General features: G+C 35.7%; 1 protein-coding gene across 1 annotated transcript; it reads right to left on the bottom strand.

The window, feature by feature from the left end:
- Positions 1-22,560: 22,560 nt before the first annotated feature.
- Mpp6 (M-phase phosphoprotein 6) lies at positions 22,561-39,514 on the bottom strand. The gene is made up of 3 exons (XM_081740857.1): positions 38,967-39,514; positions 27,624-27,724; positions 22,561-23,199 (listed from the first exon to the last, which is right to left on the bottom strand). Exons 1-3 carry the CDS (start codon positions 39,018-39,020, stop codon positions 22,872-22,874), a joined length of 483 nt encoding a protein of 160 aa, XP_081596983.1. The 5' UTR covers positions 39,021-39,514; the 3' UTR covers positions 22,561-22,871.
- Between the last annotated feature and the right edge of the window lie 22,222 nt (positions 39,515-61,736).

Raw genomic sequence — 61,736 nt, 5'->3', positions numbered from 1 at the left:
ACAAAATATATTATTATGAACATAATCATAATTATATCATATTTAAAATTAATTAAGAACGTAATCAGCGTGGCTTAGTAGAGAAAAATTCCAAACATAATTTACAAAATCACGAATAAAATGCTTTTAGAAAATAAATTAAACAGATGTGACTTCATTTTACAAGTTTTCAAATATTAACACTATTGTGCAGTTACTAACAAAACTGCAAGCCTTTTCACATTTGTTCTTTTGTCAATAACGTCAACATGGGTGTATCAATGAGGGTATAAATATTATTTTCATACATTTGCAAATGCACTTTAGCTACAGTAATCTCAGAACAATGATTGAATAACACGGAAAAATCTGGACATTGAATTGGCGGGAACGCAAACCTCGCTTGCGGAAGATTAGAATTCTATTTCTTGCCAGTCCAGTAACCAGATTTTTGTGTTGTACCATTAGTTTGAGTACAATTTTCTTTGACGTAAAATAATTCTTTGTAAGCTCCTGCAGTCAGTACTAAAATTAATTTACTCGTTCCGACAATGTATATAAAAGAATATGTGTGGAACGGAAATGTTTTTCTGTTGTTTCCATCTTTATGTCTTCAGATAGAAATTAAAACATTCGAAAGTGTTTTATTAAAGTCAGAATTTCATAAGCAATGAAAATCAATAATCACATACGACAAAAAGTCACTGTGATATTTGTTTCTCTACTAGTTTTTAATTAGTGTAATAGTTGTCAAAACTTGTGGCGCCGTTGAACAACATATATATAGTTTAGTAGTAGTTACTTATCTAAAAGTTATTTTATACTAATTTTTGAGACTGTGTGTTAATCATATTTATGTAAACGCTTGGATTCGTGTTGTATATACGTTGGTTTGCAGAACTAACACTGTTCTTTGTTATATAAAAGAATATTTTGATAACTATATTACTGTTAACGTACCTGTTTACTAATGTTATATTTTAACGTCTATGTGTAAAGATTTATATATTTCAATTGAAGGTTACTTCAAGACTTGTTATATTCAGGGAATAATAAAATATTGTTCATGTTAACAAAATGTTTCTTTTCTCTTATTTATGAGTCTTCAATTTTTAATTCGATGGCGTGCGGTTTGTTTCCAGTCGGAGAATAGGTCATAAATAAAAGCCAAGCCTCCGCCAGCAGGCCAAACTCTAACGTAATATTATCATCCATTAGTAACACGGAAAACATTATGTGCGTGTGGGTTTTCTTAGGATTCTTCCAATTCCTCCTAGTTTCATCCTATCAGCTCTTTCGCAATCATTTATTTTTATTAGTTATCCGTTAGCCTAAATGGCATAATGGAGAGGACGTTAAAGATTTTTTTTCTTTTCATTTTTATGCGCGCTTGGCGAAAGCTGCAGCTGACCGATTTCCATGAACATGTGTAAGTTATAGGAATCTTTCTTCCACTTTGCCATCGTTGTCATGCAGTGTGACAGTTTTTAGAGTTGCTACTTATATGCTACCCTGTTATTTTGTCAAGTAATATTGCAACAAAGGAAAAACTGAAAACCCAATTTCATCAAACATGCGTCTGCTGATAGAATTGCTTAGGTCGTTTTGAATTATGTTGAAAGTCCTAGTAAAAGTACAGACATGTTCAAATTATTAGACTCAACATTCAGTTTCGGAATATTTTACTGTTCTTACGATATTGCGTGAGAAAATACGTTCGAACTTAGTCCAAATTACTACTTTATAATTCTGTCCTAATTCCTAGTGGGTGTGGCATATGCTTTTCAATATCAATAAAACAAATGCGTACGTAACATTCAAATATAATTACTATAAAGTGTGTATATCCAAATTGAAAAAAAAAAAAAAAAAAAAAATGAAATGGAATACAAGAAAATTTTCTCTCACACAAAGATTAATATTTCTTATGAAATCCCTTATTCTTTATTAAGTCTTTTATCCTTTGTGGCATCCTATGTACGAGTTTAGCACATTTTGCCTTCAATTCAGCATCGTGATACCACAAATTGTTGATCTCCTTGATCAATTGAAGTTTGGTTCTAATGTGCTTCTTCTCTAGCTTTTCTGTCATGAAACTCAAAAAGTTTTCAATTGGGTTCATATCAGGACTAGTGCCTGGCCACGGAAGAACACTAATTTCGTTGTTCTCGGAGAATTTTGTCACAGCTTTGGCCCGGTGGCATGGGGCTCCATCATGCATAAAGATGAATTGTACGTCATCAAACCAGAGTGCAGTCTGGGAAAGCAGTACTTCTTGAAGAACTTGTACGTATTGGTCGTGCTTCATTGTCCTCTCTGCTATATACAGTCTTCCAGGCCCGAAGACAGAGATTACAGCCCAGACCATGACTGAAGTGGGATGCTTCACGGTTTATTAAAGACACTCCCAGGTCAACGTTGCACATATTGTGAACATCCATCAGGCATTAAGATACATGATTCATCACTGAAACACACTATTCTCCAATCGTCAGCAGTCCAATATTCTAGGCCTTGTGCCCATTCGAGGTGCTTCTTTGCCATGATTGGAGTAGACTCTATTTTTTTTTTTTTTTTCTTTCTTTCTTGAGCGTGTGCTTTTATTCCCTCGGCACAAAGAATCCTTAGAACACTTTCAGGCCAAATGTCTGCGCCATACTCAGCCATTTTTATGCTTAAGTCTGTTAGAAGTTGCACTTCTGTTTCCCAGAGCCAATATTTTTAGTTTTCTGATACTTCTTAGTGATAGCTTTGGTTTTCGCCCACACTTCCCAATACTATTTTGGCTCTTGTTCATTTCAACAGAGATTCAGCTGACAGATTTTTGTTCTATCCCAACTCTACTAGCAATGTATTGCCTTGTATATCTTATTTCCACTAGAAGTATTTTGTTAACTTCCATTTTACGCGGAGAGAGGTCTTTTGCTTTTCCCATTATACTGCAATTACAGGACTACACAGAATAAAAGATTGATACACACAACACGTCACGATAATTTTAAACTGGCCCATTCAAACCGTTGAACGCTTTGAATGTCGTTAACTTTTTACGACGGCAACCACAACACTTCAGACTGTAGCTTGTTGATAGGAACCACAATAGCTATCTACAACTGAAACACCACTTTCAGAATTCCCCCCCCCCCTCACTAATACCATCTGCTGTTCAAAGGTGATATCACTACTTCAACTGTACAGTAAACAAATGAAGGATCCTATATTGGTGGTTTAACCATTAAATTAAATGTTCTAGAACTCTGAAACTAGGACTCCTACATCAATTTTGCATTTTTCGAGCGTGAATCTAATAATTTAAACACGTCTGTACATGCGTTTGGGAAATGATTGACAAATTTCGAACGATATTCTGTAATAAAATTCAGCAGTTCAATGTAGCTGCTTTTGTTCGCTGACTCTCTACCCTTTTCTTGTGTTTTAAATGCTAATTTCTGCTTTGATAAAGAAAATATGTGATACTAATCTACTTTTTTTTCATTCATTTATTATACGAGTATGTGTTTTTCGTGGCTCATCTTTACATAATCGAACGTCTTTAACTCGATCATTGGACAGAGATGCCTTTCGAACTACTCATGAGGCCTACTACCTAAATGAAAATTATTTTATCACAGAATTCTGAGAAATTTCAAGCTCATTTTTCTATAACAAAATAAACAGCAAATATTGCCATTTATCACGTAATGAACATCTGCTTAGCTATTTCATACAATTATAATAACTACTTTGAAAATGCCTAGTGTAAGACTTTCTTGTAGTTCTAAATTCTGTAAGATGAAGTTTTAAATGATTCTGCCAATTAAAATAGGCTTACTTTATTATAAAATTCAGTGAAACAAGCACCTCAATCACACGTTGGCTGGTTCAATTCTATCATTGTGAATTTATGCAAACGAAATTTCCGAGTCTGTGAACTTGGAACAGCCTGTTCCATTGTCGTCTTATTTGCACATATATAACTAAGAGCATGGAAAGCTAAGAGTTTCTAATTTTTTTTTTTTTTTTTTCAAAAAGTGATACAATATCGCACATAATATTATAACAAAGAATGAAGAAATTGCTTTATTACCTAGCGAAGTAAAATTACATAAACAAATTGAACTGGATGAAACGCTGGATTTCCACTGTGTTCAATATACTAAAGGTAAGCGCTCAATGACACAGATTCCACAAGTTCCTCGCTACATTCGTGAAGTTCGTATCTGCGCGATGTTATTCGTAAGAAAATATCTTCATCGCTTGGGATTGGAATGCAGACGACAAAAGTGAAAACGGTGCGGCGCTTGCTTCTAGTAAGGTAACGAATGGACTTCTCACCATTAGGAGATGCTTTTTTAAAAAAGGTTTTAGAATAGCGTAAATCTTATTTAGAGGTACAAAAGGGAGGAAGCACACTGTTCCGTCTGTTAAATGGATGAATCGCCACTGGTATGAGTGGAAAGTCTTAATTAGAATGACTGTCCGCCCGCCCATCTGTCTGTCGACAGATATCGGAGCAAAAATGATACTAGAAAGCGTGAATTCATTTTTGATATGGATTGAACGTTCCAAGGATAGGTTCTATCTCCGCTCTTATCCTTCTGAAACCGAAAACGGTAAAAATTTACCAATCCCCGTTGTAGTATTCGATCTCCATAGTGTAGAAGTTTTATCATAGTTTCGCAATATCAAACCAAACCTTTTAAATGAATTTATTTTCTTCAAATAATTCTAGAAATAAAGTAAAATTTTACAGTATAATTTTTCATTTTCTTTTAGATAAACTTACCCTGTTGAATAGCTCATCATATAAAGTTGAAACGTTATAATTGATACAATCTTCATTAATAATGCACTTTAAGAAACAAGAAAAAAAAGAAAAAAAAACATATATTTTATTCATTTGAGCGGCAATACAGTTGGCATTCAAATATGTATTTAATATCTTTGAACAACATAAACATGTTATCTATGTACTAGAGACAACTCGCACTCTATTTTCCCGCTTGCTGATCAGCTGCTGACCAATTGAACTACCTGTACCAGGCCTTAGGTGAATGAATCTGCATGATTACTTAGTGACTTTTGTATTAGAAAAGAAATACTTTTGTGAGTCACCCCATCATTGATCGCTACAGGGCTAGAAAGGGAGGCGTTCTATAAATGTCTGTTTTAACTGTGAAGTAAAGACATTTTTAAGCGAAATTCTGACATGAATCAAGACAATGACATGCTGGCTGGTCTGTGACACAGAGAGAGAAAATATAAGTTATTTGCCATCTCTGTGACATTATTATAAATTCTTTCAGTGTTTTGAGAACAGAAAATATGTCTACTATTTAATATAAGATTTAAAAACTAGCGCTATTACATAGTTTAAGGTTAGTGTAAAGGGGCAAGTTTTGCTGATAGATGTCACTAAAGTCTTCGTATCTCTCCCATGTATTTTTTACCTTTCACGAAAATTTACAATTTCTCTTACAAATTTCAACCTAGAGACTTCAAATTTTTAGAGAAGGAACTTCATAACCTATTTAAGGGAACAATCCGTGGCGATTTTTTAAAAATTTTCTTCATTGTTGAAGCAGTTCCATTGTTAAAGGTTTGGATATCCATTTCAACAATCAAGCCATTTAAACAATGAAGAAAATTCTAAATAAAAACATCGACGCGGATTATTGCCCTCGATATATTATGAAGTTCTTTTTCTAAAAATTTAAAGTTTGTAGGTTGAAATTTGTAAAAGAAGTCGTGAATTTTCGTGAAAGGTAAAAAATACATGGGAGAGAGAGTGCCATCTATCGGCAAAATTTGTCCCTTTAAATCAACCTTAAAGACTTAGAACTTTATATATCCTATTTGGAAAATGCACATGAAATTGAAAAGAAATGTAATTTTTAGCATAACAATTAACAATTATTTCTAGGTTCCTAAATACAGGCTCAAAAAATCCTTAAATATATGTACTCTAAAAATCGTTAAATAGAATCAACAATTTCTTTTAAAATATTGAATGCAAATCGTTAAAAGTCAAATTTCAAAAAAGATATAAAAATAGACACATATTAGGACTAATCTGGATTTTGAAACCACATTCTCACTGTCGATATTTCTCAACAAATCAGTAAAATTTGTGCTGTTTTTCCGGATATGCATGAGTTATTTCAATATATGAAAAATGAGTTATATTTAATGTGCTGAACACTTCATAACAACAAAATTTTCCTTGTTATCAAGATTGGAACTTTAAATTTTGTTGGTATGATTTATCTTAAGCTGAATGTAATATGTCACATTAGTAGAGATTCGGTTCGGTTTCATTTCTGAGAGTTTCTTCCCTCTTCTGTTAATATTTTGTTAATAGCTTGCAAAACACTGACGCCAGATTTTTCTCATGCATTGTCTTAAACTCTTTCTCACACATTTTACTTCAGTTTTCTCAGATATAGTTGAATTCTTTCCTTTACACCTTTTCAGTATTGAAAATTGTTCACGTAATACTTTACCATTGCTTTCTAACTTCTTCTAAGTGCTAACAAAACAGAAACAAACTGAATGCTCAGATTATCGTTTTTAGACTGCTCATTTTGCAATAATTCCTGTGCTACTGATACACTCATTGCGTGGTGAGCTTTGAATGACAAAGGTAGGCAGGGCTGGGACGCAGGCCACTCTGGCTTCTAGAGGTTCCCAGGTTGGGATGGTCTCTGCTGGAATATGGTTCTTTGGGACGATGAATTAGTGTGTGTTGTGTATATATATACTGAAGTTCAACATAAAAAGGTCCACCAGTAACCAGAACTGGTAGGGAGAAGATCTTTGTCTTTCGTGGGCCAGGCATATCCTGTCATCCACTTCATTAGCTCGCTAATAGGTGGCGGTTCTGATACAAGCTTAAAATGCCCATCGAAATCAATGTCTGGTGGATAATAAACGTAGAAGATGGACAATGTCTGGTACATCCCTTCAGCTGCGACGATTTCATTACGGGTTATTTTAATATGAACCATCATTTCGATTATCACAAAAATGCCCATAATGTTTGTCACATTATTTTCGACATTTGCAGTATAAATGTACTAATTGCATAGTTCTTTTTCATCTATTTGTGTATTAAAACAATAATACAATAACATATTGAACTATGTTCTCTGTTTTGTTTAGAACTAGAGAATAGTATTTTATTTAAAGAAAAAAAAACTTATTTTTAATTAAAATAATTTCCAGATCGAAATGATTTTATCGAAGCTAATGTGCTAACAACACATCAAATAAGTAAAATCCACTGGTCAATCATATGGACTGTAATGGAAAAAAAAAGGACTGTAATAGAAGAACTTAATTCAGTTGTCAGCTGTAAATCTATTCCTACATTTTATTTATAGGAAAATCTAGAACTTACTTACTTACTTTTTTTTAAAAAAAAAAAATACTACTTCATACTCTACATTTTGCGTTTTCACTAACGAGTAAAATTTCTTTTTCAAAATTATCCATTTATTTGTAATCTTTTATGTGATATATTTGCAGTGACGACATTCTAACGAACAAGGAGAATAACTACTTGGCAATGTTGTTTAGGAAAGAGATTCATATCCATACTATAAACAAAATAAATAAAAGAAAACATAAAAACGAAAACTGGAGAACTACAAAAAATTATAACGGAAACGCACAAAAATAACAAAATAATGAAACTAATAAACGCCAAATTGTGAGGAAATGTCCACTTTGTTGTCACTAGAACAAAGATGATTCTCAGGTATAATTTTTTTCACTGATATATTTGTCAGTCACCTGAAATAATATTTTATCTATGGAATTCTTCCTAGTGCAACAAGAAAGTTATTATAAAGTACATCACGACTATGAAATGTAGTACTTTTGAGCATACATATTTCCTAAACAAAATTGCAACTCTTTCCAATGTATACCCTTGATCAGAAAGCAATATAGAAAGACTATCTGAAATAACTGTTCTTCGCACGAAAAGAATAGATTTATGCAAAATATTTGAAAAGTATAATAGAACATCTTCTCTCCTTCCTCAGAATGCGCATTTGAATTGAAATTATAAAAACTTCACTTGGCCCAAAGTAAACAATCGCCAATCTCTAATAAAATTTGAATGTAAGCAGAATTAATCAAATAGGTGCACTTAGGGTCACTGTGTACAAATCCCCAATTGGTTATTAGAAAACTGGTATTCACTTGAACTGTTCACAAGGCTTGCTGCATCACCAAGTTTCACTAAATTCAATATATTGACTCAAAGTTCCTTGGATCACTAGATAGTAAAAACATATCGAAGATTTACCAGTCTGATGGAATCCATTGAAAAGCTTTTGCTTGTTGACTTCTACTAGACGTCTAATTGTCCTTTGTTCTCATCAGTTCTTGACTGTCACATTGAACAATTGACTGCCTGATCCCGAGATGAATTCTGCGGTTTTTTTTATAAATTTCAATGGAGTGGTGATGCTCACTTGGTTCCCACGTGATGATGACCTGTGATTTTCGTCCCTTGCGGTTATGATGTGGGAGAATGCACAATGATAATTTCCTCTGAAGTCATGACCATCGATGAAGAAAAATACCTTAGTCATAATGAATGTAAGATGCTAAAGTCTTGGAATTAATTGGACAGAGGTGATATGTTCTCCATCCTTTAAAGGGGAGCGTGATTTAAACAGATTGTTAAAACTGTTTTTCCCTGACAAAAGCATAATATTCTACCTTTTTGTAACCCCATTTGATAGTTAGACACTTCAACTAAAGATAGGACGCTAACTTTCTATAAAATGGGTCGCCCTAGGAAACATGCACGAACAAATATATGTATATATTAATCGGTCTACGCGAAACGGAATTATACGTGAACAAATATAGGGCTACGTTATTAAGACGATCAGCTGTTCAGCAGTTTCACATTCCAACTCTCAAAGACTGTCATTAGATCCTCATAAAATTTGTATGGAACATCTGAGAAAGTGTACTCTTTGAAACCGAAAAAGAATAATCAAAGTCGGTACAATGTGTTGAAGTTATGCGTGAGCATGTACACAATAAAGTCGGTTAATTACGATATTAACAGCATCAACCGTTGAGGAGGATGGTCTAGCTCTAATGACTACCATCAGATCCTAATGAAATTTATGAAACTACTGCGAGAACATAGTTTTTTCAAACAAAAAGTAAATCAACAAAATAGGTGCACCTATGTCGAAATTATTCGAAATTATACACAGAATCATGATCTAGCTCTGAAAATTAATGTCAGATCCATACGAAATTTATGTGGAATTACCAGAAAAGAATATTCTTTCAAAAAAAAAAAAAAAAAAAAAAGAAAAGAAAAAGAAAAAGAAAAGAAAAGAAAAAACGTTAACATTTGTGCACCTGTGTCGAAAAGTTATATTTGAACATAAGCACAACACACACACAAACACTCTCTCTCTCTCTCTCTGTATATTTATATATATATATAGGATGTTTCAAAACAACACCGACAACGTTTGGGAGGTGATTCCTGACACCAAGATAAGTCAAAAAGTATAGACCAATCTTCGTGCACAAATGCTTCCTTTCGGAGTTATAGGCTGCTGAAAACGATGAAAAAATGACTTCAAAGGTCCATAGCTTCAATACTATGGGACCTACCGTAGTCGGGTCAAGATTTCACGTAGGAACTATGTTTGCCCTATCCAAATATCCACGTTTCAAAATCCTGCGGTACTTCCGCAACAATTTTTATAGAGGTAGTTGGTGAATACTTCAAATTATACACCCGTAGCCTAACTCCCTCCATAAAAATTGCTGCGTGAGTACCTTAGGATTCTGAAACATTATTTTTGGATAGGGCGCATATTCGTTCTTACGTAAAGTCTTAACCCGACTATGATAGGTCTCATAGTTTTGGAACTATGGACCTTTAAAGTCCATTTCTTCATGTTTTCGGCAGCTTATAACTCCGAAAGGAAGCATTTGTGCACCCAGGTTGATCTATAGTTTTTGACTTATCTTTTTGTCAGGAATCATCTCCCGAACGTTGCCAGTGTTGTTTTGAACACCCTGTATATCTATATCTATCTATCTATATTTTTAGGGTGGTCCATATTTATATGGGGATAAATAAATTTAGGAATTTCCTTAGACTTACCCCCTAAAATGGTTCCATATGGGACCAAATTAAGCCAGGAGAAAAATTAGATCCATTAAATAATTTTAAATGGTGCCCCAAACAACCTAAAGTTTTGAATGCGTACAATAAATAGTATATAGGAAAAAGCTGGATTAAACTCTTGTAATTTAGAAACGGCTTAAGGGAATGGAAAGATATCTTGGACAATGGAACTAGAGGAAGAGACCAACCTAATCTTGTATAGCATTATCATGCCGGCCATCTTGAATTCAGGTTAAATTTTTTAAATAGGAAGAGGGTCATGTGATATTATCTTTTTGAGGTAGCATTTCACCAGAAGCGCAAATCTGGTATTATTTTCAAGTTACTTATATTCATGTAAGAGTTATTACGTGTGAAAAACAAAAATGCTTTGATGTAATGTTATTTTATTGTCGTTATGGAACACAGATTTATAAGAATTTTGAAAGTCTTTTACATAAACTGAAACAAACTCCTTGTTTCGTTTTGAACTACAAACAAGTTTTTCCATCAAGATGATTCATAGACCATTATGAGAAGAAAGAAAAATTATAGCTTGGAAGAAATTGAAATATCCCTTATTTATGTAGTAGCTTTTTGGTAAGTTATGAATCTTATTTGCTACATAGTTCACTTTCGTCGCATCTAGGAAAAGATTGTCTGTGGGCCTTCACTATCTGCGAAAGAAACTGTGTCTGCTTCTCATTTTTCGTAAGAACGTTGTTGTAATCTTCTATTAGTTACACTCTTCTTTCTGTTGCACCGGTTGTTACGTGGATGAATTTAACTCTTGTCTTTCTTTGAAGATAGTCATTGTTATTTGACCATGAAATCGGATTACACTCAAGAAGCCCTTTGGGTATTTTAAATTTATCGAAGAAAATGTGTGTTTGTTGTAGCAAAATCATTAATTTTTCTTTTCACAAGAATTTTTATGGTATCACTTCTTGCGTCAAGCCTCTTTGCTGCTTCACGGTTTCCCCTTAGTTTTAATTCTTTCAACCATTTTTTGTTTTTCCATTATGGTAACTCCATCATCAGAAAACCCCAATGCTACGTGTTCCTCCGTCAAGTACCAGGGTTGGCGTGAAAATTTAGAAAGAGCCACTTCAGATAATTCAGCATCTATTTGTCTATAACTGTACAAACCTTTCAAAAATTGCAGGTCTTGTAATGATGAATGGGATGCTTGATCACATTTAAGCCAAGCTTGAACATATAGCCGTATCAGAAAATGCATACTCTCCGAAGGCCCCGTTTCTATTTGCTTCGTTAAACGAAATTGTTGGCAAAAGAGAAATATTTTTAAATAGTAGATTGCTTTACCCATCCACCTTACATGGTGAATTGCTCCAGGCAAACGAAAGAAAACTCCTCAAGGAGGTATGCCACTCAAGAATATGATGGTCAGTTCTAAAAATTTCCTGTAATCGTCTCTTTGGTGTCCTGCTTCTGCAAGTTTTATAGCAAAATTCAACACTTCATTTCTTACATCGGAAATATAGTTCCTTACATCATCATCATCAATTCCTGGAATAAAGTTAGTGCAATCTATTTTAGACCACTCGTTATGAAAACACTTCAATAGGAGAACGTCCGGTCCAGATGCAAACGAAACACAACACATATCAAATACACATTTTAAAACTAATTCATAAATGTGGTGTCTACAAGGAAGGTATAGAAGGTTATTTTTGAGCTACTGCTCTAGCAGAATGCAAGCACCGTTGGCATGATCCATATTGCAGGGAGAAGTGTCACAATAAACTGCCTGCACGAACTTTACCAAGTTCCATTCTTCAAGCGAATGTACTATAGTAGAAGCAACATGTTCTTCTCTTGATGATGACAAAACGGGAACACCAATAAGCCTCTCATGACCATTTCCTGTAATAATTATTGATAACCTGTCGGCAGTCTCCCTGCCAGTCAAATTCGGCAGTAGTTTCCCGTTCCAATGCACAACTAACGCACTTGATGCACTCTGAAATTGTTTTCTGTGGTTCTGTGCAACTTCGCTACGAATTTTCTCTCAGCATCGGTGAATGAAAGACCCATTTATTACTAGTTCCTCTACATTATGGCCTAATGCTTCTGCCGTCGCTGTCAGAATATGTATTGCTGCTCTATCAGTGACATTTTATCGATTAAGAGCAACAAAGTAATAAAATTAATCTTTGAATAATAAAATTAGTGTTTCCCCTTTTACATCTCTTGGAGGTTCCGTGCATACACGCATCCATATTTACATTTTCTCTAACATTCTCAACTGGGTCTTCCTCTTCATTACTTGAACTGCTCCATGTCGTTTGGTGTATAAAGTTCAAACAAACCATTGTCAGAAGTGCATTTTCTTTCGCGTTCCTCTTCCCTTTAAAGCCATGCATATCCCTTTCGTTCTTTTCGCGCCAAACTCATGTCTTTACTTTTAGTCGTGTGTTATTACCTGTGAAAAGGAGAAATCTTTTTATAGGTAATAATTCTTACACGACTAAAGCTATCTTTAAAATAGTGCCAGGTTTGTGCTTCTGGTAAAACGCTACTTCAAAACGATATGTCACATGACCCTCTTCCTATTTGAAAATTTTTACCTGAATCCAAGATGGCGGATTTCAAGATGGCCGCTATGACAATACTATACAAAATTACGTATCTTTTTTCTTCTATTTCTATTATCCAGGGTATCTTTGCATTCCCTTTACCCGTTTCTAAATTACATGAGTTTATTCCAGATTTTTTTCCGTATACTATGTACTGTAATCGGATTCAAAATTTTAGATCCCTTGGGGCACCATTTAATATTATTCAATGAAGCTAATTTTTCTCCTGGCTTAGTTTAGTCCCATATGGAACCATTTTAGGGGGTGAGTCCAAAGAAATTCGGAAATCAAAATTTATGGACCACCCTAATATATATATATATATATATATATATATATATATATATATATATATATATATATATATATATATATATATTAGGGATGGTAAAAAAAAAATCGATTTTCCGAAACCGAATTTTATACTTTGAAGATTTCGAATAAAATCTGGATTTTGGATCGGAAGTTTTAGTTACATTTTTTAATACATTGATGTGGGTAGGCACAAATTATATTAAGCATGTTAGTGGAATGCGATCCCGAAAAGATCAGTTCTTTTTAAAATAAATAATATACAAATTAATATGCGTTTGAATTTACATACTGAATATACATACTAAATCGTTGCATGTTATTAGAATAAGTACTAGTTTCACCAGAGAAACATCATAGTAGGACTATATTTATCACCAGAGAAACATCATAATAGTTCTATCACACGATTATGAATCTAGAGACCAGCTTATCAATGTTATCAGAGAACTGTTACACCTCATTATATCGGGAAATGTACCTACAACATTGAGACTGATATTCTTCGGTGCGTCGTTACTTGCCCTTAAGAAAAAAAGCAGTGGAATTCGGCCAATAGCCGTGGGCAATATTTGGAGACGATTGTCGGCCAAAATAATCTGCTACAAGATGCGCGAATCACTTATCGACATACTATATCCACACCAACTAGGAGTCTGTGTCCCATTTGGGGCGGAAGCAGCAGTACATGCAGCTCGCACATATTATTCTACTACGCACACCCAAGTGAAAGCATTTTTAAAAATCGATTTCAGAAATGCCTACAATGAATTAAATCGAGATTCCATGTTGCTATCTGTTAAAAAGAATTTTCCAGCATATTTTTCGTACATCTCTCAATGCTATTCTCAACCAAGCAACCTATATATAGGAGATAACACTATTCTATCACAGCGAGGTATTCAACAAAGTGATCCGTTAGGTCCAGCACTGTTTGCTATGACTCTCCAACCAATTGTTAATAACATAAACGCAGAGCTGAATGTCTGGTATTTGGATGATGGAACAATAGCTGGAAATACAGACGTAATACTACAAACATTAGACAACATTCGTACACACGCATCATCAATTGGCTTATCGCTAAATTGCTCCAAATGCGAAGTAGGATTCCTCGGTGCTACAGAAGAACAAATTAAGAACCTATATTATATCTTTAATAAATCAGCACCTGTTATTCAGCTCCTTACACCAAGTAATGCAGAGCTTTTAGGTTCAGCTATCTCAACAGAGGCACGGAGCAAAATGTTACTAGACAAAACCTCCAAACTAGAATTTTTTATGTCACGACTTTCCAAGCTTTCAGCCCATTCTGCTTTTTATCTGTTAAGGGCTTCATTTGGAATGCCGAGATTATTTTATTTCCTCCGATGCTCTCCATCTTGGAAGGAAGATGCCCTATTGGAAAAGTATGACGATACTCTTAAAACTGGTCTGGAATCCATCCTCAATTGTTCTCTTAATAACAACTCGTGGATACAAGCTTCTTTACCAGTCAAAAATGGAGGCCTTGGAATCCGTCGCGCCACAGATATGGATATTCCGTCTTTTTTAGCGTCTTTCTACGGTGCAAGTCAAATAGTTAGTTCACTTCTTCAATGGGATAACGACGAAATCACCAATCCAGATGTGATGGACTGCATAGCTAAATGGACAAATTTAGTTGGGTTAGACCCTCCGGCTCCCGAAAAACGTAACAATCAGTCGACTTGGGACGAGCCCATCGTTAATTGTCATGCAGCTTCTTTATTGCAGACTACAAATAACATCGAAGATAAAGCCAGACTTTTAGCGGTCATGTCCCCAGAAAACGGAGCATGGCTTCAAGCTCTGCCATCACCATCTCTGGGCCTACACCTATCCAATGAGAGCTTCCGAGTATCAGTTGCACTACGGTTGGGAGCAGATATATGTGAACCACACCACTGCCCCATTTGTAACACCTTTGTAGATAAAAAAGGATTACACGGTTTGTCGTGCAAAAGCAGCGCAGGCAGACACCCACGTCATTCAAGTGTAAATGATATAATATTAAGAGCATTAATATCAGCAGGGATCCCAGCAGTGAGGGAACCGATTGGATGCAGCCGATCTGACGGAAAAAGACCCGATGGTATGACATTAGTACCTTGGAAGAAAGGAAAGGCATTGATTTGGGACTTCACATGTTCAGACACCTATGCCCCCTCCAACCTACAATATGCCTCAGTACAAGCTGGACTCGTAGCTGCTCGAAGAGCGAAAGAAAAAAGGAATAAATATAGCAATCTACTCGATAACTATTGCTTTGTCGCAATAGCAATTGAGTCTAGCGGTTCTTGGGAAGAAGGAGGCCTCAAATTTATAAAAGAAATCGGCCACCGTCTATCAATTAAATCAGGAGATAATCGAGCAAAAAGTTTCCTGATTCAACGCATAAGCATAGCCATTCAACGTGGGAACGTGTCGGCTATAATGGGAACGTTACCCCCTAGTAAAGAGCTAGAAGAAGTCTTTCTTCTGTAATTGCGGAGAAGGGAGGTTAGGAGAAAAAACAAACATCATTGGTGCATCAATTTATGTAGCAACCGAGCAAGGAGTATGAAGAGACAGCTCACAGTCCATAAGTTTATATATATATATAAAAAAACAGCATGAATGCTGTACCGTACGTCAAGACAGTGACATAACATGACAGGTTGGAGCCTTTGAAAGCAGAAGATTTAGTAGTACCTGCCGAACATCATGGGAACAAAGTACCGAAGAATAGATATTTACTGTTTCATTTGAAATTTTCATTATAACAGTTTTTTTAATAATCATTGTTATTTTACAATTCTTATGTAATTACTTATGGTTGTATCATAGAAATAATGTAATTAATATATATATATATATATATATATATATATATATATATATATATATATATATATATTACAAATAAGATTTGTGTATGAATTTGCGAAACTCGTTCAAATTTTCATCGTAATTTACAATTTAAGTACTTATTTTGTCATTTTACAGACTGCCTAACATAGTAGCTGACTTGAATGCATCCTCTATGGCTTTAAAGCTTTCTATAAGTCTCAAATCCATAATACCGTCGAAAACCAGAAAACTGGCATTCTATAGCCCACAAACAACTGTTAGTACTATGACAAAGAGATAGCTTATCTTCATACATGTGTGAATTTCGTACCACAAATTGTAGCCTAGCCAAATGCTCCCGCAATCCAATTCGTCTTTATTTATTTACTTTTGTAAACCGTATATTACTTTTCTTTCAGCATTTGAATAAAAGATATAGGCAGGGATTCCGCCAGACCCCCCCCCTAAACTTCCAGTAACACCCCCCCAAACTACTGCCGTGATCCGAGCCTGAATAGGGAATTTTTCATAATTATTTCACGTTTTGTGCGAAGAAGTTCTATTTGAATATAGAACCCCCAAACGATTGAAAGAATAACTTTCTTCAAGGGATTTATAATTGAAACTTTCCTGTGAAGAATATAAATGCATTATATTTTTTAATTTGTCAGCTTTGGCAACAAAACGTGTGCTTCTTCCAATCGGTACCGCTTCAGTGGAGAGATCATCTTGAACAATGAATAAAATTTTTACTGCAGAACGGTGCAGGCTTACTCCAGAACACGTTAATAATTTGATGAAGGTGTCCTTGGAAGGGCCTTGTTTACCTGATGTTTGAAGCGAAAATAAAAGTGTTGAGGCTGATTTTGAAAATTTTATAAGTTGTGCATACGAAGAATGGTTGAGAAGTCCTACACGAGTGGCATCGGTTCAGCCATGAATGAATCAACATAAATGAATTTGCATTTCAAAGAACATTAAAGAACTTGGAACAGCGATTTTCCATCTTTGTAAGACTGCGCTGTTGTTCATCACAAGTATGCTTGTAAATATATTTCCAATACTTTTTTTTTTTTTTTTTTTTCATTAGGAACACAAGAAGCATTTAACTTGATTATAAAACGAACCCGCATAAGGCATGTATAGTTTATAAAGTGATGTTACAATGTGTGAAAATGTGAAGAAGCCTAATGGGTTCAGAGAAGAGTTTGTCAAAATATGCACACGGTAGTCATCACGACTATTAATACATTCGTGAATATATGAGTCACTTTGGTAAAAAAATTACACAATTACAAAGTACAAAATTACATTAGCTATAAATTTCTATACGAATTAAGTTACCTACAATATTGCGATAAAGGTACAATATCTGCAATTAGCAATAAATGTTCTAGTATATCATATTGTTGCTTTTTCACTTCAGATATCAGATTGAGCTCACCTAACCTAACCTAAACCACTGACTGATCTCATTTTAGGCAGAGCAAATAAAATCTAAGAACGACAAGAGAAATGATAAATTTAGAGCATCCGACGTTTCTTTCTCCATTCATACATTAATCAAGAAAACTATGATGGATTTTAGTTCAACATCAGTCAAGTGAATTAGTTCCTTAATACTATAACTTACCTTGATTGTAATGGGTATTCACGCAAAATAAATAAATAAATAAACAAATAAATAAATAAAGAGCGAAAAGAAGGTCAATTCAACATCTTTTACTTTGTTGAAGTTAGGATTGCACTGAAAAAGTGTCATCTTCTGTGATATTGTAGAATTTTAGGATAATACGGGAAAGATAAAAATATTAATAAAAGTTTTCTAAAAGTCAAGCACCCACACCCCCCTTAAATTTTTGAACGCCCCCCCCCCCTCTGATTTTGAAATTTTGGCTGAAACCCTGGATATAGGATGTCCGAAAACTATTATTTCTGAATCAACCCTATGAAGTAACTATGCAGATGTATTACATACGGATTTCTTACTAGAGCTTCAACCAAAAGAAAGCAGAAAATGGCCCCTTCTGCAGGATCCTGTTTTCGCTAGTTATCTAATTTATCTAGTGCTAAACATCCGGTACAGCCCATCAAACGCAACATCCGCCTACATGGCACACGTTCAAGGAAGTGGTGTGTTGTCAACGCATCCGTTTCCAGAAGTCTTGATTTCTGGCTTTCTAGACAGGAGTTCGCTTCCTCTTAATTCAGGTAGTTTCCCAATTGCCTCATGATACTGGCGTTAACTCCGAATCCGGATTTCTGCGATTTTGCTATTCTTTGATATATATATATTTCAAGCAATATAATTCACCAATACAATACAATTCAGTAATGTAATTAATAATAAAGACAAGTATTGGAATATATTTGACTTTTTTTTTTTTTTTTTTAACAGAAAGATAAACAGTAAATTCTGAACAGTTAGTTATAAAAGGAAAACTTCTTCTAATAATTGTCCACGAGGTAATGTACCTAAAATGGAAGCCACATTTCCTCGCTGAACTGCTATGATGATACGTTGTATCAGAAAAGTAGTAACCCGCTTGTCACCAGTAAGGTGTGCAATACGTTTGCCTAAATCTTTGATGAAACTGAACCCTTCGAGGCCCCAAATGCCGCTCGATTCAATGGCTACGGCACGAACATGTATCTATCGAGCAGATCTTTATATTTCTTTCTTTTCTCGCATTCTCTGCGGGCTGCAATAGCTCCTTCTCGAGATGAAGAAAGAGTGAGATTAGATGACGCGAAAGTGTCAGAGCAGGTTGGTACCAGCGTCATGCCATCTGGTCTTTTGCCATGAGATCTGTTACACCCCACAGGTTCACGAACAGATGATATATATATATATATATATATATATATATATATATATATAGAGAGAGAGAGAGAGAGAGAGAGAGAGAGAGAGAGAGAGAAATGAGTCGAATTGAAAACACTGTCCTGTTTATTAAGACAGTTAAAAAGACGTATATATGTCAGAATTGTCGGTTTTTGTAGCATATAAATACGTGATGGGAGCTATTACAATTAATCATATATGCAATTTTATCTTTTGATGATGTGAAGACAAAAGTAGTAAAATAGTTATTATTCATTTTCTTTGATATTGTATGCATTCCTGGAATACAAGTTCCTATATCAATATATTTATTTATTCCGCACGTTGTTCTTTGAAATTAAAATATATATATTTTAAAAAATAGTATTTAAATAAAATTGCTTTTCTCGTTGCCGTGTTTTTGGATGGCATAAGGGGTTCAGTGCTGCAAGGAGTCTATATAAATTGACAATTCCTAGGTCTGTCAGAACAACTGAAATGATTGAGAGTGTTTGAGATATTTCGAATGACCGAATCAGACCTCCTGACCGTGAAAGAGAGCCAAATTTCCTTCCAAACATCACTACAAATACGAAATCTTTTAGTTTAACGTCCTACGATTATGTCCTTTAGGTTAAAGGAGATGGATGACTGAGGCAAGTGAATGATGTTAGAAGAATCGGTGGAATGAGAATGTGGGAGTATCCCAAAGAAAACCCACGGACACGATGTTGTCCACAACGAACTTACTTGACCGAGGATCGATCCAAGGACCCCACGCACCAGAGGAACGCAGTCTACCACTAAGCCACCGTGTCCCCTAAAACATCATTGCGAAAGACAAAACATTTTCTTTTCCGCCTTAAAAAAAAAAGCAAATCAAAATAAAGATATTCCTTTTTTTTAATGCGAAGAGTTCACCAGGAATTTGTATCCAGCGGTCAAACTGTCACCGGGGCTCTTTACGTCAAAGTTCTGAAACGACTGTTGCGAAGAATCACACGTGTGAGACCAGAGAATCGGAGTGGCTTCCGCTCTAATGTTTCATTATAGTGACCCAGCATGCAACGTAGTCACTGTTCGTGATCTTTTGGCCCAATAAAATGCGTGTATTTTACCACATCCCACACACTCACCAAACCTTTTTTCTTCTTCCTGTGATTACTTTTTTCCACGAAATTAAAAGCGCTACGCAAGGACTTTTGTTTTAGACGATGTTTCTACCACCAAGAAAAGAATGATGAAGACCTCAGACTACATTACAGATCAGAAATCATTTCGTACTACAAAGCTGCGTGTAAAAGGTTCTACTCTGAGTAAACCAGGTGATCTGATTCCACTTTTTACTCTTTTGTTTTACAAATCAATCTCTTTTCCTAATTACAGTTATTCGTTTTCGTAACATTTTTCCTTCTACAGAGTTCGCCTTGCGAAATATTTTGAAATTAAATACTTCAATTTAACGTCCCACGTTTATGCACTTGAGGCTAAGGGAGACGATGATTAAAGCAAGTGAATGATAATGGAATAATTGGTGGAATGACCCATTACATTCATCATGTATATATGCCTATCGGTTTCCTCTTTGTTATAAATATGATGCTTACTTCTGCTGTATGTAGAAATTTGTTCCTTAATATCTCTCCCGATATTCAGTGCTCAATTTTACATGTAAAATTTCCAGATTCTAGAGACTTTAAACCTAACCCGCACTGTCAAGCCTATGTGAAACACTGTCCAGTGTGGATACATAATGCATTCGGTAATATGCATCCAAGGCATTTTCCAAATAGTTCACGGCGAATAGTATGATGGTACAATAACACTTTCTGTCGTTTAAATCATCAAAAATCTTACCAAATAGAGCACTTGCAGAACAAGAAAATATCATACTTTTTCGTTCAAAACTCAGTAAATGACATACTATTTGACACCAAAGACCTTGAGATTTTGACGCTAGGACAAATCTTAAAGAGTTATTCCATCATATAGAGCAGGGTTGGCATAAACCATGGTTTTTATTTAAAAAAACAAAAACAAAAGGTTTTTTGGTTTAAACCAGGTTTTTTTGGTTTAAATAATTTACTCTATGTATTTATATTAGATATGAACAGAAATGAGTTTGTTTCGCCTTGGTGTTATTATGCAACAACAAGGTTATGCAGGAAGGGGTCACATAAGCTTAAAGCGGAATCCAAACGGCTTCTCGACATACATCCAAGAGAAATTGTCCATTTGGACACGGAACCGGGACTAATTGGTCACAAATGCGATTGCCGACTCACTCACGAAGGACTCCTGATAAAAATGCGTTGTACTGATCTTTACATAGGCTTACTTGTTAATATAATTGTCGAGTCATTTCAGAAGGACAAAAAGATAAACAGTTACACAAGTAAAAACATTATACCAGAATTATATATAAATCGGGAAACTCCCGCCTTAGCCATTGGGAAAACCCTGTTATTACTTTAAATGTATTTGTATGTAAAATTTTAAGGTCAACGTATCATAATCACTACGCCAGAACTGAGGTATTAAATTACAAATTTGGCATGTAGATATCATTCAATAAAATTAAAGTCAAATCCAAGTTGATGTTGGAAGCTACGTAGGCAATTCATAAATTTTGACAATTTCTATAAATATATTTAAACAACCTTAGTTCTTTATGAAACAACAGGCATTGATTTAATAGAAATATATTATTTGGTTTCATTTCGTATGTTTAGGCTTAACATCCTTATGAAATACCAAGGTTACCACGAAGAAGACTTTCGCTTAAAGGGACACCTCGAATCGCTACTTGGTTTACACATGAAAGATGGATTGTGGTTCGAACGAGAATTGAACACGGGAGCCCTTGATTAAAAGGTGAAAAGTAGATAAACGTAATGCGGATGGTTTGATATGTGGAAACGTCACCATGCAGTTCACACGATTTAAAGCATTTTTCGTTTTTTCGGTTTTTTTTTTTTTTGTTTGTTTGTTTGTTTGTTTAAATTACCTTGGTTTAAACCAGCCAACCCTGATATAGAGTAAGTCTTACTAAAACTGGTAATAAGTATTTTTTTAATGCGATCGCTGAATTTTCGGTTATTAGGGGGTGCCTTCTTCCAAACCCTCTTAGCTAATACTTACTTTCGTGCACTTTAGGAAAGTAATGAGGACAAGTTCCAAATTCTGTGGTAAATTAATAATCCTCCTCACTTTGCTGTCACTCCCTCCGCTTCATCATCTCATGCCAGGTCTTAGTTTGCAATATTAAATCAAAAAATATTCACTAACTGAACAATTAATATCGTTTGCCTCTGCTGTTTCATCCTTTTCCTATACGCAATATTCCAGCTGGACCTATCAAGCATCTTACAAAAATGAAATGAAATCTTTAAGTTTTACGTCCCGCAGTTATGCCGGTTAGGCTAAAGGAGACAATGATGATGAGAAATGAATGAAATGGTGGAATGAAGAAAGTGAGAGGAAACGGGAGAAGCCTGAAAAAACCCACGAGCAATGTTTGTCCACCACAAAGTCCCCACTATGAACTATCTTACATTGTATATGGCTTTCCATATAAGTTTATTTATGTTACAAGTTTGAAACTCCCATGCGTGGCCGAGTGGCTAACGCGTACGCTCCAGTGCATGAGGTCCCAGGTTCGATTCCCAATGTATTTGCTTTGGATACAAACGCGAGTTGTGATACGGACTTCTATTTAAACACCAGGTCCCGTCTTATATAGCCTCGTCAATGGAAAGGAACGTTACACATTAATCAACTTCATTAAAGATAATGTGTGCCGTATGTTAAAAGGTTTTAAAAACAAAATTCAAAAATAACAATGCCAAACAAAGAACTATATTTTCCCTGTTGTTCATAGGAACAAAACAACACGAGAAAAAATTAATAAACTGAACAAATATAAAATATAACCAATTTAATTTGAACATGTAATTATAGTAAAAGTAGTTTTAAAATTAAAAAAAAAAAAAGAAAAAACAATAATACAAGTATCACAGAAACTTGTAGGTCACCATATAAAGAACTCCAAATTGTGTCATTATAAACACAATGAAAATTTCTTTTTATCTAAATTGTAAATGAAAAGATAAATATAAGTCATATTCACGTCCACTAACTGTCTGAATTAATCTGCAGGCTTTAGAAACCGTAACTTTTTTTGTTTAGGTCCACCGTTGTTATTTTCACTTTGCCTAATACTATGTTGATTTTGCATTGCTCTTTCCCGCTTTGTCGCAAATTTTTGTGCAACTGTTCCCACTAGAGTACTATATCTGTTGGCCATTTCTTCATCAGATACGCTCTTCTCGTTTCGATCCTTCTCATTTCTTCCTTTCCCTTCTTTTTCTTCCTCCATTAATTTTTCAATTTCAGGATTCATCCCTCTGAAGGACATCCGACCCATGATGAGGTTTTCGCAGGAAACAAAACTAGGTTCTATCACAAACTTGCTCCTAAAAAGAAATAATTAGGTAAAAATATTACACTATTTAATATAGATAAGTTAGTACAGTCAGTACAGTGGATCTGGTTTAAAGAGATGCATTTGTCTGTTTGAAGTTTTGACGTTCTTCATGAGTAGCATGACTATATAAAGATGTGGAACATCGGCTTAAGTTGCAATCCAAACTACATGTTCTTTCATCGAATATCAAATTCACGAATGCATTACTCGTAGTACATATGATAATATGGGTATGCTATAATGTAAAATAATCCCGATAATAATTCATTTAGTAATTTAAACTGGCACAATATTATACAAAGATGTGCAACTAAATTATCAAATCCAACAAAATTTAATTTCGTTTACCCAAACGCATTAATGTAGAAAGAAAAAAAAAATCACGAACATTTCGATCAAAGTTTATACACAATAATTTTTTGCAATACCTTCAGACATAAATCACATTTACACACTGATAATATTGTGTATTGAGTTTTATCTTGTAAAAGCTTCAGTGTTCACACATGCCATTTTAAGCATGACACATGCTACCAATATATGCCCGGTTTAAAGGTTGTCTTTGATATCTAATTACATGCAATTTATTGACAAGACAGCCGGTAATATTTCGTTATATAAACATAAATAAGTTGGTGCCAATATTTTCCACTTCAAATATATCAATATAACAGATTTCAGTTACTCACCACCAATATGCACCGGAAAATCAATTATTTAACTGTATTCAGCACTTCGGCCGAATTTTAAAAGGTACAGAGGATTGACTTTAGAGGAAGCTTCTTTTTAAACAATTGTTTTGAACTGCCCAAAACTGATACTACTACTTCAATATAGTTTATGATGTGTTCACCTGTTTTTGACTTAGGTTTTTTAATGTTGTTTGTAAAGCATACAAAATGTGTACAGGAACAATGAGCAATTCTAAAAGAAAAAAAAAAAAAAAAAAAAACTAAATATTTCAGTGGAAGGAGATAGACGATTAATGAAAGTAAAAGATTATGAAAGGAATTGACGGAACGAAAATGTTGGAGGAAACGGAAGGATCCTGAGAAAACCTGGACAAGATGTTATTCATCGCAAACTCACACGGCTTTAAATCGAACTAGGGATTCTTCATACTATATATATATATATATATATATATAGTAGTTTCATCTTTGAACTGCTCAAGGTAAGTATTTAATTACTCCTCACATGTATAGAGCATAGAAATAATATTTCTTCTTTCATTTATAAATCAGACCGAAAAAGGAACTCGTAAGTACCAAATGTAACCAACAAAATGATTTTTCCTCTATAGATAATGGAAATCTGTTACTTAGAAAATGATCTCTGCACACCAGTTGCATTACGCCAGAGAAGCAATGAAATAAATGAAGTGATATACAAAGAGAGGAAAATGAACTGAACCGAAATTTGAACTCGGGTCTCCGGCTTAACGTGCTGTTGAGTAATCATTGCGCTACCCAGTCCTGTCCCTGAATAATCATACATTCTATCATTCCTGATGTCGGTGCTCAGCTACTCAGACCACATGGACTTTATCATAAGTCCTGTTGTGCTTGAACAACCCAATGTCTCCGTTAGAGATCCGTAGAATGTATAGCTATTCAGAGAGCGGACTCGGGTAACATAGTAGTTACACATCAAAACAGTACGCAATATGTGTGGATTCAAATTTCGGTCTAGTTGTGCATTATTTCACTCTTTGTGTAACATCGAATTCGCACGTATAACATCAGAGAAAATCGGTTATTTCCTCCCAATCATCATAGGTATTCTGAAACGTAGACACCGGGTTGCTATAGCCTATTGGATTGCTCAACTATGATCATTTCCAATGGGAATCCACAAATGGAATCTAATATTAGACTTGAATCAAAACAAACCATATTATTTACTGTCTTAAGCCAGGATTCTAGTCTACTTACTTAGTGCGCAGTTCCTGTCCCCTTCAAAATATATATATGAAAATTAGAAATTAAGGAACTGATATTTAAGGAGTAGATACTTAAAGACTAGTATATCAAGTGAGAAATTATTCATATGCGTACGTTAATTAATATTCGTTCTAAAGAATACACTCTTGGCTTCTTACAGTGCCAAAAAGCAAGTTAAATATAAACCATTGTTGCCACCACGTAGATGATGGGGTGTCGCAACTACTACTGGCACATCATGGGTACGAAATATCTACTACAAGTGATAGTTTTCGTTAAGCTGCCGGGCGCACAAGTTTATATGTAATTTTAAACAAAAACAGAAATTGTTAAATTACCAGCAATAGGTATTACCTAGATCTGGCAACGTAATCCAGCAGATGCTTCGCTTCAACCTTCAAATATAAGCCATAAAAATAGACTTTTTATTTCTACTTACAACTTGCTGTTTTAATCAATAGTTCAAAACACAACGCTGATGAAATAATAATATTATTGATGTAAACTTAAATGAAGTGTATGTTAAGTGATCTAAAAATTTTGGCAGTAACTTACTGTTCATCACTTGGGAATTCGGTTAACTACTGGTGCTTTCCACTGTTGCCCTGTTGTTAGCCTATTGTCACGAAAAACTTCTCTCAATAATAATACAGTTCATGTGCGTTGTACTTTTGACTACCCCTACAGCTTTGCGTTGCGTGATGGCCAGATTTAACGACCAGAATCTGTATGAACGTCTCTCTATTACATTTTTGTGTTGTTTCATCACATGGTAATTGAGTACACCAATGCTCGACCTTCGGTTATCATCACACATCAAATACCACACAAGTACCCAGGAATAACAGCAAGTTTAGAGCGTTGTTACAACATTACCCCAATTTTAACTGTTTTATACGAACGGTTTGAAAAGTCCGTTGGCTGTACCTTCGTCAGAGAGGATAACAGTTCGGAATTCAGTCTGCACCTCCTGCAGTATTCACTGAAATATACAGCAATTGAGCCTACTTTCGATCATGTGGGTCAGTTTTGGCTGCGTCCTGTGCTTAACTGCACTGACTCCCAAAGCTATAATAACTCAAGGTACTCACCTAGTAAGGTTCCCCGCCAATCTTTCTTCCACTCGAAATTTGAGTGGAACACTCGAGACTATTGAATGTGTTTAGTAAATACGCCCTACTGCAAGACATTGTTCTGGGATGATATCAAATATGGCAACAGGGCTGTGTCGTTTTTCCTGCTGAGTGCCGGGACATGTCGGCATTCGCGAAAACAAGCGTGCCGGCACATCCGCCAAACACGCAATAGAACTGGAGCCCTCCTTTCTGTGCTTGGATCTTAGTAGCTATTCGCTGTCACTGGCAAGAAGCTAATAAAATTTAGTTGAGTAAAACCCATTTTAGGCAGCTGCCAGACGTCGTCGCGCACTAATCGCAGAGATTAAATAAACTTGTTAACGCTTACATATCATCTCACTCATTCCTATTTAATGCATAGTGCTAACCGTCCATATTGTGAAGACTATTTTGCCGCTGATTAGAGCTCCTTCGTAGCTAAGTGGTTAGCGTACGCGCCTTTGGTGCGGGAGACCTGGGTTCAAATTCCCGGGGAAGCTCATGTGGTTCGGATTCCACGTTAATCAGTAGGTCCCACCTCACATAGTCTCGCTGTTGAAAGGGACGTTAACTCAAAATCAACTCAACTCAAGTGCCGCTCATTATTCGGCACACTCTAATAAAATGTCCAAAATACTCAGATCTCGGAACAATTTCAGTCAAATTTTACGGAATGATGCGGTGTTTACTATCCGTATTCTCAATTTTATTCGTGAGATTGATACAATTAACGAGCTCTTAAGGTTTCTCTTCTTAGATTTTTCCCGTCATGTGTTACTATTATTGTTATTTTCTGACATTTCTTTGATATATTTACATTTTGTATTTTGTTTTTCGCCCTTTTGTAATTTTTAATTCTTATAGTTTTGAGGTCTTAATGTTTTATTTTGGTGTGCTTTTATTTGAGCTTCACTTTTTTAGAAGTTTTATTTTGGATTTTTAATATGTATTGGCCTTATTATGATTCACAGACAAATAGCCTCGCTTCTAACGCCTCTATTAAACCACATTCATTGATTCATTTATTTATTTGGAAGTAACTTGTTACACGTCTATTATTTCCGATGCTTTATGAACATCCTTCTTCTACCAACATTTTTGGACCACCTAACATGTAATTTAATTGAATTTGAATATGTGTTCTCTGCGCTTTTATCTCTAATAATAATAATTCTTATAAAGCACAAAGCAGCTAGTTATTGTCTCGTTCTAAACGAAACCTGTTTCAGAGGCGAGTTTTTGTCTTAAAGGAAACCCATGACTGGCTGCCTCTGTACATCTTTGTCCAACTACTCCAAGCTGCCAATCATACTTTGTAGACGAACTTTACATAGAGAGACCATCAAGTTTCTTACCCTCCGTGGATCATTTCTTCTGTAATGTCATGTGCAAACATAGCTTGTCGTTCTTCATCTTCTGCTTCTCGTTCTGTTTTTTCTTTGGTCCTTTTCATAAACTGAAACACAAATAGCGATATTAGAAAAAACATGACATATAATTACATTTAAATGTTATATCATATCCTATTTACATTTACTACTTTAAACAAATCCCTGGCTAATTTTCTACGTCAAACTGGCATAAAATACAGATCTACAGTAAACGAATCATACGAATGAAAACGGTAATCATTATTACTAGCGAATATAAAACGTATGGTCATTGGCTTACACACGAATAGAGTTTCAATATATCTTCTGCCTGACACTGCATAAAATACTAAGCTGAATTAAGTGGTCAAAGAAAGCTTGAACAAGACTCGTGTTTAAAACCATTCAAGACTATTTGATGAAAATTAAGTCATTTTTGCCTTGAATTCAACAGTTTCGTTCAAGAGATTTCGTTTCGGTTCTGTTCTAAACAATCCAATTCAAGAGCGTTGAATAGGCCAATCGGCGTCCTAGTTCAGTGCAGAAAAAAGACAAAACAATTATGTTGGCACTGTGGTACAGAGCGACAGTTGTAAAAATGATATATTTTTATGAATATTTTCCGTGTTTATATAATGTTAAAAGTGTTTATTATCATAATAAACAAAAATGAATATCCGATCTGAAAGATATTCCAAGCAATCCTGCTGATACCATATACGATTTATTTAGTTGAGATGTTTGTATGTCCATAAATGATTGTAAAAATATGAAGGAAATGATAGGGGTAAATATTAACTTGAGAATTAACTATACATGAACATCGGTTAGGTTTGTAAAGAAACTCTGATGCAAATATTTATTAGTATCTCCAATAGATAGAAAAAAATAATATTGTCATTGCTATTATGTTCTTCACTTGGTTTCCTGTGTTTTCACAGTTTCTTCTTTACAACGAAGTCTCTTCGATGCCATAGGATAAGTAACATCAAAAGGCACTCAATGCCTCGTGGTACTGATTAACTTTTTTTCTTTTTTTTTTTTTTGAAATGGTTCGCGAATTTTTTCTTGGGTGTCATTCTGTTAGACGTACGCCATATGAAGAATAAAATAAACATCGGAGCACAAGGGGACTTCTACGTAGCACTGTACTCTTTTTAACGCAAGCTAACCTAACTTGTACCTATAAAATGAACTGACAAGTTTTCTAAAATATTTAATGTAATCTATTAAATTCCAAACGCCTGCGGAAAGTTGAGAAAGAAACGCTTATATTATAGTTACTCGCGTGCAATCTGAACTAAACCAATATGTAGTATCACTCTCACCTGTTCGCATATTTTCGATCACTTGTTTTGGACTATCACCTACAATAAATATATAAAACTCGATTCAATACAAGCTCCCTCGTGGCTAAGCGGTTAGGGCACGCGCCTTTCGCGTGGGAGATCCGGGTTCGATTCCTAGTGGGAGCTCATGTGGTTCAGATCCCACGTTAATCAGTAGGTCCACATCTTATCAAATCAAATAAACGATTCAATACCTCTTGACCGTATACAAAGAGTTTCAATTTTATTCGAGACTTTTGTTCAAGTGTTTTGAACAATGTTCCTTTGAACGTGTAAATATGAAACCTTGACTAGTCTTGTTCAAGCTTTCTTTGACCGTGTATAAGTTGCGTTAGTCAAGAGATTTCATTATTTTCAATCTACAGTCGCAGTTCTTTCTTCATTTGGCCTATGAGAAAAAAGAATTTTAGAAACCTTCCTACCTATGCAAACGTAATGATTAAATAAAAGAATACCTTATCTGACAATTGAATTTAAGAACACAATTAAAAACATACATGAAATATGCATGAGTTCCGCAATACTTAAGTATATAACTGTTCATTAATACATCCTGTACAATATTATCTGTTATTATGCCAGTTACGAGAAAAAGTAAATTACAAGTAGTAAAATTTGATCAATGGATATAATCTTTAAAATTACTTTCAATCAATTGTGATGACCAGCGAATCAGTGAAGTAGCAGAAAAATAATTTGAGTGTTATCTTATATATATGCTTTACAACGTAAACATAGTAAAGGGGCAGGACAGATTATATTTAGTAATCACAGTCATAAGCGATACAGACTAAACAGCAAATATAGTTACAAGGAAATGTCTCGACACTGGACTGATTATCGTCCTGATCAACTGAGCTACCGACGAAATGGCCAGTTTGTGTGCGTTCAGGCGCTTTATACTCTTTCGCTGAATTGTGAGTAATTTAGGAAATCGGCAGGTTCAACCAGAATAATAAATGGAATAATTATCTAACATGTGCAAAGCAAACTATTCCAAAATTTATAACGTTGACTACCTAAAAAAAAAAAAAAAAAAAAAAAAAAAAAAAAAAAAAAAAAAACCCTCCAAGATAGGAGTGTGTTCACAGAAAATTCATAACAATTTCCCTGACTGGATTTCCAACTTTTCCCTAGCCTCTACCATCCCCATAACCGCCAACTCTCATCTTTAGTTTTTTACATTATACACACAATGTTAAAAAAAATATTAAGTTACAAATTACAAAATGTATTAATATTATAATGTGTTGACTTATGAAACATTAAAACACTGAAAATAGTATGGTTTGAAAAAAGTTATTTCTTCTGTATAATATGAAGAATGTATTGACATGAATAATTATGATAAGATACACAGTTAGGGGAGAGGGGGGACATTGGTACACGGGGCACATAGGTACGAGGTAGATATTTTTCCACTATGAAGACGTAAATGGACAACAATTTGGTGTTGGCAACATTGGTGACAAACGAACATCGTGAGGCCCAGTTGATAGATGGACGCAGCGTTCTTTTCTCTGTGCAGAAAAAAGCTTGATTTCTTAGAGCGTCTTTGTAAGAAGCACTGAATTTTTGAAAACTTATGTATTGTTGCATGAAAGTATAATTCTTTACAAATAATTTCACTTATGTTCAATTGCAATGCATGGAGTAATTTTTCAGTTATAGGAATTAATGATCCTGAAGTTCGGTTGGGGCACATTAGAACACATGAATGTCGGGTGGATTGGTACGGACCAATGTGCCCCCACTGCTCTGTACCAATCTACTCCTTCCATTTGTAATTATAAGGGTAGACTACACTATGTGCATTTCCCATGTATCACAGTTTTCGTTGTGATTAACATCAAGTAGAAAAAGTTACTAAGAATATAGGCTATCTCATGTGTGATCGCTTGATTTCCGTAACCAAAGCATAAAAATAAATTAACCAAAACAATATGGAAAACTTTCCTATTATTATATTTCCGACTGTCCGGAACTATAGGCATAGCCGATAGGTACATGAACTTTCGAATGGAAAATTGTTTAACCATTTAGAAGCCTCGATAGCAAAAACGTGAAGATTCTTTCCCCCAGGTCATAATATGCGAGTGATTTTAATGGGCACATGTCTAACAAAATCAACCTCAAATAAATATTTGTACATGGACACTAAAAGCCAGCGTGTAGTAAGCGTCATATTTATTCGACTATCAGGAACCTATTTGAAAGTTATTCGGCGAAGTTCTTGAAACTTTAATATTATAACGGTAATCAAGAAAGTTCTGTCGCTGTTTGTGGAGGGCTGTGTTCGATTAGACCTCACCTGTGAGTTGAATGCGAATGGAGATAACGCGAAGGTCAGTTGTTGGTGTGGATATACCCAGCATACTACCTGATTGTAGCAGTTCAGTTACACAGTTAACTTGCTTAAGGACAGAGTAAACATGGGACCTCCACAGAGAGCTCTAAGGGCGGGTATAGTGTACGAGTTCAAACTGGGGTCAAACGCCGCTGTAGCAAGGGAGAAGATATGCCAGGCCTTTTGTGAGAGTGTCGTGACTACGCGGACAGTGCAACGGCGGTTTAACAAATTTAAAAACGGTGACGACACCTGGAAGACACACCATGTGCCAGAAGACCAACTCATGTATAAAATAAACATCTTCCGGTAGCAATTAAGGCGAACAGTGGCCAGACATGTGAGGAACTGAGACTACAATTCAGTGTGAGTGAAGAAACTGTTCGACAGCACCTCCATCAACTTTGGAAGCACTACAAGTCGGGTCGATGGGTTCCACATGATTGGATCCGAGCTAGAATGCTTTCAGAACCTGTGTTTCTTTGCTGTCTTGTCTGAGGAAGGGGAGACATTTCTGGAAGGGTGTTGACATATGATGAGAAGTAGGTTCTTTACGAAGCTTCACGGCGCCGTCATCATTGGTTAGCATCCCACGAACCGGTTCAAAAATACCCAAAACTAGCACTGCACAAAAAGAAGGTCCTCCTGTGTGTTTGGTGGAATGCTCGTGGGATCGTGCATCGGGAACTGTTACCAGCTTGTGAAAGCATCAATGCAATTGTGTACTGTGAGCAGTTGGCTTGTATACAAGAACTCAAAACTCTAGAGCCAGCACATCTGAATCGCAAAGGGGTCCTCCTGTTACAGGACAACGATAAGCCCCACGTGGCTAGAATGACCCGGGACACCATTCTGTGCCTTTTATGGGAAACACATGGCCTTCCAGAGCGTTGGCAGAAGGTTGTCGATGCTGATGGGAGTCTTTTTGATCTTCCAGGTACGTCTTAGGTGACATACCGATGTTCGAAGGTTGTGGATGAAAAAGTGACAAAACTTTCTTGGTTACCTTTATAATAACAAAGCTCCGCCTCCTTTGGAGACAAGGGGGCGCTCGAATCAAAATTATAACATCTTTTCCAGTTAGTAGTTGAGGTATGAAAGATTTCAAAATTTTGTAAACTGTAGGTAGTCCTTGGATTATTTACTTCTACTTTTCCCTGTAGAGACAGAACCTCATTTATACTACGCTTTTAGCTTTGAAAATAGCTTGCGAAACTTTTAAATTTTGAAGAGAACACAAGCAAGCATTGAACTTTTTATTTTATTTTTTAATTTTTTGTAACAGGTTGAACTCGATGTATTGAATTACTAAAGATTCTGACAAATCTTCACATTCTTCTTATGAAACATGTTTTTATTTTGCATTTTTGCTGCTGTAGGTCCCTAAATCTATTGTTAAAATATTTGAGTTTGTGGAAGTTTAAAAGAATATTATATTTCAAAATATTTCATGGAAAAATAAAACAAAAAATTACGTTATCTCTATTATCAAAAAGTCTGTGATATTTCACTTTGCTCGTACCAATCTGCCCCCACATGGGGAAGATTGGTACAGATTGCAGACCTTTCGTAAAATGTAATTTACTCCAGGTAGGACATTAATAGAAATAATATTGTACATTGTAAATGTAGCTAAAGAATCACAGTTTAAGTAGGAACAAAATCATGTTTCTCAAGCTGACGATATGATCTAAAATCTCGGGTAAGTAAAAATCGTACCAATGTCCCGCCCTCTCCAGGGTTTGAAAAAAACCATTAAAAAAAAAAAGCTCAACCCATCTGGGTCCATATGGGTTTTTTCGAAATATTTCGATGTCTTTGGGGTAAAAGTGTTAAAATATGATTTATATTTCAAGAATATCATTGTCACAACTGACAACAATTATCTATTCACTGCTGTTTTGAAAAAAATGGGTGCTTCTACTCTCAAAATTTCAACTTGAAAAACCGAAAATTGCGCTTTGTAGCGTGGATAATAGCTATTTTGAAAAAAAAAAAAAAATGGACGCAATTTTGAAATTTTACGTTGGTATGCCGCCACAATCTATACAGGATATTTAGAGTGGCTCATGCTTGTACCCTGAAAATTTAAACTTGAAAGACCGAAAGTGGTATCCTGAAATATGTGTTGTACACCAGGGGCGGATACAGGACGGCGCGGATAGACTCCAAGTGAGAGGGGGGTTAGAGCTGATGGAGGTGAAGTATTCGTCTAATGATCTAAAGGACGAATGAACAAATGTAGATCGAATCATCCCAGAAGCCTCAGTGACATTCGCCAAATGTTTTTCTGGAAGTTCACTTCCCAATTACTTTGTGCGTTAAATTCAGGAACTTCACTAGCACTTGTTGCAAGACAGTTCTTGCCAAAAAATTAATTTAAAACAATTAAAGATATACGTCATATTTTATAAAGTTAGTGTTTCAAAATGTCTTAAATGAAATTAAATATTTTCCAGCTTAGAATAAATGATTTCGTTGTTGAAGTATTCACTTTCGTTGCTTTGTACGTTCAATTGCGGGAATCTCCCGAGTACTTCTTTTACGACAGTTTTTTTCCTCGAAAATGCAGCTTTCTTTACTGTACAGCGTGGTCCGGAAGTGAGCGTAACCCTAATTGGTGTTTTCTGACGGTTTTAGGATGTTAATGGACATTCTTACCTGGAGATGCTTAATGAGTAGTTGGTGCCTCAAGTGGAAGAAAATGGTATAAAAGAAACTGTTGTGATACAGGAGGATGGAGCCCCAGCGCACTTCGCGATTCACATACTCAATTACCTGAATCAGACATTTCCTAACCGGTGGATTGGAAGAGGTTATGTATCTTCAACTCCCTTTGCCTCGCCTCTAAGAAGTCCCGATCTGACGAAACCAGACAGTACTCTTTGGGTTTCATGAAGCAACAAGAAACACTCGATATCACACAACGCAGGAATTACGAGCAGCTGTGGAACACGCCTTCACCCTCGTGACTCCGGAGTATCTATGCAAAACATCTGCAAGTACTTGGCGCAGAATTCAGCTGTGTTAAGACATGGGTGGTGATCATACCGATGTTTATGACTCTTAAGACTTCAAGGTAATTGTGTAGACTATAACTAACACTATACTGTTGAAACTAAAGGGGGGTACGCCCACTTTCGGACTACCCTATATATCGAAACTTCAACTAGCATGGGCGTCTCTGACAAGGGGACGAGGAGAATGCGTCCCCCCTAATATTTTGAAGTACAAAATATTTTATTCTAATTTAATTTATTTACTAACGATAGAATAACATATAAATAATTATGTTTATTTGGAATATAATATTCAGGCTCTGAAACGATTACAACAGAGTTCTTGATATACCTCAGGGGGTCCGTGGAGGTAAGTAGGAATGTAACAAATGGAATCGAAGATAATTAACAGGTTGGGCTAGGTAGTATCATTTAAATTACTTTCTTTGATGTCCCCCACAAATTTTACATGACAGAGACGCTAGTGTCAACTAGTATGGAATTTTGCTTTGAGCACTTGAAATAGTAAGCGTTACGTAGTCTTCGGAACTCCAAACATTAAGCTTTCAAACTTGACAAGAATTTTTACGCTATTGCTGGTGTCGGTACAGAATGCTTATTTAAAGAGTAGCAACAAATAACTGAACTAAACTGTTGTTGTTGGAGAACCAAATTTGACTGAAGAATATTTGTGTTACCATCAAAGGTAATAAAAAAATAATAGTTTTACTAATGCACTACATATTTATTGACAGTATCGGCACCTATGGCCTTAAACCCGTCAAACATATGAGAGATAACGTCCCTCGGCGTCGCCAAGTCGGCGAGCACACTATTCACGGAAATTACTTTCTAAAATATAAAGTTGCATATTCTACTTCACACAGGCTATAAGCATAATCCATACATTAATTTGCTCTATAATTATCTCAAGCTAAAATAAGGTTTCTTATTCAGAATTTTATAAAAGTCTTATGTTGAAAGATGTTGTATACCTAAAGCGAAAGCATCTCATTCGCCCAAGGAAAGACCAAAATCTGACAAAAATAACTTTCAATGTGATCAACTTAGTTGTACCAACAATATACTAACAAAAAGCTCAAAAAACCAGGTGGGTTTTTCAGTTTTTTTTTTTTTCGGGCTGGGCTCACTTGACAAACTCTCCCCCTCTCTCCTATAAGTTCAAAAAAAAAAAAAAAAGAGAGAGAGAGAGAGAGAGAATCATTTAACAGCACTTCAGACACGCATGTCCTCACGACATGGAACTGCAAAATAAACAAACCCCATATATGAAAATAGTATATTTTTGAAAAAGTCATTCCTTCTCTACAATAATAAGCAGTAGTTAACAACATACACTTTAAAATAAAAGTGTTCCAAATAATAGACTGATTTTATTTTTTATTTTTTTCTAACCCTTCAATTCTTACTTGAACAGCATAGCCTTGAAATTTAAATGAATTACAAGGGTTCGGATTCCACCTTAAATTTGAGGTCCACGTTTCACACAACCTCACTGCTAAAAAAGGCACGCTAAATTCCAACCAACCAAAAATACTGCACCAAAGACATGAGACGATAAAAGTTCATATCATATATTATGACAGTCAGAGAAAATTGCTTCTACTTTATACTATACAGTAGAAATCTTAGGACTAGATGCACTGTAATAAAACCCCTATTTTTACGTGAATATTCGTCATGACGCGCCTTAAATTCACTGCAGGGAATCCTGTCTCTACTGAGTCTTTGTGCAGAATGTCTAGATGCTATTTTGTTGGCTCTAACAAGGATAGAATTCTGTTTTTTGGTGGAAGGGGGAGTGTTAAGTGCTTTGAAAGCTGATTTGCTTTAAAAGTAGTGTGAGTACAGAACAAGACGAGCTTCACTCGAACTGGCGGTACTTATAGTTCGGTTATGTTACTGAGTATTAACACATTTAAATCGAACAACCTTGCACCAAGGCATGAAATGTTTAACTGGTTGCTTTGGAGTTCAACATCAAAGCTTAAAGCGGAAGCAGCTAATAAAATAACGTTCCCCCGGTCCAAGGTGAATATGTTTATCACACACTCAAGAGGAAGTTTGTTGTAAGTTGGTTTCACAAAACCCACACGTAGATTCGTGTTATATGTATTCTTATTGGCTATTTACAATATCTTATAAAATGTTTGAATTGCTGTTGCAGTTTATATTCAGTGACACTTCAGAGAAAATGGACTTCTTCATACGTCGCACTTGATGGGAGGTTTGTTCGTTTTGCTCTCTATTTGGATGCATACTACGTAACAGTAATGAAGTTTGTAATTGACTTCTCTCACGAATTTAGGTGTATGTTAAATTTATTGTTACTTTGACATGCATATGTGTACATGATTTATTCGGATATTGAGACAGTGAGTGCTACTATTTCGTACGTCGATGCTTACTCCGGGAATTTGATTTTTTTCCTGTTTTCCTACTGAAATATACGGTAATTAAGTACATTACTATTCCACTATTTCAACAAGGCTACTTTTAATTCTAATTAGTTAATGGGCACATTTCAATACGGAAGTTCACCCCCAAAAGAACTGAATTGCCCAATTCCATAGTACAGCATGCAGGACAATCTGATTTGTCGACAACATCTTATGGCCAGAACGTGCTGAAAAAATTGTATCTTTTAGTTTTATGTCCTGAAGACTAGAAGAGATTAATATAAATAACTGGTTATGATAAAATTACTGGAATCGGAGTGCGGAAGTAAATGAAAGAAATTCTGAGAAAAGCCATAGACACGAAGTTGCCCACGACAAACTCTCATAGCTTAAGATCGAACCAGGAATCTCTCGCACCGGAACTACCGCTTTGCCACTAAGCCATTGTCTTTTCCTGAAAAAAAAAAACTGTTATCCGCCTGCATGTCATATTAGAGATTAATAAATAAAACGGAAAGACTACGGCGCTGTTCTATTTTAGGCAACCACAGCTTTGTAAAATTTACAGAATATCGAATGTTATTTCAAGGGAAATATATAGCAATCTTACCTCTGACATGCCTAGTACTAAAAACAATTCAAACTGTATGCTCTTAACTACGTAATAGTGCGTAAGGAAGCCACGTTGAACTGAATTCATATGTCAAAGCAATGTGTTAAGCCATGATCCATAACGGAAAAAGTGCCCAACACGTGAGGCAATTACTAATATGAGGAATGCACTGCTTCCACTATCTTCGCCTACACGCATACTGTCACTGACGTGTTTGCTCCTTACAAATCCACTCCCCAAGCCAACTAGCTTTGCCCTACTCATATTCGGTAAAATTCAATTCATGCTTTCTAGCAGCCACCCAGCACAAGATGGTTCGTTGCTTTTGCACTCATTTCTATGACATGTCTGCACGATTCATTTATACCTATAACGGTCAAAGCGTTGTGTGTTGCAGAAGGGGGTCAGAAATAGGGAAAATCAACAGAAGAAACGTAATAATCTAAGAGGGTCTCATTTCGCTCCCAAGCTTAACTTCCGCAGTTGGCGGCCCCGAAAAACAAAATTTACTTGAAAATGAACAGAGTCAGATGAAATGTAAGCATGAGAATAAGCAAAAAGTGAAGGATGGCATTTAGAATCCCCCCAACTCGTTTTAAGGCTCCAGACCTTTTCTGTCTAATTGTGATAAAGGTAGAAATCAAATAGCCCTGCGGGGCTTCTAACCCCTTTCGTTCGCTCAGCTATATTTTCAAAGTAAGTAACGCTGGAGATCTGATATCTGCAAGATTGGAGGAGAAACTAAAAGATACTCAACGTGAATGGTCACCATTAAAGAAAGAACAAAGTAGTAGTAATAGCTACAACGTTGGAAAGAGGCTTATGTGGGTCTTATCCGGGGCCCCATCTGCAGCAGTTTAGCCCAAACATGATTTATTATAACTTACTGTGTATTTTAAAACATAAGTGTCATGAGACTGAATAAGAAAAGCATAGTTCACAATTTCTCAATGAGTTCGTCGGAGCTGGACAGACCCCAAGGTATATTACTGTAAAGTACGAAAACGTAATACTGGGACGGTCACTATCAATAAACTGAACTAATAAGTCTGAACTATATTCTCGTACACATATTATCCTCCCTACGAACCCACTCTCTCACAAGACTAATGCTACACTCCTGCTGTGAATCAAGTAGGTAGCATACTAGCTTTCAGTGACCACCTTGCTTAAGTTAGTTTGTATTTCTTATACAATCGTTTCTATGGCGTACGTCAAAGCATGCATTTACACCCGTAAGAGGAAGTATATCAGTTTGTAGGCATAGTATCAATCTGTACATACAAGCAACACGTTTTTTTTCCGGTTTTTTTTAGCGTTATTTGGCACTTGCACCGAAAAACTACATAAATCAAGAATTTATGTACGGTTTCCTAAACTAGGGTAGTACCTAGACTCTTATCTCACATACACACACACACACACACACAAAAAAAAAATACAAGTACTGAGGAACATTCTTGTGTTTAAGTACAAAGGATATTTCCACGATGCGCAAGTACGAGGCATAAAATATAAAATTTTGCAAGCAACAGAAAATATTTTACGTTAAATGATTCTTCTATACTGGTTAATGGCATCGATATCTTTAGATACTTACTTTCATCTCCAGCAAATGCTTCGAAAGTTTTTTCTTCGGGTTGCGGTAAGCCATGATGAACTCCTATTTAAATTGTTTTTCCTTCAGCAGTTCAAAATAAACAGCTTTAAACCGTTAAACTAACTAATTTGTGTTGATCACATTCACTGTAATATTTAACTATTATTTAATTAACATCCAGTTGTAATTCACGCAGATTTTTCGTATGGTAAACGAGACATTTATCCCCTTGTATTCTATAAACAAACCGCCTCAACCATTCCAAAGCACCATCTTCTTCTTCTTCTTCTTCTGCAGTTGAATAATACAATAGCGAAAATCGCTCTACCGTCAATTATAGACGGTGTTATTAAAAGAAACAGATGATATACCAGGAAATTGGAATATGAGCGAGTGGCGAGGTATGTTTTAAGGGCTTGACGCCGTCGGAAAATTCATTGCTGACATTCCCTAGTCCACCATTTAGGATAAGGGGAATGGACAATAGAGAAACGCATTGAGGGAGAGGGATCAGGTTGAGAGTGTGATACTGCCTGGGAAAGGCGAGAACAGAAAGCAGTGTAAAGATAAAGAGGATCACTGGACGAGGGAGAGAAATGATCAAAGCAGGAAGAATAAAGGGACCAATCGAGGTTAGTAGAATATGGGTGACCTATAGGGGAGCCGGGAGGAAAGGGAGGAGAAGTAGAGTTATGTAAAATGATGGGGAAGTGATCACTGCTGTAGGGGTCGGAAGAAACAGTCCATGTAAGGTGGCTAGAGTAAGCAGGAGAACAAAGGGTGAGATCAGGAGCGGTAGGAAGTTCGCGGGAACGGGGAAGACGTGTAGGAGTACAGGGTAAGGTGGGAAGTAGGCGATACAGGGCAGAGTCAGCGGGGTTGAAAAAAGGAGCCCCCAGAACGGGTGGTCGCAATTTACGTCACCACCTACAATCAAGGGAGGGAAAAGGAAATTAAAAAGATAGAGCTAGAGATGATCAGGAAGGTAAACGTAAGGGGGAATATAAAAGTTAACCCGGCTCAGAGAGTGAATGGTGACCATTTGACGTTGAACTTCTGAGTATTGGATGGGAGGAGTGTGTAGAACGTAAGGTAAAGAATTATGAATGCCGAGAGAGAGTCCCCCTCGACCGTCTGGGCGAACATCATGAAGCCAATGGTAGGAAGGGGTGTTAAAACGGTAGGAATCTGTAAGCCAGGTTTCTTGGAGTAAGAGAAAAGACGGATGGAATAGAGATACGAGGTTATGTAAGACATACATTTTACTGCGAGAACTCCTCATGTTCCATTGTGAGAGATTAAAAAAGCGTGAACCAGATGATGTTATAGTGAATGTGATTGTAATAGCTTGAATATGGTCATGCAAGATTTATAGTCGGTAGGAGAAAATTTATGTTGAGATTTTTCTAAAATAGAAAGGATAAAAGAAACAGCGGAGGAAAAAGAAGGAATAGGATCTGCCGCATGCGATGGTTTCTGAAAAGCTGTGACGGTGCTGGGAAGGGAAGAAAATGCTAAAGGGGATGGTTCAATTGGAAGAGATGGAAGACGGGCAGAAAGAGAAGGCAAAGAGTGAGGACTAAGAGAGCGCTTTTTTCTAACACCGGAAGGGGAAGAGGGAGAATGAGAAGTGGAAGGCCGAGAGATAACAGCTGAATATGAAAAGGAAGCAGAGGTAGGGATAGCGGACGGAGTAAAGCTAGAAGTGCAAGAGAGGACGAAGTAGATTGAGGAGGTGGATCTCCCTTTAAGGAGCGTTGTGCAGGTGTCGTGGTTAAATAGCATAGTTTAGCATCGGTATAGAATAGATGTTCTGTAGCCATCAGGGTATTAATTTGAATTTGTATGAGACGTTCAGGACACTGAGGGAAGGTAGCCACGTGGTCACCAGCACAGTGCTTGCACTTGGGAGGTGCAGAGCAGGAGGAAGAGGAGTGGCCGAGAAGGCCGCACGTAACATAAGATGGATTACCACGGCAGGTTTGCTTAAAATGGCCGTAAAATAGGCAATTAGTACATTGCTTTAGTCTCGGGTTATATGTTTCAACGGGAAGGTGAAAATAGAAACGGGTACAATTGGAGGGGAGAGTGTTGGCATCGAAAGTAACTACGATTGTTCCAGTGGGGATGGGAGAGGATAGAGAATCTGTAACAGAAGGGGAGAATGGGAGGTTGGAGGTAAAGAAGAGTCAGATGTAGGGGGAACTGAGGAATCATCAGACGAAAAACGTTTACGAAACATGCGGCGAACATGTAAAATTGGAGCGCTACAGCGCAACGCAGTAATGAGTTCATCGTCCGGTAAGGACGGATCGACTCCTCGTAATATATCATGACAAGAAATGGCATAATTCGGAATGTAAGCACGCTAATTATGTGCCGTCAATAAAGGATGTTGAAGGAAATCGTTGGCGGCTTTGTCAGTACGAAAAAAGACCTTTAAACTCTGAGGACCAAGGGTGCGAATATCAGTTATATCTGTTAGATTATTATTGTATAAGAGTCTACCTAGTTTCATAGAATGCTGTTTGCTTAAAGGAGGAACGTGGAAGACATAAGGTCTTAGATTATGAGTTTTATAGTTGTTATTGTTAGTATGTGCATAGGGCACATTTGATACATGCGAATTGGAAGAATTAGTAGACGAAGAAGTATCCATATTAGTGGATCGAAGCACGTGTCCGTCTGAGGAGGCTGCCATATTTGGCAGCGACGAAAGAGAAAAAAAAATTTAAAAAAAGGAACCTTGCACTAATACACAACACACGTAGAAAATAAAAGATGAAGAACACTACACAAGTCAAGTACACAATAAATCGAGAAAAATGTCACTTGAAATCACTCGAAATCTGCTGTAGTCCTGTCACAGGTGTACATCCAGTCGAAGAGAAATCAAAAGTTCCCCAAAGCACCACACCAGTGTAAATTTAAGAATCACTTCGGATTCCGCACACCTTTCCGCCCTTCAATTGACATGGGGACCTCTGTATAAGGATAGTGTGTCAACACAAATTCACAATTTGAAATTTAAAAATTCAACTTAAAAATTTCAAGCAAAAATTCAAACATTTTTAAACCCAAAAAATTGAAAACAAAAATTTTGAAATTAAATATTTTTCAAACAAAATTTTCACAGTAAAAGTTTCAAAACAAAATTTTGGAACTAAAAATTTCCAACCAAAATTTTAAAAAGGTTTCATACCAGAATTTTTCAAACAAAATTTCAAACCAAAATTTTGAAAATAATTAATCTAAACATTTTCAAACTAAAATGCACTAAGAATGATTTCATGTTTACCAGTTAATCGTGTGAAACCAAACGGTTTTTAGTTATTTGATTAACAAAGATATACGGTTTTAATGTTTATCAGTGAGTACACAAAAAAAGTTGAACAAAAATATCCAAACTAAAAATGTAAAGCTAAAATTTTCAAATTAAATTAATGAACAAAAAACTTGTAATCTAAAATAAAATTAAACCAAAAAGAGAGGTTCTCAAGCACGATTAGTTCCATACTAAGTAGTTCGACTAACATATGTTTCCTGCAGTAATCAGGCCTAAAGTATGACGCTAATCATACGTCAGAACGTCTCTGCGTAAGGCCTAAAATTTTTAACTATAACATTTCAAACCAAGATTTTTAAATTATACATTTTCAAATAAAAATTTAAACAACAATCGATAAAATGTTAAGGTAAACTTCCAAAAATGTAAGCAGTAAAGATTTGAAAGTGATTAACCAATCGGATTGCATCAAGAATAACTTCTCAGTGATTAACAAATTAGATTTCACCTTCTTGGACAATGAATTGTGACTAATGGGGCGTTTACACTTGGTCGATTTAGTCGCACGGCTAAATCGACTCGCTGCATTTGTGACTAAATCGAAGCAACTAGACCGAATGAGGTCGATGGATGTGTTCAATTGTTTCAACCGAAATTAAATGCTCCTTGTCGACTCGCTCTCCTCTGGTCGATTCGAAATCGACTGGTAATTTTAAAGATGTCCAAGCAAAAAGTAATTGGTACAATTTGCGGTGTTATAGCAAAAGAAAATAGAATCGACCACAGAAACTAGAACGTCTTTCAATTCAGTTGCTAGTCAATTAGTCGCTTTCGATCAACAAGCGATTAAGTTGAAGTCCTGTTTACACGGTCGATTAAGTTGAAAGTGACGTCAATTCAACTGAATCGAACGCAAATCGACTAAGTGTAAACGCCCCATTAAATTCAAAGTGTTGTTGCATATCACTCGATTTTTCGGGTATTATGTGTTAAAATTTTGACTATAGACTATGAGTATTAACAACAATTCTAAGATTCAAAGTGTGAAATTGTTAAGGTTACCTATCAGATTTCAAGTCCAAAGTTTAAAGTTCGATGTAGAAATCAACCAATCAAATTTCAATAAAGATAACTTTTCATCAATAATCTTAGACTGAGTTGTGACTAACGTTCAAAGCATTGCTTCATATCAATCATTACCTATGCACAACATTCAAACTTCGCGCCTCGTACTAGAATATTTACTTATCATAATTCTCAAATTTAAAGGAGGTACCTATCCCATTTTTTAAAAGAAAAGTACATCAACATACTTAAGTCTTAGAATTTACCATGTGCTTAACCATATAATCATATGCTGTAGTTATGTCTCATTAAAGATCAACCTCCAATTTGAATTTTTGGCAATTGTTTACCTTTTGTGAAAGGCAGAACTATCTCTGTTCTGCATCTGCATATCGTAATGCAGATTTTTACACATTTGCATATCAAAATGTAAAATTGTTTTTTGGCCAATAATGTTTAAAATTAGTTGCTATATTTAATATAAAAATTTTAAAAAATTAAGTATATACAGCTCCGTGACATACGACAGTAACATTATAAATAAATAGTATTGTGTACTACTAAGAATTTTATGTAAATAGTCAATACTTCAAATATAAACGATAATAAATTGGAGGAAATATTTCAGCTTTTATTAATTACTTTGTGAAGAAAGTGTGTTTTTATTTTAACTCATGTTTATAGAAAAATATTGTTACTGTCGTATTACACTAAAATGTTCTTAAAATCAATACGAAAAATCATAAACTGTCTTATTTTCGTGGTTCCCAACGTCTAAAGTGTTTATGCTCTACATTTAGTAAATTAAAGAGAGCTGTCGAAGCCGTCTCGGAAACTCCTCCAGGAAGGGGTTTACAAACTGACAATGCAAATGACAGACTATTTACCAACAAAAAAATAACTCAGTAATTGTACATAAAAGGTTGTCATGTTATAAGTAATATTGTATGATCTACTTTTATATTTGTATTATGTGTTTTAACCAAAAAGTTGTAATTGTTCACCTCTGGTGCTTGGGATCCCGGGTTCGATTCCAGATCCCGCCAAGTGAACTTTGTGGTGGACAAACACTGTGTGCGTGGGTTTTCTCGGGGTTCTCCCGTTTCCTCCCACTTTCTCCATTCCACCATTTCATTCATTACTCATCATCACCGTCTCCTTTAGCCTAACCGGCATAATCGTGGGACGTAAAACTCAAAGATTTCATTTCAAAAAAAGTTGTATTTACTATGTTCAAACAGTCCGCTATAAAAACTTTTACCTATCAAAACAAACAGGGTATCTATAGGAGGCTTGACATTTTACTTTTCCCTCCTCTCTTCTTCAAGAAGGCAGATGTCAGCACCGGCTTGGAGGATTTTGGAAAGGACGGCCTCCATTGGAAAGTTTTAATAGAAATGTTTTTGTGACTGAGATTTATATGTAGAATCTACATATAATCTTATGTTGTGATATATGTATTAATCCAAAAGAAACAAAAACGTTGATATATTTCGTTCATAAAACAATTGAATATGTAAAAAGCTATAGTTAAAAAAACTTAAATATTGTTAGTTTTCCTCATGTTTAAAAGTTCCAAAAAACCACCAAAAATGTTTCGCCTTGGGCTATGTAGCTATTTGCGGACCAAGCGCATTGGCGGCAAGGATCGGTAAAATCTAAAAAATAAAAAAAGAAATAAACAAAAAAGTTAAATTTTGTTTTCAATAAAGGAAACCTCGCGCAAAGGTTGTCTCCGGTTTTCGTTCTAAAAAGTACGAAAATGTGTTACAAAAAGTAATTTTAAAAAACGCAAATATAGAAAACGTTTAAGTGCTAGGCACTTTTGTAGTCACAGCTTGTGTAACTAATGATTCTAAATTCCGAACTAGTGAGCAATCCTGCACTGGCAAGCATCTAACACGCACTGCGGTTAATAAAAAGTACCAGTTAGTACAATCCAAAAAAAAATAAATAATCTTAAAACTATAACTATCAAAATTGCTCTACCAAACAAATTTACTCGTAGAAATATGCCTACAACATTTCTTGTCTCGATTACTCTTTTCGAGACAAAAAAGTTTATTTTTTTAAACCATAAAATTCTCAAAAGCGTCTCATATGTAAAGTATATTATTCATCTCTTCCGTAAAAAAAAATATCCTGCTAGTTTATTACGGTAACGACCTTCAGTACTTTAGTAATTAGGTAACAAACAGTATGTTGCTGTTGTTTCCACCATACAGCAAAATGTAACTACATCAGAAAATTCAATGTCAAAGGATGCCTGCACTAAATGCCGCCAACCTTATGGCGTCAAAAAATTCGATAACCAGCAGAACAATACCACAAATCACCTAAATGTTTCAATAAAGAAATAAACTTCTAAAAATTTACAAAATACTAAAAACTTCCAGCAATCAACAAAAAAAAACCAACTATAAACATAAGGCACATCAAAAAGTAGCCGGCGAACACTACAAACGATTTTCAAAATTTCTTTTTTTTAGCGTACTCTGGGATTTTAAATGCAACTATACCAGCATTCTATTCGGTTATTCAATGTTGTGTTTGGTTTCCTTTATATGTTAAATCTATCCTATCACTAATATAAATGTTTTATGATATCAAAACCATCAGGAAAAAATAATAAGTTACCGTACGTATGTTTATGGTGCACCAACGTAAAAAAAAGTTTATCAAAGTGTTGTGTTTTTTTACTTGGAAAAAAATAAATATCATCATTTCATCTAAAAATTAACTTTATCCTTCTCTTCAACTTCGTAACAAATAAAACTAAAATGATCTGTACTGTTGGTATATATTTCTTTTTCAAAACAAAGTTTGCAAAAATTATTCTCCTTAAGTCCCAAAACTGCTAAGTACTCCCTCTTATGGGGCTGGAGGGAGCTAACGCCCAAATAAACCCTAACAGTGCTACCTAATTAATTAATTTAAAATATATATTTACCAAACATACGTTGCACCTTTCTTCGGTTATTGTTTGGTTAGGTTAAAAAATAAACCGTTTGTGTGTGCGTATTTTAATTATATTAAAACTCACACCTCCCTCTATCTTGTGTTGTGCATAAAATAACTAACTAAATAAATTTCTAAATATCAAATAATACTATTCCTAAAATCAGCCAATATGTAATAGGCTGCAAAAACAATAATAAAGGTAAGGGCGGCTCTTTAAAAATCCCGGTGCCAAACTTCTACATAAGTTAAATATTTTTTAATTTTTTATTTACCCCTTTATTCTATACACCGCCTAGCCGTTCACACTTTAGAAGTAGAACCATCCAAATTTACGTTGTTTTCTAGAAACGTTTATCGAATTTTATTATTTAGTAACTCCCCAATTTAAGGAATGGCCCTATGTACTGTTACAAAATTTGAAAAGAGAGCATTAAAGTATACACATGTCCTATAAAAGGAAAAGAATTCTGTACACAATCATATATTCATATAACTTTTTAAATCTCAACAAGGTCAATAACATGAATCGATCACCTTCTACGTGGTATAACGTATTGCTTACGTTTAGATTTTCGTATTTATTTTACTAATAGGCTGAGGATAATCAAGACCAATGAAATGTACAGAAATGTATATTTGGGTCCTAAAGAATGTTTCCGGTTTTGATAGAGAGTTGTGGATAATCATGATATATTGCCTTGGGATGCTAAATCGTTTGCAATAAATCACTTCTTGTTATCTCTTACCGTTTTTATTCTATAGTGATAAAAGTTGCAACCAGAAATGGGAAATTCGAACCATTTCCAGCTTCGATAGAGGGTTAACGAAGGAGATCGACCTATTCTTAGGGCTCTAAATCGACTGTAAGAAACCACTTCTCGATACCTGTTACCGTTTTTGCTCTGGTACCTGTCGACGACGACGGACATAGACATTCAATAAGACTTCCGACACTATGCATAGCATAGGCTGGAAGTGTAAAAAGAGTGAAAGTTGAATACAATGTTGGAACACTGAATTAGTTTTGTTAAACTGCGTCTCACTATTACTGTTTGTGCTCTGTGATGATCAAAACGTAAGAGAAAGCGATATATTTGTACCATTTCCGAATTAAATAAAAGGCAAATGGGGTGGATGGATCTCTTCGTCGATTTGTGGTCGATTCAGTTGAACTGACGTTACTTTCGACTCAGTCGACTGTGTAAATAGAATTTCGAATGAGTCGCCTGCTGGTCGAAAGCGACTAATCATCTGGCAACTGAATTGAAAGACGTTCTATTTTCTGTGGTCGATTCGATCAGATTGCCTAGCAAATACGACTAGATTGCCTAGTGTAAAGTGTAAACACCTGATTCCAAAATGTTTTCTGGAGAAAGGAAAACTGTCTTGGAAATGGCCTGTTTTGATACAGCTGAGATTATTGCGGTTATACATATTTTACATAAAAATGAATGCTTATGGAATACAAAAATGGAATGAATGCTCTTTGTAGGAATATTGCTGCTAGAGAAACAGCACTAGATTTATTCATCAAATGAATTTTAAAATCACAACTGCGAATCTACGTAATAAAATTAAAAATATTAAAATGCTTCGAAAAGGTCAGTTGCAGGTGTGGAAGAAATCCCCCTATCAAACACAGCTTGGTTCATGAAGCTGATCTCTTTTTACGCTAAACTATTCAAGCTCCATTAGAATATACAGGTCTACTTTTGCCGCACCACTAGAAAGAATTGTTGGAAAATTATAATTCTTTCACTAATATCCTTCTTATTATCCCCTAAAAAGTTTCCATTGGGCACCATGAAAACACCTCACTTCGCATAGTTAAAATCCAAAGAGCCTCAAGAAGTAATTGCTGAAAAATTACAATTATTTTACGATTTGCGTATAAATATGGCTTCCGGGTGTGTAGAATAAAATCTACAGTTAAAATACCAAAACCAACCAGTACTAGGTACCCATTGAAAGAAAAATGTTATTTAACCGACTCAGACACGACGAAGCTTGTGAGTCCGCGTGTTAGCGCGGGGGGGGGGGCAGAAGTGACCAGGAGTGCCGTCGATGGTAGATATGCGTGCAATCGAAGATAGTGGAAAGAAGTTGATTTTGGCAATGATACGAGTTTCAATAGCACTTGTCATTGTTTCATACTAGTAACGCTGCACTTGTAAATATAAAATACAGGTTCTGTACTCTGTGCAGAAATATGTTACAGGTGGAAAATAGCATCTAAGAGAGCCATCTTTCATAAGCACTCACTTATTTTATGCATCATAATGCACATGTAATGATTTTACACTAGTGACCCCATACTTGTAAACCTAAAATATAGGTGTATTATTTTGTATTTAGTTCTGATGCATACAGAAATTTGTTCCTTGTAAACATGTTTTTTCATGAAAAGTATTGAATCTTTCCTGTAAATCTTCCAAAATGGAGTGCGCCAAAACAACACCTGCACCCCTTAGTAAAGTGGTAAGTGTTATGATATAACCTGTTCCCGCATCGCTTCTTCAATACAAACGTACATGAATGCTTATTACGTCACTTTTCTCCTTATACAGGATGTTCTTAAAATTAGGCTCTTGATAACATTGTACAGAGTGACCAGAGTAGTAGGCCCCCGCGTTTGCGCGAATGACTCATCCTCACTCTCTTTTATGACCGGGGTGAAAGGTCAATGACCTTGGCCCGGGGTCAATGACCTAGGGGTACCTAGGACCACCCCCTCTAAATTTTGGCAGGGGTACCTTGGCCCACCCCCTAAATTTTGGCAGGGGTACATAGGACCACCCCCCTTAAATTTTGGAAATTGCCAAATCTAAAAATTGGGTGTGGTAGCCTAGGACCATAGTATGTACCTCTATCAGTATTGGGTGTCTATGTCGTTCCCTTTCATGGGTAAAAAATTGCCAAAAATTCAAATTTCGGGGGTTTTTGACCTAATTTATCCCCTTGGATGAGGTATTATTATCCTATATGGTTGTATGGGCGTATACAGGGGTCCATTACCTTTCATAAGACATGGGTATAGTAATGCACCCCTTGAAAAATTTGGGAGGGGTACGTTGGCCCACCCCTTAAATTTTGGAAATTGACCAATTTCAACATTGGGTATTATAGTACCGGACCCTAATATGTATCATGATAAATTTGGGTGGTCCACCTCGTTCCCTTTTAGGGGTACATAGGACCACCACCCCTTAAATTTTGGAAATTGCCAAATCTAAAAATTGGGTGTGGTAGCCTAGGACCATAGTATGTACCTCTATCAGTATTGGGGGTCTATGTCGTTCCCTTTCATGTGTAAAAAAATTGCCAAAAATTCAAATTTCGGGGGTTTTTGACCTAATTTATCCCCTTTGATGAGGTGTTATTACCTTATATGGTTATATGGGCGTATACAGGGGTCCATTCCCTTTCATAAGACATAGGTACATTTGTGCACCCCTTGAAAAATTTGGGAGGGGTACCTTGGCCCACCCCTTAAATTTTGGAAATTGCCCATTTTCAACATTGGGTATTATAGTACAGGACTCTAATATGTATCATGATAAATTTGGGTGCTCCACCTCGTTTCCTTCTAGGGGTACAAAATTGCCAAAATATAAACGTAAGCAATACGTTATACCACGTGTTTGGTTTTTGGTCGATTTTATCCCCTTTGATGATGTGTTATTATCCTATATAGTTATATGGTCATGTATAGGGGTCCATTACCTTTCATAAGATATGGGTATATTTGTGCACTCCTTTAAAAATTTGGGAGGGGTACTTTGGCCCACCCTTAAATTTTGGAAATTGCCCAATTTAAAACATTTGGTATTATAGTACCGGACCCTAACATGTATTATGATAAATTTGGGTGGTCCACCTCGTTCCCTTTTAGGGGTACAAAATTGTCAAAATATAAACGTAAGCAATACGTTGTACCACGTGTTTGGTCTTTTGGCCCAATTTATCCTCTTGGATGAGGTTCTATTACCTTATATGGTTATATGGTTATGTATAGGGGTCTATTCCCTATCATAAGACATAGGTACATTTGTGCACTCCTTTAAAAATTTGGGAGGGGGTACTTTGGCCCACCCCTTAAATTTTAGAAATTGCTCATTTTATATATTTGGTATAATAGTACTGGACCCTAACATGTATTATGATAAATTTGGGTGGTCCACCTCGTTCCCTTTTAGGGGTACAAATTGCCAAAATATAAACGTAAGCAATACGTTGTACCAAGTGTTTGGTTTGACCTAAGTTATCCCCTTGGATGAGGTTCTATTACCTTATATGGTTATATGGTTATGTATAGGGGTCTATTCAGTATCATAAGACATAGGTACATTTGTGCACTCCTTTAAAAATTTGGGGGGGGTACTTTGGCCCACCCCTTTAATTTTGGAAATTGCCCCTTTTTACATGTTTGGTATTATAGTATAGAACCCTAATATATATTACTATAAATTTGGGTGGTTTACCACGTTTCCTTTGATGGGTACGAAATTGCCAAATTTTAGTACAACCACGTGTTTGGTTTTGGCTCAATTTATCCCCTTGGATGGGGTCCTATTACCTTATATGGTTATATGATCATGTATAGGGGTCCATTCCATATCCCCTTAAATTTTGGAAATTTTCCAATTTAAGCATTCGGTATCATAGTACATGACCTCAACATGTATCATGATAAATTTGGGTGGTCCATCTTGTTCCCTTTCATGGGTAAAAATTACTAAAATATAAACATAAGCAATATGTTGTACCATGCGTTTGGTTTTTGGCCCAATTTCTTCCCTTTGATGGGGTTCTATTACCTTATATGGTTATATGGTCATGTATATGGGTTCATTTCCTATCATAAGACATGGGTACATTGACGCACCCCTTGAAAAATTTGGGAGGGGTATCTTGGCTCATCCACTCGGTTTTAGAAATTGTTTTAATATAAGCATTTGGTATCATAGTACAGGACTTCAATATGTACCACTATAAATTTGGATGGTCCACATCGTTCCCTTTCATGGGTAAAGAACTACCAAAAATCGAATTTCGGAGGTTATTGACACCTATTTAGCACGTTATATGGTTTATTACCTTTATATGTTTATGTTCCCTTTTAAATTTGGGAATTATCAAATAACAAAATTCGGTAAACGTTTTCTAGGACCCATTGGTGTTCCTCTTATGGCCAAATATTCAAAATTTAAATGTTATTGACCGGCTTTATTATTGAATAAGTACAGGATTTATTACTTTTTCATAAGACACAGGTGTATTTGTGTACCAATCTTTAATTTTGGGAGGGGTACATTTCTTATTGTCATATCAATAATTGGTAATTGTTCTTTGGGTAAATCATTATGATCACGTGATCAGTTATTGACCTATGATGGGATTAGGAGTCCAGGACATTGGTACATTGAAACTTTGTAGGATAATTTGAGAATGCGTCATTGGTATTGATTATTACAGCCAAATATAAACGTAAGCAATACGATGTACCACGTGATTGACCTTGATGAGGTAGTGTACAGGGATACATAGCTAACCTTATTGAATCTTATGACTCATAGTCTTAAGGGAATACATGCTACAACACTGGCAAAGTTATTGTTGATGCAATTTGATTGGTTGATCACTATCTTTCGTGCAATCTGATTGGCTGATCACTATCTTTCGTGCAATCTGATTGGTTGCTGATTTTCAAATCTTTGCTGTATTCAGTTTTAAGTTTTGTTTAACATTTAAAAATCTTGGTTTCGTTCAACATTTTGGACTCACTGATAAATATGATCAAAAATGTTTATTTGTTAATCGAATAGTTAAAAACCGGATAAAGTTTGACGGTTAACCGTGAAACGTAAAATTTTTTTAGTTTGAAATTTTTTGTTTTAATTTTTTTGTTTCAGAATTTTGTTTGAAATTTGTTTCAAAATTTTTTGTTTGAAAATTTTTTTGTTTGAAATTTTTTGTTGCAAAATTTTGTTTTAAAATTTTTTGTTCGAAATTTTTGTTTTGAAATTTTTCGTTTCAGAAATTTGTTTGAAAATTTTTTTTTTGTAAATTTTTTGTTTAAAATTTTTTTGTTTGAAATTTTTTTCGTTTCAAATTTTTGTTTAAAATTTTTGTTTGAAATTTTTCGTTTCCAAATTTTGTTTGAAATTTTTTGTTTCAAAATTTTGTTTGAAATTTTTTGTTTCAAAATTTTGTTTGAATTTCTTTCGTTTGAAATTTTTTTTGTTTGAATGTTTTTCGTTTCAAAATTTTGTTTCAAAGATTTTTGTTTGAAATTTTTTGTTTCAAAGTTTGGTTTGACATTTTTAAAGTTTGTGCACTCATTAGTAAAGAACCGGAACTGTTAGAACTAAAACCTCTGGCAACATTGTGGTGCAATAGTACACGTCAGAACATAGGGTTGTACTTGAAATGAAAAAAACACAATTCATTGAAATGGATCATTTTATTACACTCCACATACATCCATACCAGATAGTGGTTCTGGATATTGTCGATACAATGTATTTTGAACTTCTTGCACTAGTTTGTCTTTAGCATATAATTTTAATTCCAGTTGAAGTCTTTTAAGGTCTATTGCAATATCAATTGGTGGAAACTCAATGTCCATTTGATCACAAATAAACTGTTTATCAATACAGGTATGCACCCACGAACGATGTTGACAACCATCACAATATCTAGATACATGTTGTACAATATGCATAACACATTTTTCAAAATAGTACTTTTTCAGGAATATACTGGTTTTGTTGCACACTTCCACTGCATGTTTCACACACTGAAATACGCTGATGAATTTGTTCCATTCTGTTTCCGTTAGATACACCATGTTGCGAGGGACATGAAATGTACTCTTTTTACGTAACAGCACCATCTTCTCTTCGAGGACTGTACGCATAACCACTTCATGATTTGAGCCTAATGATTTGACTATGGTCACATTTAGCTCATCATGAAAATAATCGTTCATTTGGTCGATTCGTGAACATAATATTTGCCATTCTTCACAGGTCAGTTGTACACCAAATTGTTCTGCTTTGCCCAATCGAATCACAGGTTCAAATGTTCTAGCACTGATACCAATCATCACATGTTTTGTTTGAAATATATTTATTGGATAATAGCTTGCGAAGATGAACTCTTTATCGTTAGAAGTACACATCTTTCCTCCTGAAAAGCACTTGCTCAAATGATTTCGTGGGATGACAGTGTATTGGTTGATTTATAGTTATTACTGACGTCATTGGTAAGGAATGTGCTGACGTTTGAATTCATGGTTTCATCACAGTTGCTGACGTCATGCTGACCAACCAAATTCATACAACTATGTTTGATGTGCTGACGTTTGAATTCATGATTTCATCACAATTGTTGACGAATCCGGCTGTGTACTAAATTCAAATTGATGACTTCGACCCAAGAATCCTTTGTAACATAAAGATACAGATCCTGTATTTAAGAAACGCAGCAGTTCTTCTTGTTTTGATGCCTCCATGGGAAAATATCTTGCTGGTAAAATTATATTCTTATCATTTTCAAGCTTCACTACGATTCTTAATCCAAACTTTGTAGGTATCATTTGGCTAGCTAAGATTCTATGAGGTACATTCTGTTGTAAATCAGTAATCTTGGTAAATGATTTCATCACATCACGTGTGTTTAGAAACTGCAGACAAGTAGCCATGATGACGTTATCATGAATACTAACTCGAACGATACTTATATATGATGCAAAACTGATGACGTTGCATTATCGTGTTCTGACGTGTACTATTGCACCATGTTCTGACGTGTACTATTGCACCACAATGTTGCCAGAGGTTTTAGTTCTAACAGTTCCGGTTCTTTACTAATGAGTGCACAAACTTTTAAAAATGTCAAACCAAAGTTTCAAACAAAAAATTTCAAACAAAACTTTCGAAACAAAAAGAATTTAAACAAAAAAATTTGGAAACGAAAAATTTCAAAACAAAAAATTTCGAACAAAAATTTTTCAAACAAAATTTTGCAACAAAAAAATTTCAAACAAAAAAATTTTCAAACAAAAAATTTTGAAACAAATTTCAAACAAAATTCTGAAACAAAAAATTCAAACACAAATTTGAAACAAGAGTTTTCAAACAAAAACTTTCAAACAAAAAATTTTCAAACTAAAAAATTTTACGTTTCACGGTTAACCGTCAAACTTTATCCGGTTTTTTAATTATTCGATTAACAAATAAACGGTTTTGATCATATTTATCAGTGAGTCCAAAATGTTGAACGAAACCAAGATTTTTAAATGTTAAACAAAACTTAAAACTGAATACAGCAAAGATTTGAAAATCAGCAACCAATCAGATTGCACGAAAGATAGTGATCAACCAATCAGATTGCACGAAAGATAGTGATCAACCAATGAAATTGCATTAACAATAACTTTGCCAGTGTTGTAGCATGTATTCCCTTAAGACTATGAGTCATAAGATTCAATAAGGATAGCTATGTATCCCTGTACACTACCTCATCAAGGTCAATCACGTGGTACATCGTATTGCTTACGTTTATATTTGGCGGGGAATAATCAATACCAATGACGCATTCTCAAATTATCCTACAAAGTTTAAATGTACCAATGTCCTAATCCCATCATAGGTCAATAACTGATCACGTGATCACAATGATTTACCCAAAGAACAATTACCAATTATTGATATGACAATAAGAAATGTACCCCTCCCAAAATTTAAGATTGGTACACAAATACACCTGTGTCTTATGAAAAAGTAATAAATCCTGTACTTATTCAATAATAAAGCCGGTCAATAACCTTTAAATTTTGAATATTTGGCCATAAGAGGAATACCAATGGGTCCTAGAAAACGTTTACCGAATTTTGTTATTTGATAATTCCCAAATTTAAAAGAGAACATAAACATATAGAGGTAATAAACCATATAACGTATTAAATAGGGGTCAATAACATCCGAAATTTGATTTTTGGTAGTTCTTTACCCATGAAAGGGAACGATGTGGACCATCCAAATTTATAGTGGTACATATTGAAGACCTGTACGAAGATACCAAATGCTTATATTAATCAATTTCTAAACTGAGTGGATGAGTCAAGATACCCCTCCCAAATTTTTTAAAGGGTGCATCAATATACCCATGTCTTATAATAGGGAATGGACCAATATACATAACCATATAATCATATAAGGTAATAGGACCTCATCCAAGGGGTGCACCAAAATACCAAACACGTGGTTGTAGTAAAATTTGGCAATTTTTTTTACGCATGAAAGAGAACAAGGTGAACTACCCAAATTTATCATAATACATGTTAGGGTCCAGTACTATAATACCAAATATATAAAATGAGCAATTTCCAAAATTTAAGGGTGGGCCAAAGTACCCCTCCCAAAAAAATTTAAAGAGTGCACAAATGTACCTATGTCTTATGATAGGTAATGGACCCCTATACATGACCATATAACCATATAAGGTAATAGGACCTCATCCAAGAGGATAAATTGGGCCAAAAGACCAAACACGTGGTTGTACTAAAATTTGGCAATTTCGTACCCCTAAAAGGGAACGAGGTGGAACACCCAAATTTATCATAATAATACATGTTAAGGTCCGGTACTATAATACCAAATATATAAAATGAGCAATTTCTAAAATTTAAGGGGTGGGCCAAAGTACCCCTCCCGGGGTGCACAAATGTACCTATGTCTTATGATAGGGAATAGACCCCTATACATAACCATATAACCATATAAGGTAATAGAACCTCATGCAAGAGGATAAATTGGGCCAAAAGACCAAACACGTGGTACAACGTATTGCTTACGTTTATATTTTGACAATTTTGTACCCCTAAAAGGGAACGAGGTGGAACACCCAAATTTATCATAATAATACATGTTAAGGTTCGGTACTATAATACCAAATGTTTAAATTGGGCAATTTCCAAAATTTAAGGGGTGAGCCAAAGTACCCCTCCCAAATTTTTAAAGAAGTGCACAAATGTACCTATGTCTTATGATATGGAATAGACCCCTATACATAACCATATAACCATATAAGGTAATAGAACCTCATCCAAGAGGATAAATTGGGCCAAAAGACCAAACACGTGGTACAACGTATTGCTTACGTTTATATTTTGACAATTTTGTACCCCTAAAAGGGGACGAGGTGGAACACCCAAATTTATCATAATACATGTTAAGGTCCGGTACTATAATACCAAATGTTTAAATTGGGCAATTTCCAAAATTTAAGGGGTGGGCCAAAGTACCCCTCCCAAATTTTTAAAGGAGTGTACAAATATACCGATATCTTATGAAAGGTAATGGACCCCTATACATGACCATATAACCATATAAGGTAATAACATCTCATCAAAGGGGATAAAATCGACCAAAAACCAAACACGTGGTATAACGTATTGCTTACGTTTATATTTTGGCAATTTTGTGCCCCTGGAAGGAAACGAGGTGGACCGCCCAAATTTATCATGATACATTTTAGGGTCCTGTACCATAATACCCAATGTTTAAATTGGTCAATTTCCAAAATTTAAGGGGTGGGCCAAGGTACCCCTCCCAAAAATTTAAAGGGGTGCACAAATGTACCTATGTCTTATGATAGGTAATGGACCCCTATGCATGACCATATAATCATATAAGGTAATAATACCTCATCCAAGGAGATAAATTAGGTCAAAACCCCCCGAAATTTAAATTTTTGGCAATTTTTTATCTATGAAAGGGAACGACATAGACACCCAATACTGATAGAGGTACATACTATGGTCCTAGGCTACCACACCAAATTTTTAGATTTGGCAATTTCCAAAATTTAAGGGTGGGTGGTCCTATGTACCACTAAAAGGGAATGAGGTGGACCACCCAAATTTATCATAATACATATTAGGATCCTGTACTATAATACCCAATGTTGAAATTTGGCAATTTCCAAAATTTAAGGGGTGGGCCAAGGTACCCCTCCCAAATTTTTCAAGGGGTGCATTAATATACCCATGTCTTATGAAAGGTAATGGACCCCTGTATACGCCCATACAACCATATAGGGTAATAATACCTCATCCAAGGGGATAAATTAGGTCAAAAACCCCCGAAATTTGAATTTTTGGCAATTTTTTACCCATGAAAGGGAACGACATAGACACCCAATACTGATAGAGGTACATACTATGGTCCTACGCTACCATACCAAATTTTTAGATTTGGCAATTTCCAAAATTTAAGGGGGTGGTCCTATGTACCCCTGCCAAAATTTAGGGGGTGGGCCAAGGTACCCCTGCCAAAATTTAGAGGGGGTGGTCCCTGGTACCCCTAGGTCATTGACCCCGGCCAGGGACCATGGGTCCTGAGGCAGGGACCCAGGGGCCAAAAAGTGAGGCAAAGTGACCCCATTACTACTGACCAGAAATTCATAATCCCTATTTTTTCCTTTTTTAAAAGGAAAGTTTACCAATTCCAAAACCGATTCTTCTCCTTTCATTCGTTCTCATAATAATTAATTTGAGCCTCACCTTTCATAAGTCCCGCTACTAAACAAAACTTAACCAATTGACTAAAAAAAATATCTTCACCATTAGGAAAACTCAATTCACTGGCGCCTACTAATACAACGAAGGAGACTCCACCGATATAGACTACCCATACCGGATGTGACCGATCCTTAATTAACTGATAAATTTATTAACTAACAGTGATATCACTTCTGCCCACTTTGAGGGAAATAATAAACTGCTTTTGATCCAGCTTAGTTGGGACGAAACTACAGTGTTATTACCATTATGAGTATATTCACAAGTTTTTCATAGTGATCTTGGTGTATCATAATGTTTAGTGTTTTCTAGTGTCTATACGATATCCCCACACGTGTCAGTGTTATACTGCCGACAAATATCTCTCATTACAATTGTGTAATTTCTAAAATAATATTCCAGATTATTTTTTCCAGTGTGGGATGTGTAAGCATCCCCACATCACGGCAGACGCATGTATCAACTCAACACGTGCTAGTGATCAAACAACCTAGCAGACAAGAAGCCGACACGAAGGACACGCCCAAAGAAGAAGGACCTCACGGAAGGACCCGAAGAGGACAAATAAAAGGAGGACCAGCGAGGGACCCAGCATCAGTCGTCCAACTGATCAAATCACCTACACTGCCCTGAGGTCGCACTGGACTAGGGGTACATCTATCCTTCCCGAGGTCGCATTGGACTAGGGGTCCTTTCTACAACCAAGCCTCGCGAAGCTGCCTTCAGCTGAAGGGGCTATCCTTCAAGACTCACCGGAACCGGCAGGGTGCCTTGGAGACTGCCTTCAGAGAGAAGGGGCACCGTGCAAAACACCTATTCTCCTTTTACTTGGACATTAACAAGATAGACACTATTTTGCTCTTTGTAAATCAGAGACGTTTTGTATTTATCAAATGTTAATAAATTGGTGAAGGGGATAAAATATCGGTCCATTATTGACTCTACCAAAGTCATTACAATATATATATATATATATATATATATATATATATATATATATATATATATATATATATATATATATATATATATATATATAAAATAACGTTGTTTAACACACTACGTCGCACTAATAGCAATAATTAACTGTACTTCAAACATAAGGCTTTTGTACTGTTCTTCGTTTTACAGTTTCCATCAGACTCGACTGCATTTTCTCCCGGGCTCTCCGTGCTTCTACCCAGCGGAAGGGCTCGCAATTCAACCCGTTGATGTCAGAGCTAAAGCTAACCATGACAGCCTATAGTCAAGAATGCCTGAGGACGAAGTTCACTTTCTACCTTACATTTCAGAGCCTTATTAGGGGAAGAAAGAGAGTTTAGACTCCAGTGGAGTCCAAACACACGCATACACATATTCGTTTGTTGGCGAAGAAAAAAAAATCTAAGAATTGATTTTATACGAGGTTCACTTAAAAGGTGAAAAGTTTTGCACTAAATTCTTATGGCATTGGCAATATACCGATAATAATAATATTCAAAGCAAAACAAGTGTGGCTGACTCGCCACCCCAAAATTGCTCTTGCCTATTCTCTTGCCCTCCTACTATTACAAACCTAGCGCCAGTAATGAGTCCAAGCCGGAAGAAGTGCACGTGGAATGATGAAATTTTAGTTATTCTACATACTCGCCCCGAGGTTCAATACACTTCCTTCTCCTTGTACAGTGCTCCACTTTTTACAGACCAGTTTAAAAATCTGGAGGCTTCCTCGCACCATTGTTCGTAGCACTACTCTTATCAGATCTAAAATGACATCCTTTCAATTGTTATTTGATTTTGGGAAATAAGTAATAGACGGACTTAAAACTAGGGATTAAGGAGGGTGATCTAGACATTGAAATCCTGCATTTGTCACTTGTGTTTGCAGTGCTTGATGAACAGCTGCATTTTCCTCAAGGAAAAAACTCCTTTCTTTTCATTTTCTGGGACCTTGCACTTTCAGTTTTGTGAGTAAGCTTGAGATTTTGCATTGAATATCTGACCATTGGGCAGGTAGTCTATGAGTAAGACTACCTCCTTATCCCAGAAGAATGTTGCAAATACTTTCTCAACGTGGCGTAACAATGGCCTTTGGCGCCCCTACCCAAATAACTAATAGCACCCCTCACCTATCGAATAGGCCCAATGTATGACTATGTATAACTTATACGTACGCGCAGAAACGGCCATTAACCGAAGATTATCAGTAGGAGCGTATTGACCATTTTTCTTTTTATATCGTTGTAGTATGTCCTTCAGAAGTAAACTGGACAGAGTACGCTGTTCATTAAAAATATATTCATATAAAAAATATATTCATTCGGACTTTGTGCAGTGGTAGTGTAAATAAACAGAAATATATCAACCAGTATTATCTAAAGGATTTCTAATGAATATATATATAAAGTATGTTACGATTTTACATAATTATAAAGTAGAAACCGCTTATAAGCATTTTTTCTATTTTCAGTTTTTTTTTAAATCGACAAATTGTATACAAAATCAGACGGGTTTCTTTCTTTTGATTCTGCAAATTCTTTATCAGATCAGAGATGTCCAATTCATGAGCTCTTTTTCGCCCAATACTCAGCATGGTCACATCCCAAAGGCGTTCTTGAATCATACTGTTTCTGAGATATGTCTTGAGCTCACCAGTTGAAACTGTAACAGGAAGAATTACATATAAGCAGTGTTGGGCAAATTTCAATTGAATTAACAATTAACAATTAATCTGTAAATTTAATTGTTAATTGCAATTAACAATTGAAATAAGTAATGGTTAATTGTTAATTGCAGTTGGCCATTAAAAAAGGAGAATCAATTGCAATTGATCAATCGATTGAAAGTAATTGCAGTGGAAAGTAATTGCAATTGAATTCTGTAATTCAATTGCAATTGAAATTAATTGGCAATTGATTCAATTGCAATTGATTTCCGCAGCAATTACTTTCAATTGATTGATTAATTGTAATTGATTTTCACTGATTAATTTTCAACACTGTAGTTCAGAGAGGGCGTGGGGCAATGAAAACTGTAGCCACGACCAATTGACTCACCACCCGTCGTGACCCACGACCCACCGTGACCCATTCTGACCCACCACCTACCATAAACCACTCTTACCCACTGTGACCCACAGACCCACCAAAACCCATTGTCATCAACTCTGACCCATGATTCACGCCCTCTTCTCTACTGTCTAAAGAGTTTAAACTTGTAATAAAACAAGCCTATAAAATTATCAGTCATCGGAGTTTGAATTTCTACGATCAATCGCTCAAGCACTGCACTAATACAATAATGGCGGATGTGACCTTTGTAACATAAATAAAATAGAGTTTGTTCGTGTGTCTGTCTGTCTATCTTTGTGCGGCCTGTGGACGAGACGAGTGGACCGAAACTTTTCAAAATTTGGTCACGGGTAGCTTGGTCTAGGTCCCAGACCAAGACGAAGAGTTTTTTTTTTTAATTTCTTACTAGGGGGTCTCCAGGGGACGATTACCGGGAACGGCCTGGGGACCAGAAAAGTCGACCGAGAGTTACCAAATTTTGGTCAAAGATACCTTGGTCCAGGTCCCACACCAAGGCAAAGTGTTTGCAACAAAATTCGAACCAGGGAGTCTCAGGGGGGCGTTTACCGAGACATGTAAAAGTAGAACGATATCAGTGTCGATTTCATAGTTTTCGCGGTCGCTGAGATCAATGGTGAAACTCCGATCGCATTAACTTCCAAATTCACCGTGTTCGGCTGCGGGCCGTGGGTCAACTGGGGGGGGGGATAACGAAACGTAAAAGTAATCCAAAATTACCGATATTAGTGTCAAATCCATAGTTTTCGCGGTTGCTGATACCAGTGGCGACACTACCATTAGCGATGACTTTCAAATTCATC

This window comes from Thermobia domestica, chromosome 2 (assembly GCF_964235325.1).
Source record: "Thermobia domestica chromosome 2, izTheDome1.hap1.1, whole genome shotgun sequence".
Taxonomy (NCBI): Eukaryota; Metazoa; Arthropoda; class Insecta; order Zygentoma; family Lepismatidae; genus Thermobia; species Thermobia domestica.
The sequence above is the reverse complement of the archived record's forward strand: the minus strand, read 5'-3'. Positions and strand labels throughout refer to the sequence as shown.

Bases quoted from the DNA above. Each gene is read 5' to 3' on its own strand.
- Mpp6 (XM_081740857.1), bottom strand. From the start codon at position 39,020: ATGGCTTACCGCAACCCGAAGAAAAAACTTTCGAAGCATTTGCTGGAG. The intron at 27,725-38,966 runs GTAAGTATCTAA...TTTGTGTTTCAG, and splicing joins AGCATTTGCTGGAGATGAAA to TTTATGAAAAGGACCAAAGA. The intron at 23,200-27,623 runs GTAAGAAACTTG...ATTTCTTTTTAG, and splicing joins GAAGAAATGATCCACGGAGG to GAGCAAGTTTGTGATAGAAC.